The sequence below is a fragment of the Lampris incognitus genome, chromosome 7 (assembly GCF_029633865.1).
Source record: "Lampris incognitus isolate fLamInc1 chromosome 7, fLamInc1.hap2, whole genome shotgun sequence".
Classification (NCBI taxonomy): Eukaryota; Metazoa; Chordata; class Actinopteri; order Lampriformes; family Lampridae; genus Lampris; species Lampris incognitus.
Window position 1 is genome coordinate 49,767,337 of NC_079217.1, and position 72,089 is coordinate 49,839,425.

At 44.2% G+C, this 72,089-nt stretch overlaps 2 protein-coding genes across 2 annotated transcripts; both read right to left on the reverse strand.

The window, feature by feature from the left end:
* Positions 1-12,048: 12,048 nt before the first annotated feature.
* On the reverse strand, positions 12,049-17,313 carry LOC130115335 (uncharacterized protein C14orf132). Its single transcript, XM_056282944.1, has 2 exons — positions 17,287-17,313; positions 12,049-12,267 (listed from the first exon to the last, which is right to left on the reverse strand). Exons 1-2 carry the CDS (start codon positions 17,311-17,313, stop codon positions 12,049-12,051), a joined length of 246 nt encoding a protein of 81 aa, XP_056138919.1.
* Positions 17,314-61,171: 43,858 nt separating this feature from the next.
* Positions 61,172-62,005, reverse strand: LOC130115263 (testis-specific serine/threonine-protein kinase 6-like). The gene has a single exon (XM_056282876.1). The coding sequence runs from the start codon at positions 62,003-62,005 to the stop codon at positions 61,172-61,174; it is 834 nt and encodes a 277-aa protein (XP_056138851.1).
* Positions 62,006-72,089: the final 10,084 nt, after the last annotated feature.

Consider the following 72,089-nt stretch of genomic DNA (forward strand, 5'->3'; position numbering starts at 1 on the left):
GAGATCTTCCCTGTTGTTTTGTTTTTTATGGTTTTTTTATTAAGGAAAAATAATCACAAAACCATTACAATATAAATATATTTATAAAGACAAAGCAAGAGAGGCAAGATTGAGACGGCTTGGACATGTGTGGAGGAGAGATGCTGGGTATATTTGGAGAACGATGCTGAATATGGAGCTGCCAGGAAAGAGGAAAAGAGGAAGGCCAAAGAAGAGGTTTATGGATGTGGTGAGGGAGGACATGCAGGTGGCTGGTGTGACAGAAGAAGACGCAGAAGACAGGAAGACATGGAAATGGATGATCCGCTGTGGTGACCCCTAACGGGAGCAGCCGAAAGTAGTAGTAGTAGTAGTGTAATATAAATAACCAGACACCAGTAATCAATCACAATCATATAAAAAAGGGACAATTTCACTATTATAATTGAAATTCTTCATCAAACTTAACAACAGGCATAAATATTTTATTATTGATACACTTAAGAGACTCAATCAAGGAAAGAGTACCTTAAAATATGGCTTGGATTTTTTAAATCTGGATTTGTGTGTATGGTGTTTCCCCGATAATATCATACGGTTGACAAATGTCTTCATTAAGATATCGTTGTAAGCAAAACCTGTAATAAAATTTTCACAGTCTGTATTCCCTCTAAAATGAGTGAACTTTGTTATCGGTAACTTTATGACAAGTTTCACCCACTGTGGGGAGACACAAATCACAAACTAGCGGGGGGAAAAAACCGCTGATCAACTAGGTAGGTAGCTAGTGTGTTGGTTCATGATAGAAGCTGTTAAGTTAAGGTTTATTTGGGAAAATTGTCATTATGCAGAATTACCGGTCAATTGTAAATTTACCAACTCAGTGGTTATTTACCATAACACATACATTAAATAGGCTGGTGTGCCAATCTAATAATATTGTAGTGACTGTTGGGCGTTCTGATTAGCGGAGTCAGTATATCGTCCCCTGGCTCTCTGCCCATCACAGGAATTTATGTTATGTTGGTCAGTGTGCGTGCCTGTGGTTGGTGGAGAAGTTAATTATTGGTTTTGTTGTTTTGTTTTTTTTGTTCTTTGTTTTTGTTGTTTTTTGTTTTGTTTAGGAGGGAGACGCTGTTGCACCTGTGTGTTTTCTCTACATTGTTTCTAAGGCCTTAATACACCGAATGACTCGAGAATTCAACTCTTGTCTCCGACTCATAGTGCCACATTACAGTGGTGTCAGAAGTGAGCATCGTTTGTCGAGGGACAGCATTCCTGTTGGGAGCTAGCTTATTATTTAGTATCAGTGAGTTGGCTCGTTAGCTTGCTGCTTGTCATGGATTGCGACGGGAGTGAAGAAGGAGGAGAGGAGAGATAGAGATGAGGAAGGAGCATGCGGTGGTCAGAGGACATGACCAGGGAGCCCAGGAGAGCTTCACGTGAGGCAAAGAATCGCCTGAAGGAGTCTGCGGTGAGGATGGCTGCCGATGCGGCACTGACTCCCTCATCAGCGTTTGGCGCCATTTCTTCTTCCACTGGATGTGGGACACAGGTCAAGCCACGGGATTTAAACAAACATGGCGGCGCCCATCACCCAGTAGCTGTCACAGCAGTGAAAATGCCCATGTACTCCGGTAGGGTAGACTGGGAGGCATTCTCACGCCTCCCATGTGCTGCAGATGGATGTCTCTACTGTGAGCGGAGAAAGGCCGGTGAGAGACCTGCGCAAGCAGGAGGAGGGATGAGCTGATGTGCGACAGGTGGAGGAGTTAATCTGCCAGGAGCTGCAGACAGTGGACATAGCAGAGTGAAGACAGCAGCAGGAGCAGGATGCTGACCTTCATCCCGTTCATCAGTGGGTGGGGGCACAGCATTGGCCTCCATGGGAAGATGTAGCAGTGTTCTCCCCAGCAACCAAGGGGCTCTGCAGCTGTGTCAGGGTGTGCTGCAGCAGGCTGGGAAGGAGCCAGCAATGGGGGAGGAGAGGTGGCTGGTGGTGGTTCCCAAGAACCTGTGGGAGGCGGTGTTTAAGGCCATGCAGGCCCACAGGGTCTGTGCAATTTGGAGTTACTAAGACTCGCATTCACCTCTGCTAGTGTTTCTACTGGGGCCAGTGCAGGAGGGACGTGGAGGGTTTTTGCTGTCTCTGTGACCCTTGTAAGTGTCCCCCTGGTCTTTCCCATGCTCCACTCTAACTGTTTCCGGTGGGGACCCCTATGGAAAGAGTGGCGGTGGATGTAGTGGGTCTGCTACCTCACTCAGACAAGGGTAACCGCTATGTCTTTTCCGCCATAAACTATTTCACAAAATGGCCAGAGGCATAGGCCCTATTAGACCAGGAGGCAGAGACAATCATAGATGCCCTGGTGGAGGGTATGCTCAGCCATTTTGGGGTGCCGGAGACCATACACAGTGACAAGGGGAGGAATTTTGAATCCCGGTTGTTTGCCTCCATGTGGCCATACACAAGACCCACACCACCCCTTTGTGGCTTCAGAGTGATGGCTTGGTGGAAAGAGTACATCGCACCTTGGGCCAGCCGCTGGCCCTCTTCACGTCGCACGACCAGGACTGGGATTACCATCTACTTTTGGTGTTCATGGCGTGTCGCTCTGCTGTTCAGGAGACCACATCCTGCATGCCTGCCCTTCTCATGCTGGGGAGAGAGCTCTGCACCCCATCAGAGTTGGCTTTTGGTTGTCCACCAGATCCAGCAGACCCTTCCCCAGGTCCTGAGTATGCCAGGAGGCTTCAGGAACACCTCAAGTCAGCCCACGTTTTTGCGCAGGAGCAGCAGCAGAGAGCTGGTGTGAGGTCAAAACAGAACTATGATTTCAGGACACAATAGAGGAGCTTTCTGGCTGGAGAGCTGGTCTGGGTCTACAGCCCTAAGTGGAAAAAAGGCCAATGCCCTAAGCTTGACAGCCAGTGGGCGGGCCCTTGCAGAGTACTCGAGAGGTTGGGGGAGGTCGGTTACAGGATGCAGCTGCCATCCAAAGGGGAGAAATTGGCACTCCATAGAGACAAACTGGCCCCTTACAGAGGGGGCTCTTCCCCCCATGCTTTGGGGACACCAGTAACCCCCCCCCCAGCTTTCCCCATCATGGCCTGCTTACTCCACTGCCATCTTCTCTGTGGCAATGCAGAGGGCTCCAGAGACTGCATCCCCAACCTTCTCATCTTTCCCCCCGGCAACCCTGTCCTGGTCCCCAGACTCATAGGGCGGCAGCTGCCCGCCAGTGACTGAGTCACCCACCTCCTCTTTCTCTGTCCCTCCTCCAGTGACTGAGTCCTTGGTCCCTGTTTCCTTGTCTCCAGCCCCCCATGCAGCGCATCGACAAAGGCAGAGAGGGCCGCCAAGTCACTTCAGAGACATTGTTTGACCCATCTGGGATGAGAATTAGTAGTGAGATCTGAGGCTCCTTGAGAGGATCAGATTGTGCCCTGGTCTCACTGGAAGTGACGGTAGTCCACCTGGCTCTTCCTAGCCAAAAAAAAAAAACTTAACAAAAAATACTCCAAGCTCCCTCCGGTGGAGGTTGGAGTAGAGCCGCTGCTCCTTCGCATCGAAAGGAGCCAGTTAAGATGGTTCGGGCATCTGATTAGGATGCCTCCTGGGCGCCTTCCTTTGGAGATTTACTGGGCACAGCCAACTGGGTGGAGACCCCGGGGTAGACCCAGAACTCGCTAGAGGGACTAGATATCCAGTCTGGCCTGGGAACGCCTTGGGATCCCCCAGGAGGAGCTGGAGGGCGTTGCTGGGGAGAGGGACGCCTGGAGGGCCCTACTTAACTTGCTGCCACCGCGACCCGACCCCCGAAAAGTGGCTGAAGATGAGATGAGATGAGATAAAAAAGTGATGTAAGTACTCTACCAGGGAATCTTGAGAGGAGACCCTGTTTTGTCCCTCAAGAACGAGGAACTTTGTAGTGTGTATATGTGTATGTGTATGTGTGGGGGGGGTAGTGTAGCGACACAGTACTGTTGGGAGTTCTTATTAGCAGGGTCAGTCTATCATCCCTCTGGAGCGGGGAGGGGGCTGGCCTGCTGGTTACTTATTGGTTTTGTTGGGGGGGGGGGTTTGTTTTTTTTTTTTTCGTTTTTAGGAGGGAGACACTGTTGTGCCTCTGTGTGTTTTACTCGACGCTGTTTCTAAGGGTTCAATAAACCAAATAATTCGAGAATTCAACTCTTGCCTCACAAGTGACACATTACAATATTATTTATTAACAATATTGCTTGGTGCTGTTTGCTCATTGCATTGCTAAGGCTGGACTAGCGCCTTAATGTTTGTTTCAGAGCTGGAATTGTCATAGGTCACTTTTGCAGTACTATAAAGAGAGGGCAGAGAAAGCTGGGCTGGTAGTTTACTTGATGATGAGGGAAGAGGTGGGGGGGGGGCTGGGGGGGTCAGAGGCCCAAGGTTTAAGTGTCATGATTTGCCACTGCATACATATGAAGGCCAGAGGGGAAAAACGATCACAGTCACATTGTTTTTATTTATTTGGTTTTTTTTTTTTGGTTTTTTGAGTAATTCAATTTTAACGATTCAAAACGCTCTCACAGACTTCACATAAAAATTATGGTTTGATTTTATATCTTTCTTTCTTTTTTTGCGGATCTGGTCATGTGATCTGACCACGACCTCGCCAGCGACACTGTGATCATTTTTCCTTTGCTTACATTGGACATTGATCGTTCTTCCATTATACATGTTTTTAAAAAGTGTGTGTAACTCAGGGCTTTGATCGTTTTAGGTGTTAATAATTTGTGGGAAGAAACTACGGCGCTTGGGGAGTAGGTTACGGGCAGCTCTTAAAAGGCAAAATTGTGACTGATCGTTTGTCCCCTGTGGCCTTCATACGCATACATAAATTGCTACGGTGTGTGACAAATGAGACAGAAAATGCAATGAAAGTTATATTGCAGAAAATGCCATGAAAGTTATATTGCAGAAAAAAACACCTTTAAAACAATAGTGGTAAGAGTTTACCAGTTATTTTGGCATTCAACCTTCACCACATAACACACCTGAGCCAGATGCATGTTTAGTATGGATGAATATTCACATTGTAATGTTTGCAGAGAGATCTACCACTAAATGGTATGAAGCATACATACACAATAGTCGGTTGAAAAGGAAGCGACGGGGAGAATGACAGCAGGTGGGGGATGAAGTTACAGGGATAAATGATGACGAAGAAAGAAATGGAGAGAAAAGTGAAATGCAGAGTTAAAAGGAAGGGAAAAGTGAGGACAAGAGATGGGGAGAGGCATGCAACGCTAACAGGCTAGTTTTAGGGTTAAATGATAAATATATTAAAAACATTTCCCCACTATGTTTAAGCATCTGATGTGATGTGATAAGTGGCAGAAAAATATCAGGTTAGAATTTAAAATGTGAAGGTATCCCCTTGAAGTACCACAAATCTGCCAACCAGAGTAAAGAGGAATTGACAAGGAATGAAGCATAAAATACACAAAATCATTGAATAAATGGCATAGCGTCGATCAATAAATTATGATATAATAAGTTTCAGCACTTGACAGACTGTATGGCTCCAAAATATCAAGTTTTGAAATGCTGGTTGGCTCATTGGCTGTTTTTGACATTTATAAAATATGTTATCAATGATCTGGCTTGGCTACAGGGTCACACCAGCTTTTTACAACAGTCAAAAAACTGCAGGATTGAAGATTCATTTTTTCACTTACATCACGGAAATGCATTGCCTTCAATCTTACCTTGAAGGATGAATGGTGTTGAATGCATCGGGCCCTGGGGGGACGTTAGCCATCTGGGTCAGTACAATGTCCTGCTTCCAATGAGTTACAGAGTGGGCTTCATTCAGTGTTACAGGTCCTTTTTGCAGACATTTTGAAATCCCTCTTGGTAAAAAAGCCACTGGAACTAGTTTGGCAATGCAAAAATTAGACATTTGTAAAGCATCCAGTGGCTGCCTGGCTCGAGGATGATGGAGGAGATCAAGTCCAAGATGAAACTTGCTGATATTTGTGCAGTACACACATGCGCTAAGTGAAGTCCATTGTGTCAGTTGAAATCTCATCTGTCTTTCCGTGACAAATGAACAGATGTGTAAAGACTACCCAGCACGGGAGAGGGAGGTCATTAGTAGCAGGGGATTTTGTGTTTGTTTCGATGTGTAATAAATAAACCATATAGCACTGATTTAGTGAGAAGATGTGTCACCCTTTATGTTTTAGACAGTGTTTCTGTCTGCTTATTTCACTTCACTTGGTTTTCCTGTCACCTGTTTGCACCTGTTTGGTGCTTGTCATTAGCTAGCAAGCTAGCAGACCTTATCTGTAGTTTTTCTTTGTTTATAGATTAACGCTGTTGTAAAGTGTTACAATCTATACTTCTTTTTTTTTAGCGATCCTTAGCTAAGGTAAAATTGTCCCTAGGTGTGAATGTGTGTGTGTGTGTGTCGGCCTGGCGGCCTGTCCAGGGTATCTCCCCGCCTAGTGCCCAATGACTGCTGGGATAGGCTCCAGCATCCCCACAACCCTGAGAGCAGGATAAAGCGGTCTGGATAATGGATGGATGGATGGATGGATGGATGGATGGATGGATGGATGGATGGATGGATTTGCTGTTTGTTGTTTAGTTCATTACACAGCTTTCTTTGGGTTTTCATGAGGCGGCTTGTGATATAGTGTCACAGAAGACAAATATCTTAAGTCAGTGTTTCCCAACCCAGTCCTCAAGGACCCCTTATCCTGCAGATTTTCTTTGCAACCCTGAATAGGTACCTGTTTGTAGTTATTCAACCAATCAGCAATGAATTATGTCAGATGTTGCACACCTTGCATAATTAAGTGCTGTGAGGTGATTGGTTGAGTAAGTACAAGCAGGGCTACCTATGTAGGGTTACAATGAAAATCTGCAGGATAGGGGGTCCTTGAGGGCTGGGTTGGGAAACACTGTCTTAAGTGGCTGAAATGACTATAAAGGTTGTTGATTTGTCTGGAGGAAGGGGGGGGGGGCAATATGTTCGTCCAAAACTAGGTGTCCTACTGCCTTATTCATGTTTTCTGTCCAGATGTATGAGTATTGAAAATGGTATCAAAACCATCTCTTGATATATAGTAATATCTGAGCGTTGTTATTTGTCTGTTTTCATTTAGACACATTTAAGTGGAGTAGTTTCAGAGCTATAGGGTTTTAATAGTGGTTTTGAAGCTAATTTCACCACCGGGCTCAGAGGGCCACTGCTACCTGTTCTCTATTCAAGCAACCAGCACAGGTGTTTCAGGGCAGGGTCCTCTTCTCCTCTCCTTCACCCATACACATTTTCCTACCCATTCTCACCTCCCATTCACTCTCTATCTTTTTTTTTTTTGCTCTTCTCAACTTCTCTTGCTTTCTAAGCCCCCTTTGTAATTCTCTTCTTGTCTTCAAGCCCATTATCTTTGCCCAACGATTTCCTCGCCTCTCCCATTTTCATTTTCTTATCTTTTCTCTCCACTCATTTCCACACCTTCTATCCCTCTATCTCCCCTCTCATGTTTCTCTTTGTCTCTGGTGATGAGCGCCATTAATCTAATTTCATTCTCTGAAAGACAATCATCCCCCCGTTCATTTCCTTTCTCTTCACTTTCTCCTCCACTGACAATCTTCTCTTCCCCTCTCGTTTCTTTCATACATCACATCACTCTCTACGTCTATATTTGTCCCCGTTGAATTTTACTCATTAGTGCATCTGTGACAATGAGGATGATTACTTCGACGCTCGTTCGTCCTCTTTTGTCCCGTCTCCTTCTCCCTGATTTCACCCTGTGTCTCTCACAGTCTTCTTCACAGTCTTCTGCACAGTCTTCTTCTTTGGTGGCCAAATGTATGCTTTTTAACGACTGTTTGCAAACTCCCTCGCTCTCTCTTTTTTTTCTTGACCCCCCCCATCCCCCCTCTCTCCTCTCGCGTCCGTCTTTGTGTTTGATATTTAAAGTTAGATTTAGTCCGCAAAATCATCATCTCCAACAGTGAGAGATCAAATTCCCTCTGACCGCTCTAACGGGGCCCGGGAATACATTTCCCTCTGGGACAGCAGCAAGCGAGAGAGGCGGAAGGAAAAAGAAAAGGAGATTTTGTTGAAGGAAGAGAGAGTGGGGGGGGGGGCATTACAGTTCATTACTCTCCAAACGACTGATGGGACGATAGCCCAATTCACACAGGATGGATCACAACAGACAACTAGTGAGTGGCACACACATGCATTCAAATACACACACTAACACACACGGATGCACACACAAACAAACGCACCCGCTCAAATGTCGGCTATTAAAAACGTTCCGAGCGGTCTACGTTTTTTTTTTGGGGGGGGGGTTAAGTAGGTCCAGCTAAGTCCAGCTAACTTAATGGTTCAGGGCACTCTCATTATTTTTAATAGTTTGCTTGCCATTATGGTCAAGTTTCAATCAAGTGCGTTACAGGAAGCGTCAGTGTTTTTCCAAGATCACTGAAGTGTTTTTTCACTTTTGTTTTTACAAACTAGCCCATCTCCCAAGAACTATCACCTCCCAAGACTGGATTACGGACCGGGCATGTTGGGTTAGTGCCCCGAGTCCCCAGACCATGAGGGGCCCCAAAAGGTCAGGGGTATTGTGTTCGCTTATAGTAGGGATCCCCCAGTCATACACTACAAGGGATGTTTGTTCCAACAATGCAGAGCCCAAGCTAGTCTCTACTGATGCAGGGCCCCAAGCTACAAAGTCTCTACTGATGCAGGGCCCCAAGCTACAGTCTCTACTAATGCAGGGCCCTAAGCTACAGTCTCTACTGATGCAGGGCCCCAAGCTACAGTCTCTACTGATGCAGGGCCCCAAGCTACAGTCTCTACTAATGCAGGGCCCCAAGCTACAGTCTCTACTAATGCAGGGCCCTAAGCTACAGTCTCTACTGATGCAGGGCCCTAAGCTACAAAGTCTCTACTGATGCAGGGCCCCAAGCTACAGTCTCTACTAATGCAGGGCCCCAAGCTACAAAGTCTCTACTGATGCAGGGCCCCAAGCTACAGTCTCTACTAATGCAGGGCCCCAAGCTACAGTCTCTACTGATGCAGGGCCCCAAGCTACAGTCTCTACTGATGCAGGGCCCCAAGCTACAGTCTCTACTAATGCAGGGCCCCAAGCTACAGTCTCTACTGATGCAGGGCCCCAAGCTACAGTCTCTACTGATGCAGGGCCCCAAGCTACAGTCTCTACTGATGCAGGGCCCCAAGCTACAGTCTCTACTAATGCAGGGCCCCAAGCTACAGTCTCTACTGATGCAGGGCCCCAAGCTACAGTCTCTACTGATGCAGGGCCCCAAGCTGCAAAGTCTCTATTGATGATATAAATGTTTAGTATCGATTGAATATTAAACATTTAACAATATTTAGTATTGTTTGCGTAGCTTATCTGACGGGGCAGGTGGGGGGATAATGGACGTGCATGCCCCAGGGCCCCCCTGGTGGGTTAATCCGGCCATGCCTTCTCTATCTCTCCATACTTTATCTTCTTCCCTGATGTGTCGTCTCCACAGTCTCATCTCTACAATCCCCATGTCTTCCCTTCAGCCTCATCTCCTCCACCCTGACTTCTCCCCACCGCCTCTCATCTTCTGTCCATCCCCAGGTTGATTTAAGGCCAGAGAACAACCCTTTTTATTGTTGTGCTTCCTCGTTGGGGAAGGCAATGACCTCTCCGTGGCCTCCACGCTCCCACACGGAGGGAAAATATCAAGAACATGGGATCAGCTGGAGCCAGCACACTTAAGATGACTTTACTAATGTTATTGCATTGTGTATGCTGACTCTCACCAGCCAATTAAATTTTCAGTTTAGTTTGGCTATCCGCCAGATTGGCTACTTGAATAATAAAAACCAGCTGGTGACTTACATTTCATGGCCTGTCTACAGCCCGCATTCATATCATGTCTTGGGCGGCACGGTGGCGCAGTGGTTAGCGCCGTCGCCTCACAGCAAGAAGGTCCTGGGTTCGAACCCCGGGGTTGTCCGACCTTGGGGGTCATCCCAGGTCGTCTTCTGTGTGGAGTTTGCATGTTCTCCCCATGTCTGCGGTGGGTTTTCTCCGGGTACTCCGGTTTCCCCCACCATCAAAAAGACATGCACGTTAGGGTTAATACTCCAGTCTGTGCCCCTGACCGAGGCATGGCAAGACGAACTGGATTTGGTCCCCGGGTGCTGCACGGAGGCTGCCAACTGCTCCTAGCTACACAGCTAGGATGGGTTAAGTGCAGAGCATAATTTCCCTACAGGGATCAATAGTGTATATATATATATATATATTAAAAAAAAGTCAACTCAGCCTATCTAATCCCAATTTGAGGGAAAAACCGCCTGACAACCAAGATCACAACGCATCAGTACAGGGTATATAGCAAGTATAGTGCCTTTTAGGGCATGTCATTCACATTTCAGGCATTCGGCTGACAGTCTTACGAGACAAAGACTTGTACTGAGTAAGCAGGTTGGGGCTCAGAGACTCACATAGGGACATTTCATTTCAAATGATGGGTATGATGCCACTGTGGGGGTCAAACCAGGGACATCTCACTAAACCTTACATGCAGATGTGTTCTCCACCCGCAAGCTACATCACTCCTACTTGAATGTCTGGATCGCCCTCTGACTTCACTGTCCACCGAGGGATCAAGCTGTTATCTTGTCTAATCCTTAACTTTGACCTCTGCTGAGCCGGTGGTGTAAGGGGGGTTTATGTAACGCCGACTTGGCTTGCATAACTGACCACTGGCCAGGACAATGTTTATACGTTCTCCTCCGTGTACAAAACCAAGGAGCTGGAGATTTCATAGCCTCGGATCCAAAATAAGTAGATGTAATATTTTGCTCTGTCTCCCGCTCTGCTCCAGGGGCCTGGCTCATTAAACAAGTTTATCTTCTAGTCACATGGAGTGTCAGCACTAAAAAAAGAGCCCGTGGCCTGTTTGGGGTCATGAACCACAAAGTGTAAACCTGGGGACAATAAGTAGATACGGTATTTAAATAATGTTTCGACTAGTTCAACTGTTTGAGGAGTACTTTATTTTGCCAGGCCTAAACACTGTGGGACTATATTTGAGCAAGACACTTGGTATAATTCCTTAATGCTCAGTCATTATAAGTCTAAATGCTACATTAAGACACTAAGTGTCCCATTTTCCTGATTTAGTCATTATGGGCTGTTTATATAAACTCAGAGCTGTGTGCTGGGAAACCCGTTTTAAGCAATGGAAAAGAATTAAGGATGACACAAAATACTTCTCAGCAGTTTAGATGACTGCTCACTGTTGCTTGTATTCGAGCAGATTCGTCCACATGACTGGGTATTTAATCAGACGTTGGTGGACGGCACATCTTGGAAGTTTTCTCTCACCCTCAATCAGGTCTGCCTTTGGTTAGGTCTGCATGAGTGACCAACGTAGAACGTATTACTCATCTCCCCTGTAAATATCCTGCTTTAGTTGTGTAGCTGGAGACACAGCCTTTTGTCTCCTTAGTCTTATACAGTAAAGGTGATTAGGTGGATTGTTACCTAGTGTTTGTTTCTCTACCTGTTGGATATCAGGCCATTATTCACACCTGCTGAACAATGACAAGCACAAAGTCCTCTATGCTATTTGATTTGTAGGATGAGCAACAGTGCTCTGCAGAACATGCAGTATCGGGCTTCAACAACAGGCACTAATGTAGTGCCACGGGCCTCTCCAGTTGCAGAAAAAATATTCACAATTTAATACCACTCTCTCATGAAAACCTAATTTTTTTCCTTGTTTTTTTTGTCACTTGAGTATTTACATAATCTTTTACATGCAAAATATAATTCTGTTCTGATGGACCCCATTGGGATCCCATTCAAATATTCTATTTTGTACACGAAACGACATTTAAAATATTTAAAAAAAATCTGTGGTATTTAATCTAAAAATAAGGCTGTCTCTTTTTTCTGATTCCATGAAGAAGGAAAAAAAAGAAAAGAAAGGAAGATAAAAGATTTTGCATCATCTGGCAGCAGCTGCATCCTGTACGCCCCCCCATGGCGTCAGAAGGCACACGCGCAAACCACGGCCACCACCACTATGTTGCCGATGGTCGCGAGCACGGCAATCCACAGCCAAATGGTATCGCTGGACACCTTCCCGTCATCCTCTGCTTCAGATGGCCGAGAGTAGTTGGCGTTGAGGTTAGAGGTGGACGTCTGCAGAGACGTGTTGCCATTGTATGGGGAATCCATGAAGGCCCCGCCCACAGCTGGGAAATGCTGCTGGGACAGAGGGAGGAAGGGGGAGAGAAGGAGGAGCAGGTGAGATGGGTGAGATGGGTGGTAAGGAGCAGGGAGGGAAGGAAGGAAAAGAGACTGAGTATAGCAGAATCTCATAAAATGATCAACAAAAAGGATAAATACAGTGTGCTCTGTATGAAACGGACTGAGGAAGAGGAAGAGAAGGGCACAATGGCGAGTTAAAGTTACGCGTTTTTGTAAAAAAACACGACTATAGACGTACACTACATAGCTAGAAACAAGTGATTTAACTATGTAGGCACTCATTTCTCTTATTTGTTTGAACAGAATTTGAAAAAACATATTGAATGCACACACACACAAACACACAATAGCACATCATTGTCTCACAGTCAGTCGATGTTGTGTGATATAAACACAGTACTGTTGAGTGGTGATGGCAGTGTTTTAAAATAGCCTCATGATCTAAAGTATTTATTAAGTTCAGGAGTTTCTCACTCAAATCATGTAGGCTTAGAATGAGATACAGAGAAATGTCTTTGTGCCCGAATATCACATGCTAATGTGACCTACAAAAAGACTCACTGGCCGGTCGGCCAGGGGGTCGGCCCGGGGGTCGGCCCCCTTTAGTCGAGGGGTCATCGATGTCGCCTCGTGGCACAGTGCAACCCCGGAACGAACTCTGCAGCGGGCGGAAATATGCTCGGTTACAAATGGTGTAGCGTAAGTGCCCCCCCCCCCCACTATTTACACTTAATCATTAGAACAAGAAGAAAACCCAAGATACAAGACATTCAGCTAAAGTTTCTGGGTGGGGAGCCAGCGAGGGTACTATATAACGTCATTGAAATGAGCGACTCTTACAGGTAGTGGGGTGCATGTGCAGCAGAGGGCAGATCTGAGGGAAATAGTTTGGACCCCTTCACACATTGGGTTCATCTCAGTACCGCAAGAATATCTCCTCGATCCCTACACTACAGCCTACAGTATTGGCTGCTGTCCCAAAACTGTAGGAGATGAGAAAAGCTACTTCAAACTTTCCCTCAAATGTCCTTCTACATTGGCACATCTGGAGCACCCGGGAACATGTGTGAGGATGTTGTTTGTAGACTTTAGCTCTGCGTTCAACACAATAACCCCCAGCAGAATGGTGATCAAGCTGCTCGAGCTGGGTGTCAGCCAGTCCACATGCAGATGGATGAAATACGTTTTAACAAATCGTCCGCAGACTGTCAGGCTGGGGACACACCACTCATCGACCCTGACACTCAGCACTGGAGCTCCACAGGGCTGCGTGCTGAGTCCCCTTCTCTATTCACTTTACACACATGACTGCACACCAACCCACAGTACAAATACCATAGGAAAATTTGCAGATTACATTACTGTGGTGGGACGAATAGGAGTCGGCCTACTACGAGGTCCACAAACTGTCAGTATGGTGCTCCAGTAACAACTTGTCACTCAACACCTCCAAAATAAAGGAAATCATCATCAACTTTAGGAAACAGGAAGAGGAACCTGCTCCCTTATACATCTTATACATATGGTGGAGAGGGAGACCAGCTTCAAATTCCTTGGCACACACATCTCCCAGGACCTCACATGGACTGTCAATACAACTTCCCTTGTGAAGAAGGCACAGCAGCGGCTTTACTTTCTAAGGACACTGAGGAGAGCTAATTTGTCCCAGCTGCTGCTGGGGTGCTTCTATCACTGCTCCATAGACAGCATACTCACTTATGGCATCTTAACACCTGTACATTTGGTATGTGCAAAAAATATGCTGACTCGGGTTAGTGCGATACGCAGCCTATTTATCTAGTATAATAGATATTACACTTTTACACTTACACATACATCATAGGTCGACTGCTGCAAATGTGTGTCTATTTGCATTTTGACTATTTGTGTGTGTGTGTGTGTGTGCGTGTGTGTGTGTGTGTGTATATATATATATATACATTTGTTTTTTTTTGTTTTTTGTTTTTGTTTTGTTTTGGTACCACTGGGAAGTTGCACTCAATTTCATTGTACAGATGTGCAATGAAAAATAAAGGCATTCATTCATTCTTCAGTAGAGGGTACACGTGTGTATCCTGACCAGGAAATGTTTTTGTTTGTGATTGCACCCAGAATCTGACGTCATACCAGAACTGGAAAAAAAATAGCACCATCAATTAATAAATCTCTTTTCTTTAGCATTAATGTTGGTTGATTTGGCTTAAAGAACAATGTTTACCATTACCTTATAATAATTATCTTATATAGGGTGTCATGACTTAAATCCGCAAGTTGTTAGTATATATATATATATATATATATATATATATAGGCCTTATAATGGGCTAATTGCACTCATTGATGTAAGGGATGGTGGTGTGTGAGATGGGATTATAATTTACTCCAACATCTCTCAGAAGCAAAGCCGGAGAGGCAATTTTTTATTTTACAAATATGTCAACAAAGAAAAAAATAACAGTGTATATGAAGGAAAATGGCTCATGAACAGGGTCGGCGGAAGCGCTGGGTACACTGGGCAATTGCCCAGGGTGGCAGACCACTAGGGGACGCTGCACCATGACAAGCTTTGCAAAATTCTAAAAATTAAGAGTACGATCATTTAATAATCGATGGCTTTGCCAAGAGCAACATTTTCATTCTCAACATTTCATACTTGTGAACATTTTCATGCTCTGCACAATGCGACGTTCAAAGCCTATTGGTGCTGATTATAGAAGGCATGCACGTGCAAAGAGGAAATGCTTGGAAAACTGTCCAAAATAAACAAACTTTTTTCCCGAAAGGTTCTAATACTGCTCAAGAATCTAACCTCAGTCTAGCTAGTCCTAGTGAAGCAGTGACTAGCCTAGCTTCGGAACATAAAAAGCAGAGGGATGGAAAAACAGAGGCCAACGGTGAGGAGGGCACTGATCTGCAACCGCAATCACACGAGCCAGTGGAGCTAGCAGCACCGAATCAATGAATGAGTCCGTAGCGTTTGCCAGCAAATATGAGGAAACAGAACCCGAAACAGAACCCGCTGACAACGAGGGGGCACAGTGTGGAGGTGGGTCTACCAAGTTCCCTGTGATCATGAAGATATCAGACAATCCAGCATTATGGCCCCATAGAATTTCAGATTTTGTCAGAACTGATCTAGTAAGAAGAGGGCGAAAAACGATTATGGACATTGTGTTCCCGTAAAATAATGACTCAGGTCCATGAAGATTTCGCAACGACTGATATTAAATCATCCTTAAAAATGGAGGAACATCGAAACGGCCATGGTTATCACCTGTTTCGAGGTTTAGCCAGTGCAGCGTCAGTTCTGTATCGGTGCTCTTGTCTAGTTTATCTCAACACTACCCACACACTGCCTCGGCTCAGGCTCAGGCCTGTCACTCAATCCATCCCATATGACAACCTGACACTGTTTACATTTGCCTGATTTCTGTCAACAGTTATACATGGCTTGGATGTGCTATACAACTGATTTCTGCACATCAATACCTTACAGACTCTTGGATTGCTCTAGTTACAGTACGGGACAATGTATATTTGGTCATCAGTGTCATGCAAAAATTGCCTATGATAAGGTCTGTAGTACACAAGGTCATCTGCACAGATCAGTGTGAAGACATCTGTTTCCTCCTCAACACAATGCATTTAAGTGATCATCAAAATACACTGTTGCGATGTTACAAGTTAAAAGATAACTAGCAGTAACAATTATACTGATAATCTTACTGAACAAAGGCAACTCATTTTCAACCCCAGAACATACATACTGAACACTAGACTTGCATTCCTTGATCTCTTGAACAGAGTTGCGCTGGACAGTTTTCAACCTCCATGCCAGGATCCTGGAGCTGCATAATGGGAGGACGCCGGCACGTGACAGCTTTTTACGTGGAGTGGCTGATGTGCCTGCAGCCACCACACAGTCCTTGGCAGGGGGTGGCCAGAGTCCAGTGGCATGGAGAACCAAGGTGATTGGCTGCAGCCTTCATTTCGCCTTCACTGCCGTTGTGACCTGGAGTCATCTTCCGTCAGTTCTGCTGTTGATGTCTTTGTTGAGTCGCGCTTCATCTGGAACCTCCCCCTTAACCTGTCCGCCTTGGGATACCCTCCTGCCAGGAGCCAGGCTCCAGGCAGCATAGCTCTTGGGGTCATTAGTACACACAAGCTTCTCCACCACGGCTAGGTGGTGGTCCAGGAGAAGAACACTCACTCACTCACTCACTCTCACACACACACACACACACACACACGTGTGCGTGTGACAAGTTGTTTTTTCCAGTTGCCACACACCTCCCCTTTAATGTACAGATCCAGAGCACAGAACCACTAGGAAACCAGATAGTAAGAAAAGCAAAGAGGTTTTTATTTCCTATGTAGAAAATTGAAATAATACAATAATGGCTAAAATAAGCTAAATAAGACAGGAAAAACAAAACTACACAATAAAAAAGGAGCCCTAAACAAGTCGAAGGATGTATCGAGGCTGTTGACCGCGTCCGGGTCCAGGCTCCACCCGGTGAGACCGGGGCTATGCAGAGTGGTGCATGCAGCAATTGGCTGTATACCCTCCAAGACAGGGGGATAGTGCTGGTCCACCTCTGTCTAGGTGGGAGGTTATGAGCATGCTGTTTGATGGCGGACACTTTCCTCTGTAACCTGGCGGTACGTGGCTGTCAGCTCGGTCTGAGTGGAAGGGCTGATGGGGGTTGTCGGCTCGGTCTGCTTGAGGAGTGTCCATGAGGAGTACGTTTCCATGTCTGACCACACACAAGGTGGCTCTGTCTGCTTTTATCAGGTGAGCGATCTTTGTCTCCATTTGTGTGGGGAGGGGCAGAGAAATCAAGCAGGTGGCTGCAGCTATGAGTGATTAACCATTCTGAGTCCAGGTAGTGAAGGCAAGTCAGTTTCCACAACACACAATCCAGGAAACACAGCAAACAAAATTAGGGGCACTATAAGGTGACCAATGGGCTACCCCAGAGGTAGTCCTTGAATTTTTCCATCATGGCCTACTTGAGCGCCAACAACTCCAGCTTGCATGAGCTATAGTTTTGGCCGTTTCTCTCTGGGGGATGCAGCCTGGCATAGGCAACAATACGCTCCTGCCCCTCTTGGACCTGAGCAGAGACTGCCCCGAGACCCTCCAGGCTGGCTTCTGTATACAGACGGAAAGGCAAGTCAGCGTAAGCTAGAATGGGGGTGCTTACCAATGCCTCTTTCAGCTTCCGGAACGCATGTTCACACTCCTCAGTCCATTGGATGCGAGCAGTCTGGGGTGGCTTCTTTAATAGTGTAACGTGCATGGATAGGTGGACACGTTGGTCCTTGACTAATGGGTTGGACCCTTTAGTCGACTGGTTAACATTGTCGCTTGCGGTGCAGGAGAGACGAGATCGCGTCCCGGCTTCGGTGGTTCCCGGGCTGCCCCCCGAATTCACTGCAATAGCAATCCAACGAAGGAGCTCACCCGTTTCATGGTTTATGGTGCCTTCCAGTCCCGGATGACGGCTGTCTTCTCTGGGTTGGTTGCTACCCCTGCATTGTTAATGACATGAACCAAGTAGGAGATTTGTTGCTGGAAGAGTTTGCACTTTGGCTGTAGCTTCAATCCATGGCTATGAAGATGCCCACATACCTGCTCCAAGTCCTGCATGTGATTTTCAGAATCAGAGGAATAGACAATAACATTATCCAAGTAGATTAGTAGAGACTCGTTTACCAACTGCACCCCCCCCCCATTGCAGAGACTATGAGGCATCCTCTCAAACTTGTATAGACCCATGGGGGTGGTGAATGCAGTCTTCTCCCGGTCAGAGGCATCAACTTCGACTTGCTAGTAATCACTGGCAAGATCCAGTGTGGCGTACCATCTGGCTCCTTTGAGATGGGTGAGGGACTCTTCAATTCTTGGAAGTGGATAAGCGTCTATATGGGTAACTGCGTTGTGCCTCCCTTCAGTAGTCAATGCAAAAATGCCATGACCCATTTTATTTAAAAGCAGAGTTGGTGCAGTCCAAGGGCTTGAGTTTTCCCAAATCACTTCACTGTCCAACATACCTTTCAGCAGACACCTCAGCTCTGGATACAGACTGGGGGGAATGCACCCATGGCTGGAGGGGGGCAGTACCTGTAGGGATCTGATGTTTAACCACCCCAGTGTGGCCAAAATCCTCATCGTGCTCAGCAAACACTGCTCGCCATTTCCTCAGCAGGTCCTCCAAGTGTTGCTGTTGAAAGGGGGCCAGGCCTGCTCCCTGTAAATTGAGAGCAGGAAGAGAGTCAGAGGTGGTGGCCTTCACCATGCTTACCTCCACTTCCACTACTCTAGGACTGGCAGGTCGGAGGAGCAGCTCTTTTTGAGGTTGGATGTCTTCAGCTGCACATTGGATGACCTCTGCCAGGGGGCAGCACTAGGGGATCTCAACAGGGAATGGATTTTGATTACAATGTCTAAGGGTGAGCTGTCCATTTTGCACCACTGAGACACACCAGGCAACGTTACACTGTTCACCCTGTTCTGGTGCCCCAATAGCTTCTGGCAGCCTGTAGGCGCTCCAGTCACCTGGCACCACAGCACCACCTCTCGTCTGTGGCGAAATGGACACAATTGGTTGGTTTGTTAGCCCAGCTATCCCCAGAAAAAGTGGGGCTGGTACCTCTTGTTCGATCCATTGACATACTGATTTTTTTTCTCCAAAGGCTGCTGTCTGTAGGGGGTACCATAACCTGGAATGCTGCCTCTCCAGGGTATAAACCTTGCATCAACTCCCTCCAACATGCTGAAATGGCATTCATGCTTAATATGGCCCTCTCAGCTTTTAGGCAGGTGTCTTCAACAATGATAGCTCCTTTCTGAGGTAACCTGAAGACTGATTGTGGTCAGTGCATGTAAAAGGTCAGCATAGCAAAATCGAAGCACGTGAATAGAATTGTGCCTAGACATCCACCCACTGCATTGGATAAAGTCGTTTCAATCTTGGTTTAGAATTAAGATGGTTTTCCAACATGCCCTATCTATTGATGCTATGGCCAAAAAAACAAAAACAAAAATAAAAAACAAAAAAATTTGAAGTGTCTATACAATGTCATAGTAGTCTCATTTCTGCAGTGGGTTGGTAAGCATCATCCAACACTAAATCCAAATTATGTGTTGCACAATGCATATATACAACATTTGGTTCTTTATCGAGGATGCGTTTCTGTACACCAGAATGAATGCCACTCATAACACTGGCTCCGGGTTGGGCTCCGTCATATCCTTGTCCTCTGCACTTTTTAAGTGACAGTCCCTTACTCTCCATCAGTTCAATGATTATTGCTTCAAGCCTTTCTGCAGATTGATTTGAGATATTCTGAGAGCCTAGAAAAATCTCCTTAATTTCAACTGTGGTGGCGTTATCATTGTGGTCTTTGCGAATTGTGATATATCTGAAACTTGACTGAGTTGACCGACCTTACTTAAATCCTGAGTAGTGTCCGTTATCATTGAATAAAACTCAGCCTCCTTTATTTCAGAAACAATCTGGTCGTGTAATTTCTGTGATAACAACGCAATTAATTTGTTTTGAATTGAGGGGCTAAAATAATTCACGTTGCTTCCTTTATCTGGTAACTCTCTCAAAATGGGATCACATCGAGCTAGGAATTCTATTATTGACAAGAAGTTCCCATTGTTGAGCTCACCCACGTTCTCACAATACCCCATAACGGAACTAATATCAGCGTGACATTTGTGATTTTTGTTAACACTTTGGTAGTCACTTTGGTAGCCAACTTGACGTTTGTAGTAGCTATCTAGTCCACTATCCACTGTACAGTAATTTTTCCATGTGTCAAATACCACAGACGCAGCATGATTCGTGTTTGTTTGGTTTTTTTTGTTTTTTGTTTTTTGTTTTTGCCAGCTAGCCCTTGCCAGTAATTTATCCCTACAGTACAGGAGAGCTGGTAGGACAGAGATGTCCTATCAGAAAAAAGCCAGCACGGCTCACAACTCACACATTCCACCTTCGGAGAATAGCATAGCCATTTAGGGACCTTATAACCCAATTTAGATCATTTGCAATAATAGTCATGAGAAGCACCTGCTTTTTTTTATCCCTGGGTAAGGGTTCCTTATTCAGGAAACGGATGTGGTAAATACATATTTCAAGAAGAGGGAGGAAGAGGGTGACGTACAAGAGTGGAGGAAAGTGCACAGAGGTGGACTATATCTTACGTAGAAGGCGCGAACTGAAAGGGATTGAAGACTGCAAGGTGGTGACAGCGGAGAACATAAATAAGCAGCATCGGATGCTGGTCTGTAGGATGACTTTGGAGACCAAGAAGAGGAAGTGAGTGAAGGCAGAGCCGAAGATCAAATGGTGTAAGTTGAAGAAGGAAGACTGTTGTGTGGAGTTCAGGCAGGAGTTAAGACAGGCACTGGGTGGTAGTGAAGAGTTGCCGGATGGCTGGGCAAGCACTGCAGAAACAGTGAGGGAGACAGCTAAGAAGGTACTTGGTGTGTCATCAGGACAGAGGAAGGAAGACAAGGAGACTTGGTGGTGGAATGAGGAAGTACAGCAAATTATACAGAGGAAAAGGTTAGCAAAGAAGAAGTGGGATAGTCAGAGAGATGAAGAAAGTAGACAGGAGTACAAGGAGATGCAGCGTAAAGCGAAGAGAGAGGTGAAAAGGCATATGGTAAGTTGTATGAGAGGTTAGACACTAAGGAAGGAGAAAAGGACTTTAACTGATTGGCTAGACAGAAGGACCGAGCTGGGAAGGATGTGCAGCAGGTTACGGCAATCAAGGATAGAGATGGAAATGTGCTGACCGGCGAGGAGAGTGTGCTGAGAAGGTGGAAGGAATACTTTGAGGGACTGATGAATGAAGAAAATGAGAGAGAGAGAAGGTTGGATGATGTGGGGATAGTGAACCAGGAAGTGCGGTGGATTAGCAAGGAGGAAGTGAGGGCAGATATGAAGAGGATGAAGACTGGAAAGGCAGTTGGTCCAGATGACATACTGTGGAGGCATGGAGGTGTTTAGGAGAGATGGCAGTGGAGTTTTTAACTAGATTGTTTAACACAATCCTGGAAAGTGAGAGGATGCCTGAGGAGTGGAGAAGAAGCACACTGGTACCGATTTTCAAGAACAAGGGTGTAACTGTCTCAGAGAGAGTTATATTGAGTTCATTCAGCCGTTTAAAAAACGATTAAAAATGCAATTAATAAGTGGTTAAAAGGAGTAACACTGATAAAAATTTACTTGAAATATAACACGGTAAAAATGTTTAGTGAACAAAATGTGCCCTTTATGCAAGGTTTATTTGACGTTAGAGTGCAACGGGTCACATGACCAGAGTTTCGTCAAGGCCATGGCCGTTGTATTATGGGTCAGAACCAACATGGACGCAAAGGAAAGACATCTCCGTGTACAGCCCCCCAAACAACTTTATACTACACGTGGTTCAAGAGGCGCACACGGTAATTGTCCTTCGTGTGTTGTATATCTGTGTATAATGTTGCTGATGTGGCTTTGCATGGACAGTGTGATGTGTTTTCAGCTGTTTTACTGGATTTCATCGTATTTCGGTTGTGTTAACGTTTGGGCCTGTTGATCAACGGACACTAGTTTGAGAGACTTTAAACGGAATGAGAGATGTATGTCTTAAACTTTTTGTCCTTTATTTTCTTGTAGTTTTCATGGTGTCTGCTGACGATATACACTACCGTTCAAAAGTTTGGGATCACATTGAAATGTCCATATTTTTGAAGGAAAAGCACTGTACTTTTCAATGAAGATAACTTTAAACTAGTCTGTTGTGGGAGCAGCTTGACCGTATGGTACGCAAGAAGTGCCCATCCAACCAATCCAACTTGTGGGAGCTGCTTCTGGAAGCGTGGGGTGCAATTTCTCCAGATTACCTCAACAAATTAACAGCTAGAATGCCAAAGGTCTGCAATGCTGTAATTGCTGCAAATGGAGGATTCTTTGACGAAAGCAAAGTTTGATGTAAAAAAAATCTTATTTCAAATACAAATCATTATTTCTAACCTTGTCAATGTCTTGACTCTATTTTCTATTCATTTCACAACATATGGTGGTGAATAAGTGTGACTTTTCATGGAAAACACAAAATTGTTTGGGTGATCCCAAACTTTTGAACGGTAGTGTATATATATATATATATATATATATATATATATATATATATATATATATATATATATATATATATATATATATATAAAATAAATCATCAAAGGACACATGTATGATGCGTGGCCGTTATTTCATTGGACCAGTGTGGCTACAAAGGGTGATGTGCAGAACTGTAGCAACTATAGAGGTATAAAGTTGATCAGCCACAGCATGAAGATATGGGAAAGAGCACTATAGATGTGATGTTTGCTTTGAGAATGTTGATTGAGAAGTATAGAGAAGGCCAGAAGGAGTTATATTTTCTTTGTGGATTTAGAGAAAGCATATGATAGGGTGCCGAGAGAGGAGGTGTGGTATTGTATGAGGAAGTCGGGAGTGGCAGAGAAGTATGTAGGGGTGGTGCAGGATATGTATGAGGGCAGTGTGACAACGGTGAGGTGTGCGGTTGGAATGACAGATGGGTTCAAGGTGGAGGTGGGATTACATCAAGGATCGGCTCTGACCCCTTTCTTATTTGCAATAGTGATGGACAGGTTGACGGTTGAGATCAAGCAGGAGTCTCCATGGAGTATGATGTTTGCGGAAGACATTGTGATCTGTAGCAAGAGTAGGGTGCAGGTTGAGGAGAGCCTGGAGAGGTGGAGGTATGCACTGGAGAGAAGAGGAGTGAAAGTCAGTGGGAGTAAGACGGAATACCTATGCATGAATGAGAGGGAGGACAGTGGAATGGTGAGGATGCAAGGAGTAGAGGTGACGAAGGCATATGAGTTTAAATACCTGCGGCGAACCGTCAGGGCCTTCTAGGCCTTCGGTGAAGGCCTAAGACTCCACAGAAAAAGGAAAACACTTTCATAAATATAATACAATCTTCTAATCAATTTGTTAATATCGCATTGCATTTCGATTTCGACTACACATACACATTCGGCAGGCTCTGTTTGCAGTCTCTCGGCCAAAAAAAAAAAAAAATCACCTAATCAGCTTTTTCCCTCTGCTGTAACCGTGTGAGAAGACTCCTCCTACCAGCGCCTTCGGCATCTTGAGTGAAGGTCTCCGCAATCTAAATATGTTAGGCGTTAATACTGGATTGATTGATTACTCAACCAATCAGATTTTGATGTGTAGCGGATGGGCGTATTCTTTTATACTTGCCCAGCGTCATAGGGCCTTCACTGAATACAGCCTACGTGACCGACTGTTCAGCCAATCAGCAGCAGCGTCTAGGTCTGCGGTTGAAACCGGTGTGGTTGTATTCCGCAGCGCATCGCAGTAGTTGGTGGCTAATGGTAGCTAGCGTGTGTTTTTGGTTTAGTTAGCTAAGCTAGCTAGCCGTGAATGACAATAATGTCTCAAGGAGAACTCGTGAATGATGTGGTGGCAGTTTTATTAGTCGCACCATTTTCAAGACGCATGTGCGGCATTTCACTTGTTTAGCTGTGACAGTCCCGGGTTCCACGGCATCTGTTGAAAGGACATTTTCATCACTTAAGAATAAAAACATATTCCGGGAATACAACGGGACAGACACGACTCACAGCATTGGCCTCCATTCCCAAAGGATATTCTGATGGATTTAAAAGCCAAAGGAGTGCTCTATGACCGTGTGCGCGACCGTTTCATCCAGAAAGAAAGGAGAATGGATTTTGTCTTCAAATAGACAACACTGGTGAGTCAAATGTATTTTTTTGTACAGTTAGTTGATTTGCTTAATGTTTGGTTGTTTTTATGCTCAGCAGCCCGACTGGGATGTGTTTGTTGAGTTTCTTGATAGCCCCAGCGGGATTACTTCCAGTAAGGCTGTACGTTACACCATGTTGCCACACGATGTCGCTGTTGTGAAAGTAAAAAGTGTCAAATAACTTGATGATGGTGATGATTGTGATGATTGCCACTTTTGCGACTAAAACATTGTAGCGTGGCGATATGACGGCTGTCTTTGGGTAATTATGAGGAGGTGACGTCTCACCGAAGGCCTAGGTCTGAAATGCACAGTCCACTACTGTTATATACTTGGGGTCAACTGTCCAAAGTAACGGGGAGTGCAGAGGGGAGGTGAAGGAGAGAGTGCAGACATGGTGGAGTGGATGGAAAAGAGTGTCAGGAGGGATTTGCGACAGGGTACCAGCATGATGGTAGTGAGACCAGCTATGTTATATGGTTTGGAGACAGTGGCACTGACGAAAAGACAGGAGGTAGAGCTGGAGGTGGAAGAGCTGAAGACGCTAAGATTTTCATTGGGAGTGATGAAGAAGGACAGGATTAGGAACTAGTATATTAGAGGGGCCACTCAGGTTGGACAGTTTGGAAACAAAGCAAGAGAGGCAAGATTGAGATGGTTTGGACATGTGTGGAGGAGAGATGCTGGGTATATTGGGAGAAGGATGCTGAATATGGAGCTGTCAGGGAAGAGCAAAAGAGGAAGGCCAAAGAGGAGGTTTATGGATGTGGTGAGGGAGGACATGCAGGTGGCTGTTGTGACAGAGGAAGATGCAGAGGACAGGAAGAAATGGAAACGAATGATCCACTGTGGTGACCCCTAACCGGAGTAGCCGAAAGTAGTAGTAGGTAAGGGTTCCTTGGGTTTGCACAAACCCAAGTACGGTCCTCTTCGCCATGGGATCTGTTAAATACACCAGGAAATTAGCTCTGTCTGATGGATACTGCTCATCATTTTCTGCATGTGATTTTGTTACCTCCTCTTGTTTACCATCATCAGGCTTAGGTCTCCTTGTCTACCTCTTGATCAGGAAGAGTGCAGCTAGTAGTTAGCCTCCATGATGCTAACAACAGATGTACCCACGTCCGGTGCTCTCTACCATGGCACCAGCATCCCCCACATTTGCAGTCGCTTTCGTGGCTGTAAATATTTAAGGTATTTTTGGTAGTTTTGCTTGATTTTGTTCGTTTTCTTTTGCTTCATTTTGCGATTTTTTTTTTGCGCTCCACTGAGGCATTTTCACTTGCTCATGTTGAATTTCTGCTGCAGAATTGCCTTTTCGCAGCCAGTGTTTCATGTGACGTCTACATAAGGTTAAAGTTCAAAATCACTGGGGCGACTGTGATTGGATAACAGGCTACCAAATTCTTTTTAAAATAAATAAATTTTAAAAGAATTTGGTTGATGGCACAATAATGGTTCACTTTCTATGTTATTTAAAAACAATAAAATAAAATGAAAATATAGAAGTTCATTTTTTTTCTAATTCAACGTTAGGCATCCCCCCCCCCCCCCGCACTGCGTGACTTGCAGATCCCTCCCCTACGCCACTGGTAGGGAGTACAAATTTTATTAGAGATGAAACTGTCTGACTCCTGGGGTCATACCTTGTTGTCTGTGCGACTAGAACCCAGTCGCACAGACAAGAAGGAGGAGTCCAGAAGACACGTGAGAATTATCTGTAGTGATAGAGTCATGAGTTATCGGTGATTAATGTCCTAAAATGATGCTTCCATGTCACATCTCTTACTCACAGAGGGGCTTGAGATGTGGGGGTGCTTGAGGTTTGGAATACACATGGAGAATCCATTGGTCTCAACTTCCAGCACACGTCCTGACTCATCTGACCGCACACACACACACACACACACACACACACACACACACACACACACATGCGCGCACGCACACAAGCAGTGCACATGTCAAACTGTATCTAACTTTAGTTGGTGGTGAGACCAACTGTTTGTCCTTGAGGAAACTAAAGGTGAGGACACGGCATGCGGATACAGAGACGGCCGGTAAACTCAGGTGTGTAAACTCAGTTTACCTTTTGCGGGACACACAAACACTCACACATACACACACACACACACACAGATAACTTGTAGATATTCCAGCTCCCGTTCAGCAGACACGTGACGAGCTCTGGTGCGACATGTTGAGTTTGACCTTTCAGCACGGGGGGAGTCACAGTGTGTTATGTCTGTTTCCATGACTGACACGTCTGTCCTTAGCTGTCCCTCTACATTATTCTGTCACAGAGAGCTCTCTTGGAGGAGACTTGGATAGTTATGGCACCGTTCCCCGGCTTTCTTGGGGTGTTTGGCGCTTCCTGGTCCTGAATGCACATGCGGTGGTGGAGATCAGATCTGGAAGCAGTTCATTTGAAATGAGACATACTGTAAAGTCAGACGCTGCTGGAGTCAAATGGCAAGAGGCGATTCATATTTACTGGACTCTGGGTCCCTGTATCTTCTGAGTTTTGAGCCTGTTGACGGTCAGTTCCTCTTTGTGACGATCGCATTATTCGACATTTGATGGTCGCTGTTGCCCTGTCTTCATGGTAAGGCATGTTTTCATGTCCATTGTTATTTATTCATGCATGCATTTATTAATCATTTGAAAAGGGCACACATTATGAATGAGCTGCCTTTAGAATACTGCAGAAAGGTCTATTCCGTTGTCTACCAACACGGGGATCGCCGGTTCGAATCCCCATGTTACCTCCGGCTTAGTCGGGCATCCCTACAGACCGTGTCTGCAGTGGGAAGTCGGATATGGTTATGTGTCCTGGTCGCTGCACAAGCGCCTCCTCTGGTCAGTCGGGGCGCCTGTTCGGGTGGTGGGGGGGGGGATACCGTGATCCTCCCACGCGCTACGTCCCCCTGGTGAAACTCCTCACTGTCAGGTGAAAAGAAGCGGCTGGCGACTCCACATGTATCGGAGGAGGCATGTGGTAGTCTGCAGCCCTCCCCGGATCGACGGGGGGGCACCGACCGGGACGGTTTTGAAGAGTGGGGTAATTGGACGGGTACAATTGGGGAGAAAAAAGGGGGTAAATGACAGAAAACAACAAAAACATAAAAACAACAAAAAAATAAATAAAAGAATATTGCAGAAGGAGGTTGAAGTAAAATATCATTTTGCATAATTTTGTTTTTTAAAAGTCCATAAATACATGTACAAAAATAAAGCTAATAGTAATTTGCTGGGGCATGTTAAGAAAAGGATGCCAAATAGAGGTGATAAAAAGGGGCGAACAAGTGCATGGCGAAAAAAAAAAAAAAAACACATGAGCATTCATCAAGCAAATTTAAATAAACCTCCTTGACAGGGTTAATATGACCCCTGACCTTTGCATTACTTCTTCCCTGTGCCCTTGTGTCACACATACCTTTCAGTCATTATGCACATCACCATTAACGTTGCAGAGGTCACGACTCAACACATGAAAATGGACAAACCAATCCACTGTCTCCATGGCTGCCCCCCCCCCTTCCTCTGAGAACATTTTATTTAAGACTACATGGGTTGGAAACAGACAAATTTAGACTCATAGCCGTAAAATTGTGAACCAGCGTGTGAGCCACTACGAAGAGCGAGGCATCCGGTTGTGTTTGACCCCAAGTGTTTCTCAAGCCCTCCTTTGTGCTCCCCTGCACTATTTCCACACTAAACGTGCGGCTGTGCCAAGGATGCGCACTGATGTGGCAGCAAGTGGTAATTTGGGGGAAATAGGAAAAAAACAAATTTTCCGTCATTGTTTATTCTGTTGTTAAAACTTGAAAAGGAACTGCAAGTTCCAGGCAGTGGAAATGAAGCGAAATATCCCGGCAAATTATTCCAAGCATTTTAGGGTAAAACTGAAGGAAACGACAATTTATATAGTCATCACTGCCCTTGTTATGCCACATCTAGGCACTGGGTTTGAGTTAGGATTCACCCAGCAGTTCACAGAAGGCATGATTTCGTTGGACAGCCTCTGTCATAATGGAGCTCTGAGCCGCGGGACGTATGATTCAGATGACACATTATTCAGCTCCTTGCTGCTGTCCATGTGAAAACCGGGGAGACGGAAAAGAGATAACTTAACATTTCAAACAATGTGTGGACATGTTAAAAACACATGGGCTTTTCTAGAAGCCACGGAGAAAGAGAAGATGGAGAATAACTTCACCACGCAACCCAAGAGATCATAATATAATTAGCACCTCGACTTGTGCCTTAGAAAAACTGTAGATAAAAGAGACGGATATAGTCACAACTGTGATGTCAGTGACAGTTTCTGCTGTGGAAGGGTTGATGACAAACTTTACATTCACCTCTTTGACTGCAGACCAAGATTGCAGACCAAGCTCTCCCAGCTGATCCAGTGCCGGCTGAATAGGCTGGGAGAGATTGGTCTGCTGCGTCTTGTGGGCCCAGGGACCACGGCGCTGCCTGGAGCTGTGACTGAGGAGGTAACACCGAAGGCAGTCTGACAGGACGCGGAAGCGTGGCAGGCTAAGCTAGATGCTAGCCCATGCACGGGCAGTTCCGATAACACTGAGGGCGGTCTGGCGGCGGCCTCGCCTGACATTGACTGTGGTGTTTTTGGTGTCGTCCTGTGGAGTGCAGGATGCCACCACAAGACGACACCAAAAAGGAGTGTCAAGGGTGTCTGGCTGGGAAAGCTGGCGTTGAATCGGCTGAGGGAGTCTGGTCTGCCCCGTCTGGTGGGCCCAAGGTCCACGGCCCTTGCGTGCTTGCCTGGAGATGCACCGAGGGCGGTCTGACAGGACGCGGAAGTGGGACAGGCTAAGCTAACTGCTAGTCCACGCAGACCGGCAGTTCTGACAATCATCCTGGCCTGCGTGCATTCCCTTGGACAGTAATTTTTTTTTTTTTTTACTTTGGGTATATGTGTTAGTTTAAATACATGTGTTAGTATGTGTGTTCTTGAAGTTCTTCTAGTTTTTGGATATGTATTTTTGTCTTTGTGTTGCTCTGCTGTGGGCTGGGGGAAACGATATTTTGTGAAATGACAAATAAAGTGTTCCTGGTTGATTGAGCATCTTTGATTGAATCCTCATTGGGCTCAACATATCTTCATATCTTTCAATGAATATGGATTGATTGGCATAATATTGGAGCTTCTGTGGGACCAAAGTCCGCTTCAGGAGTCAGAAGAGATATCTCAGTTTTGTTGTTTATTTTGTTTTATCTTATACTTGCCCTAGTGTTTGGCCTGAACATACGCATTTATAAGGGAGGCACAAAGCATCTGTAGAATACGTCATTATAAGTCTGTGTTTTTGTAATCTGCTAGGATTAAAAAATTCTCCAAGTGCGTACCCACTTTAACATTTCCAAACCCAGAAGTTGAAATTTTAATGAATTCAATTAAGTCTCGCTGATAGAAACATCTCCATTATGCATCGTTACTCATGCACACTGCCTTATCTAGTCTTTTACCTTAGACAATCATCATGATTTATGTGTTTGCATGAGTTAGTTCTTTTTCCATTGTGATTAAGGGGCCTAAAATGTTGCAACAGTAAGATATGGGAGCATAATTTATGAGAAAACTTTAAGAGTGCTCTCGTCAGCCACTGAGATGTATATTTAATCAAAAAACTGCCTCCTGAGGTTTTTCGCCATTAAAAGAAGGGTCCTCTCAAAAGGGACGAGAACAAATTTTGCCATTGCTGTTCTAGTTTCTGTTTAGGACTACAACAGGAAGGTACACAGTGTACTTAAATCAGTTTTCATTACTATTCAAACAAAACTAAACAGGGTCAACCACTGTGTCTGGTCTTTAAGTTTAAGAGAGATTTTTTTCCACTAAGGGGGGGACACTCTGACCTTATTTACCTTCTTATGAAAAGGCCATTGCCTGGGAATTGTCTCCTATTATTGTATAGAAATGTAAAACACGGGCGTCCGGGTAGTGTGGCGGTCTATTATGTTGCCTACCAACACAGGGATCACAGGTTCAAATCCCCGTGTTGCCTCCGGCTTGGTCGAGCATCCCTACAGACACAATTGGCCATGTCTGCGGGTGGGAAGACAGATGTGGGTATGTGTCCTGGTCGCTGCACTAGCGCCTCCTCTGGTCGGTCGGGCGCCTGTTTAAAGGGGAGGGGAACTGGGGGGGGGGGGGTAGCGGGATCCTCCCACGCTCTACGTCCCCCTGGTGAAACTCCTCACTGTCAGGTGAAAAGAAGCGGCTGGCGACTCCACATGTATGGGAGGAAGCATGTGGTAGTCTGCAGCCCTTCCCGGATCGACAGTGGGGGTGTAGCAGCGACTGGGACGGCTCGGAAGAGTGGGGTAATTGGCTGGATACAATTGGGGAGAAAGAAGAAGAAAAAAAAGGGGGGGTGGTCAACAAAAATAAAAAATAAATAAAAACAAAACACTAACAGCCCAATCATAGTAGTATGCTATGCAATATAATAAACCATTTCCTAAAAAGAAAGTTATTTCAGTGATCTAGGCAAAGTGTTTGATGTGTTTATGTTACACTGTTACACTGTAATGTCCTCACATGTGTCGTTGGCAATTTACATAACACTATTTGCTTTATTTTTAACATAATTTATGCCTTGGTTTATGCTTTTATTTTTCCATCTCTATTTTTATATACCATTTTGCTGCTGCACAAATTAAATGTCCACATAATTATCATAAAACTTTATCTTTTCAACACTTTATCCCTTTACAGTTTATGAAACCACTTATATCTGGAACTTAAGTCATACATTTAAAGAGTAATTAAACCCTAGACTATTTTAGTGAGTTTTCTGGCATCTACAGGTTAAAATCCATGTAAAGGTTAAGAGCATACAAGGCTGGTCTTGGTACCCTTTGATGTTAGCATAGCAGGATAAACACAGCTGTAGATGATAAAATTAATAATGGGTCTGTTGGATGTGCCACATGTACCAAAGAGCCAGCATTGAAGGTACTAATAACAATTTTTAGTGCTGATAGGTGGGCTGGTACCAGTTATCATGGGTCAATAGTCTGTCCCCTGACAGTTTATAGCAGGTGTACTGCAGGGCTATGTGCTCAGCCCACTCCTTTTTGCAGTTTATTTGACCTTACTTGATCCAATGACATTGGTACCATTATTTTTTCCCTACCATTGCTATGCCAATGGCACCCAACTCTGCTTTTCTTTTCCACCAGAAGACACTGGGGTGTCTGTGTGGGTTGTTACTTGCCTCACAAACATATCTTCTTGTATGAGGGAATGGCACCTCCAGCTCAATTCCAAAGCTGAGTGGTTGGTTATCCCTTCCAAATCCTTCATTACCTGGGACATATTGATCGTGCCTGGTGCACTGACAATCATGCGCCCAAGACCTAGTAGGAACCTCTGGGTGATGATCAATAAGTGGCTCTCGATTTCTGACTACATTACAGCTGTTGTCCATTTCTGTCACTTTACTCTGTTCAAAAACTGAAAGATCTGACCGTACATTTCACAGCATGCAGTGCAGCTCCTGGTCCAGGCCCTAGTCATGTCTTGGTTAGAACATTGCAGTGTACCTTTGGCTGGTCTCCCAGTCCATGCAATCCAGAAATAGCAAAGAACTGATGCTATGTGTTTAGTATCAGTGGTGGCTGGTGCTATTTTTTTGGTGGGGGGGGGGGGGCGCAAGTTACCTTGGTGCAGCACACCTGACAGCTGCTTTAATGTCTACACAGTCACAGAGTTATCAAGGACAATGTAGCCTATACATTTTATTAGGGTTTGTAGACGGTGGATGATTGACAGTCAAGACGAGGCATCGTGGGTGTGAACATGATTGACAGCCATGAGAACTGTCCAGTCACATTAGATAAAAAAAACATTAAAACATTACCAATTCGTTGCCAATAAAAGTAGGAGTGTCTGGGGCACACAGAACTGCGCCCCATGGAAAATCTGAAGAAACCAATCAGACAGCAGCCTCAGGTCACCTGCTCACCAAAAGTTTGAGGGCTGGTACATAAGGTATCGTTTGGCTGGCACCCCTCACCCAGGAAGTACATGTATTCAGAGAGAAATTAACCAAATACCATTTGGAACCAATATTTAATGGCTGCTGACAGGCGCTCACAGACTGAAAAACACTTTTATTTCATGATTATTTGCATTATACAACTAAAATATTTAACATGTTTAAGTAGATTTTCAGCTCTTGATTTTTTAAAATATTTTATTTTCAGTTTTTCAGTTTTATATTCAAGACACACCCAAATAAGATACAACAAAACAAAGCAAAAATTAACAGACAAAAAACAAAAAGGGGAAAAAAGAGCTGCCAGGTATTACAAGACTACAGATAAAAGGTAAAGAGTACCGGGTTGCATCCCTACAGACTGTAATTAAAAAATCTTTTTCTTTGAGATTGTCAATGAATGGACCCCATATGCTGAACAATCTATTGGGTGCTTTAGATTTATGAAAGCGTATTCTCTCCATCTGTATGATTATGATCATTTCATTGAGCCATTTCTGAAAGCAGGGGGGTTTGGGTGATTTCTAATCTGTTAGGATCATTTTTTCACAGCTACCATAACATGTTCAAGTAGATTTTTATTTCTTGATGTTTGAAAGGGGTGATGCCCCAGCGCCCTGTACTGGCCAGCCGCCACTGCTTAGTATTCAACCTGCCAAAATGAGTACATGTCTCCCCTCACTTTGTGTCCTTATGTTGGCTCCTGGTTGCTGCCCACATTCACATCAAGTTCAAAACCCTCCTCTTGGCATTCCAGGCAGTTCAATAAACTGCACTAGCCTTACTTACAAACCTATGTTAAAATGTACAGTTTTGTTTGCCCTATTTGATTTTTTTTTAGATTTTGAGATACTTTATTGATCCCCGTGGGGAAATTATGCTCTGCATTTAACCCATCCTAGCTGTGTAGCTAGGAGCAGTGAGGAGCCACCGTGCAGCACCCGGGGACCAATTTCAGTTATTTTTTCCTATTGCCTTGGTCAGGGGCACTGATAGGAGTATTAACCCTAACATGCATGTCTTTTTGATGGTGGGGGAAACCGGAGCACCCAGAGAAAACCCACCGCAGACACGGGGAGAACATGCAAACACCACACAGAGGACGACCCCCAAGGTTGGACAACCCTGGGGTTCGAACCCTGGACGTTCTTGCTGTGAGGTGGCAGCGCTAACCACTGCACCACCGTGCCGCCTCTGGAAAGCTATTGTCTATGCCCATTTCAAAAGACTTGAGCTCTAGTACCAGAACTTTCTCTCACCTGGCCCTAAAATGGAATGAACTCCCATCTCCCATCTGGGCTACAGACTCTCTCACTTAATTCAAGAAAAGTTAAAAAAAAAGAAGCTTCTTTTTCCAGGCCTAATTTAATCGATAGATGACCCTAAGCTTGACAGTGATGCTGATTTCTGGCATTGTCCAGCTAATTTGTATTTTGAATCCCCTATTATCCGAGTCACTAGTAATGATCTTGCCATCGCACTTACACTAATGTCACTTGACATGACATGCATTCTTGGATATGATGCAATTCCTGTTCAAGTGCTCTAAAATGCCTGAAGGTTGACACTCAAACATATTTGCTAATTTGCTGGCAAACTTGCTGACTCTTGCAAATTGTTTTTAGAGTCTGTGTGGTGGAGTGGGTGTGGACCAGTTGCCCTGGTTCGCCTTATTAACTCAGGACAGGTTAAGTAGTGAAGACAAACCAGATACTGGGAGAAAGAAGAGCCGCAGGACCGTGTCGCTCTCTTCCCAGTTGCAGGTGTCTGTATGATTTGACTGTTTTAGCTGATATTTTTAAATCTTTATGTTTTAATAATTAGCTTGCTGAGGCCTCAACGACCGTCTTTGTCTGTATCTCTGCTGGACAACCCCGACTGTGGCTAACATTGCCACAATCATCGAAATGTGAAAATGGACAAAAAATATTTACAGCAGGGTAATTTTTAATATGTCACATAGGCAGCAAAATGTGACTTCATTTCTAAAGCTGTTATCATTGTGAATACACTGTTTAAGTGTACACCCTCACTCTTCTCCCTTTTTTATTGTTGGCAATTTCCCTCAAGTACATATTGATTCATGAAATAAAATAGGTACTACATAAATGTCAAGATTTGTGTGTCAGAGTGTTGCCCTTCCTAGACATACGTTTTATAGTTTTTAAAATGTTCAATTCTCAACACACAAGGACAGTTTCTATATGACTGGCTAGTCTGGCCATCCATCCACACAACCAATCTCCATCGACCGATATCTTAACAACAACCAGGAGATGCCCTGAACAGGTCACCTCAGGTGTATCTCAGGGCAAAACACAGGCACACAGTAACTCACGTCAGTGGGGCAATTTGAGCCTCCAATTTATTCATCTTGCATCAATCAGGGCTGAGCGGAAAGCAGAGCATCCGAGGAAGTGCAAGTAAACGCAGTGAGAAAATGCAAACACCAAACAAAGCGGCAAGGATGGGCCCACAATCTCCGGGCCGTGAGTTAACAGCATTAACCTGTCAGTCACCGTGTTTCCCTTGCTAACTGTGCATATTCAAACAGAAACACGGAGGAGAGTGCCACTTAGGAGGTCATGGTGTGGAGGAAGATCTGGCAAAAGGCATTTTGCAGATAAGATGAAGTGAAAAGTGCTTGTTACATGGAATATCAATACATAGATGACAGAGTCTGTTGCATCACCCAGCTGCCCTACTTGCATTTTCACCTGAAACCAATGCCTTTAGTGGATTTATTTTATTGCCCCCCTTTGGCCTTTTCAGAGTTTGTCAATCAGGCATTTTACATAAATCTACTGTGACCCGAAGCAGTAATTTCCAACTCCTTTATAACCCTGATATTTTCTACTCATAATTTGCCAATGTGTCTTTTTACAGGTTTTTTACGTGTTGCTTTATATGAGCCATGACACACTAGAGGGTACGGACGATTAACAAAATGTGAGTATGCAGGACTCACCATCAAGTCACGCGCCGCGCTGTAACATATAAATTGTGTATTTAACCTGCATTCACAGAGATGATGTTGCATATGTAGTGAATGTGTACTTTACCGCAGGAGAAAATTATCTTGGGGAAAGGCAGCACTCACACACTATGCCTACACAAGCATGTAAAAAAAACATGGACACACACACACAGGCTGACACATGCTTGGACACACATATGCTAACAATCTCAGTGACGAATAACAACGCTGAACTGGGCAGAAAGCGACAATCTGTTCATTCAGACTAAAGTCACAGTTACATAAGGAGCTGCCCTGTTTTCTCAGAAAGAAGTGCAAGCTAGTGCTAGCTGTACACAAAATTAAAGGTGGCTTAGAAAAAGAAAAATTTAAATTTCTGTGTATTCAATTTCAATAACCTCCCACTTTTTTATTTATTTTTGGGATTTACTGTTTACTTTATCTGATTCTTTTTTTTTTTACTTTATTTTTCATTTACTTTATGAACCAAGTCAGTTTCATGACTTCATGGTCCAGAAATTCTCTGCTTAACCCATTTAAGAAATTTAATAACTCATTGTGATGGGTAACGGTCTTGAAATCAGCTATTTAAAATTATATAAAGTTTTCGTTTAATCTATGCAAGATATGCATCAGAAAATAATTGGCCATGGTTTCATGTCATATTATAAAATCATCACCAGGTTGTCTTGATGCGTGCTCAATAATCCAGGTTAGAACATCAAAGGAGGTCGACTCAGTTCATCTGGACATAATGTTTATTGACAAATATGTTTCATCACTCAACTTTCTGTCAATAAACATTGTATCCAGATGAACTGATTCACCCTTCTTTGATCATCCCCAGGTTGCTTTGTAAAGGTGTTACAAGCTGTTTTGATCTACGATTATTTCAATGAAGTTTTATCTAAAAAATGTATAACAAGTGAAAAAATCCTCAAACAAGCGAAATTGTTTTGAAATGAATAATTATCTCATATGTTTCACTTACTGTAAGGAAATTATGATCTTTTTGACTCTTAAGACTCCAGCATAGCTGCAGATGGAGTTACAGAAAAGCGACACTCACGCAAGCCACAGATAGTCAGTAAAACAGTCTGTCAGCAGGCTGCTTAGACAGTCATCCGGCCAAACAATCAGTTTGTGAACTCAGTTAGACTTATCAGTCATTATCAAAGGTACAACTTATTTAAAAAGCATACTGCTGCGCGAAATACTAACCATCCAAAATGTGTTTTATAAAGCTGACATGAAAGCCCAAGTGAAGGGCAAAGGTCGGAGATGACACAAATTCAACTTGAGAGAATAAAAATAAACAACAGCCGCCTTTTCAACCGCACAAACATTCAGCAGATGTGACACCACACAACTGGGACCGGAATCCTTTTTTGTGCGACAAAACTAAAATTTGTCTCAAGGATAAAAAAACGGTTGTATGGAGACAAACGCTGGACCAGCTGATTCTGCTGTCACACGACTTTACTGTAACTGAGCTACGCTAGACTCAGTTACAACATCCCATCATCTAGGTACATATTTTGATTAAATATTTCTGTCTCAGTTATTATTTTGTATCATGAGCATTTACATATCAACTCAAGAGAGAATGAAAATCTGTGCATGAAACTAAAAACCAGCACAATACTGTATGCCATGTCATGGTTGTAGGAATTTTCATGTGATTTTTTTTTATTTTATTTTTTTTAGAGAGAGCAAGTCAATCTGGCATGTCAGCTATATCTAAAAAATAACTGCTCAAAACCACTAATATGACAGTTTGCACAGTGCTGCAGTTAAAATTAACAAACGTGGCAAACGTCAAAAAGTTTTTGGGTTTTTTTTTTTTTTTTTTGCAATTCTTTATGCAGGAGAGATGATAAAAGAGTAAGACATAAGTGTAAAAAAGGGGAGAGAGAGAGAGAGAGGATAGCGAGAAGAGAAGGACAGGCAAGTGAGGATGAGAAATAGGGAGATTGGTTACCTTCTGTCAGCTGTGTGTGAGGAAAGAGCTCAGGTCTGGTCTGGCTTCCTGTCCCGTCCCGTCCTCTCTGACCTACACTGAGACTGAGCGCTGAGCACAAACTGAGAGAGGCAGAGGAAAGGAGCACGCGCTGAGGGTGAGGGGAGTCGCTCCCTGTGCGTGCGTGAGGGCGAGCGCCCACAAGAAAGAGCGCAAGCGAGGTGAGCGATGCCGGGAGCGTGTGTGTGTGTGTTTGTGTGTGTGTGCGTGAGAGCAGAAGACTGAGCGGCCATGCTGCGAGGGTGTGTGTGTGTGTGTGTGTGTGTGTATCAAAAGGACAACGTGTGTGACTGACACGGGAAAAGATGGTGCGTCTGTTTAGGTGTAAGAGAAGTTGCGCTGCAGGGGTGCGAGGGATCGTGGGTGCGGCACTACCCAGCGACCCTGACGAAAACTCGCTCGACTAATGAAAAGGACTTGATGCACGTTTCACCTGAAAGGAGGGAGGACACGTGCGCGTTGTGCCGTTCGATGAGGGTCGTATAAGACCCCCGCCCACAGCATCGCGAGCCCCTTGGAGCTGCCCGGCAACCAAGATGTTGTGTGTTTTCTGCATCTACAGCTGTGTCTGCATGCACGCGCGCGTCATATACATCCTACCATAGAAATACATATAACATACACACACCTATCTATATTGTATGTCTCTGTGAGTGTGTGTGTTGTTTTACTAACACCGTATGTGTGTGTGTACACATGTGTATAGCCGGATATGGTCACCACATATGGTGCAGGACTCTGCGTGTGAATACACTTGCACACACGTTAGTGTGATTGCATGTCCGCACTCATCATCTGTGCGCATGTTTGCATGCATGCCTTTAGACAAGTGTAGGAGCGCCTATGTGCGTGTGTCTGTTTCACGTGGTTGGGCTCAGATGTTATTAGTGTTGCTCCCACGTCACCTAAAACCCACCACTTCCTGCCCCTGAAGGCTGATTAACTGCTTAATTTACTCTTACCCTTCCTCGCTCCCTCTGCCCACCTTTCTCTCTCCCCACCACTCCAGATGACCAAAGTAAAGCCAAAAGCAGATGCCGTTTCATTAGCCTTTGCTCAATTTATCACCCTTTTGCCCTCTGTCTCTCTCTCTGTCCCTTTATACTGTCTGGATTCTCGCACTTCCGTTTGCCCGCTGTTGCTCTCTCGCTCTCTCGCTCTCTCTCTCTCTCTCTCTTCGTCTTTTACCAACCTATCTGTCTCTGTCGCAGCTCTCTCTCTCGCTCTCTCCATTTCTGTCACTCCACATTAAACCAGAGTGACTCCACCACCTGCTGACTGGTTAGCCCCTACTCACCACACTGTCGCCTCCTCTTCCCCCTGCTGCCCACCCCCATCCCTGCTGCCCACTGTGTCCTCCTTTAGTCTCTCTCTCTCTCTCTCTCTCTCTCTCTCTCTCTCTCTCTCTCTCTCTCTCTCTCTCTCTCTCTCTCTCTCTCTCTCTCTCTCTCTCTCTCTCTCTCTCTCTCTCTCTCTCTCTCTCTCTCTCTCTCTCTCTCTCTCTCTTGCTCTCTCAGTATCTAAAGACACTTTTGTGCTCCTTGTACCATCCCTTTCTCTCCACATCTTCTCACCACGTCTCCTCCTCCCTTATTCTCAATTCTCTGCTTAATCTCATAATTACAGTCAACATCTATCTAACTCGACATGTCATTTTTCAGATACCAGGAATTTGACTCGATGCCATCCTTCTCCCCCTCTCCCTCGCTCTTCCTCTCTTCCCATTATTATGTCTTATTTTATATATCATCGTTTTACTGTTACGTCTTTCATTTTTACTTCTCTAGGCGAGAGACTGCTTCATCCCCTCTCTCCATCCCCCCGTACGCCCTCCCTGTCTCACCTGTTATCCTCTTAATGTACCGGTTGTTTGAAAACACACATGGTATCCCTGTGTAGTGTGCCGTGCTGCGTTGGAGGATTAGAGTTTTCCTAGATCAACATCCACAGCAACAAAACCTCCAAATCACTGGCAGAGACATAGTAAGCACAGAGCACGTTAATCTGCATATTGTGCCTGCCTCCAGCATCCATCTGTGTGTGTGTGTGTGTCTGTGTGTCTGTGTGTGTCTGTGTGTGTCTGTGTGATATGAAGGTACTCTGTTCAACCAGGCCAGGGAAGTGTCGTCAGTAGAAATGAGTTCATAAGGTTATATAATGTTATTCTAGCTTGAGAAAAGACTCCGTCACTCAGAAACTGCCCCTGGTCATCATCGCCCAAAACACACACACACACACACACACACACACGTATGCATACATGCACAGTGCTCCCATATGCACACAAATACACATGCAGAGATTGCATATGTATACACTCAGAAATACAATGTATCAACAGACATTCACAAATATTACTTGTGCAACAAATGAATGAAATTTGGAGGGAAGCTACAGAAATAGTTAACAAATCAGCCCGTGGTCTTGGGAGAGTAAAAGAGGCTGGCATTAATTTATGTATCAGTTAAAATGCATGTTTTGTAATCTATTGGTATAACAAAAAACAAAAAATAGGTTACTCAAAATCTAGGCTTGGGTAACGTCGCAACCCAATACTCATCTCTGGGAAGATGGCGGCGCTAATTCACGTTTGCGGCATCCTCGCCCAGTACCGTCCATGCAGTGTCTTTGTCCACGTCTGCGTCTAAGTTTGTCTTCGTTTGATGGCTGGGAGAGCTGGCGCTGGATCGGCTGGGAGAGCTTGGTCTGCTGCGTCCTGTGGGCCCAAGGACCACGGCCCTGCCTGGAGCTGTGCCCGAAGAGATAACACCAAGGGCGGTCTGACAGGATGCAGAAACGGGGCAGGCTAAGCTAACGGCTAACCCATGCAGACTGGCAGTTCCGATAACACGAGGGCGGTCTGGCGGCCGCCTCACCTAACGTTGACTGTGTTCTTAGTGTTGTCGTGTGGAGTGCGGGGAGGTGTGTCGAAGGTGTCTGGCTGGGAGAGCTGGCGCTGGATCAGCTGAGGGAGTTTGGTCTGCTGTGTCCTGTGGGCCCAAGGACCACGGCCCTAACTGGAGCTGCGCCCGAAGAGGAAACACCAAGGGTGGTCTGACAGGAAGCGGGGCAGAAGCGGGACAGGCTAAGCTAACGGCTAGCCCATGCAGACGGCAGTTCCTACAGTCATCCTGGCTGGCGTTTGTTCTTCTGGACAGTGTTTTTTGTTTTTTTGTTTAGTGTAGATATATGTGTTAGTTTGGATATATATGTTATTATAGTTCTTGTAGATTTTGGATATGTGTTTTTGTCTTTGTGTTGCACTGCTGTGGGCTGGGGGGAATGATGCTTCATTTCATATGTGCAAGTGCATGAAATGAGATGACAAAGTGTTTCTGATCATCTCCATCATCTGACTCTCAACAACATAACAGAGTGTATTTATGTAGAATTTATAGAAAGATATATGGATGACACAATCTCTAAGTACATATGGTATGTGTGGTCATGCTCACAGGTTTGGCTCTCTCAGTCTGACTGATTTAGTGTTAAACGGAAGGAGGATGATGGAGGACAGAGGAGGGAGGATGAGCAAACAGCCCCACAGCGGCCAGCTGTTTCTCCTGTAATATTTCCAAAAGATGTGTCAGACAGAGAGACAGACAGACAGAGAGGGAGAGGGAGAACAGAGACAGTGGATAGAGAGAGAACAGGAGGAGGCTGACAAAGAGAAGAAGAAATGAGGTCTGTACAAAAAGAGTGAGGTAATGGGGAACATGGGGGTGGGGGGACAGAGTATATAGGGCAGTTCACCTTCACTGTCTGCCCTCTAAAAACATCTGTGGTTAAGAAATCTTTTCACATAGAGTTGTTACGGTTTAATTACCCTTTTTTAGTTACTAACGTTGCAGTGTGTGGTGAGAAGGAAGTTGATAGCAACTTCCATTGATGCATATTTTCCTGTGCTGTAAAAAGTCAACTAGTCCCAGCCCTAAAACCAGTCCCAGTCCTAAAACAGGCTTGTTAGACATGTCATTTCCTTCCACATCAGCGAATCAACATAAAAATTAATTCCAATCCAAGATGATATTGACATGATCATTTTAAAACATGTCAATGTGACAGAAAATTGCCACAGTAGATCTAAAGAGTGTTAACATCATTTCGGGACTCTCAGTCTACATCCAGATCCATTCATTTGGTCGCCTTTTGCGAAAATGAAGAGGGTTTTCGGATTCTGTTCGCCGATCGCTTTTGCTTTTAAAATGCGTACTTGGTAATGTAAGCAGAAATGACAACATGCCAGTTAATTTTGAAGAATTACTTTGGTAGCATACATGATGTGGGTGTGCGTCAGTGGCCTACGAGAGGGCTTGCTAGTGTTGTTGATAAAGGGCAAACGCTGCTTATGCTAAGCTAACAATCGCTAGCAATTAATGAAGCTTCAAAACTGAGCAGAATCTTCTTCAACCAATCTAGAAATCCATAAGAAAGCAACCCTCATAAGCAAACAGAGTCAGTCTTGGTTTGGGACTTTGATAAAGGCACTCATTTTACACCGCTATGCGTTTTTACATTGGACTGAAATGGGGCTAAATTTGGAGTAACTTACTCGGGCGTGAACTTTACGTCAGTATGAACTGAGGGTTGTGTCCGTTGGTTGTGACCAGATCAGTGTCCCGCTGGATGATGTGATGACTAAACATGAGTCGAAAAACGTTTTGCCAGTCACGAAAAGAGTCACTGTTGTAGCTCAAAGCCACTTGTGAGCCGACCGCTGCGTTGCGTTCGCTGCGTAGGTGTGCCTGAATTGACCCTGAGTGGAGACGGCAGGGATGTGCAGGCATTTTCATTTGCCTCTGGCGAGATAAGGAAAGTTTTGTGACATGAATTGCCTTTGCAAATTCTCAGAGTTACTCTAACACAACCTCGTGCACACTGCTGAACTGTCTGGGGGTTGAAGGGAAGATTTGTTTAACAGTGAGGAATCTGGGGGAGAGGACTGAGGGCAGGAACGGAGGAGGGAGATGAGGAGAAGGCCTAACATTTGGGAGGAAGCTGGGTCTGGTCAAGAGGAGACAGCTTGGAGGAAAAAAAGGAAGGGGCTGGGGGGGATTAGAGGGCTGGGATAAGACCCAAAACTAGGGTTGAAGTTGGGAAAAAAGGGGATGGGGGAGGCTGAGTTAGAGGGCTAAGAGTGAGACAGAGGCTTGGGGATTTGTGCCAAAATAAAACATTATTTGAAATTTTAAATCATATTTGCGTGTGCCATGATCTCACGTTTGAATGTAAACACCAAGCACACTGTCAAGCAAAACGTTCTGTAATAGTTTCTATTTTCAACAACCCATCTGATGAAAAAGAAATCACTGCCAATATTTGCCTGATATGTCCAAAGTTTCATGTCGACGATCACCAGATTAAAGGAGGCAAACGTTGATTGAAATTGAGAGGAAGAAGTAAAAAGAAAGAGAGATAGATAGTTTCTTACAGAGAAAAAGAGAGACAAAAAGCAAGCACAGAGAGAGGGAGAGAGAGAGAGCGTGCGAAGGAGAGTTTACCTTCGTCATGGCTATAAGTTATGGTTAGTGAGAGGAAGAGGGGAAGGGGGAGTGTACGGAAGCGAATAAGAGGGTTGTTCTCTATGGCTGGTTGGGTCTGTGGCTGTGGCTGTGGTTCGGTTAGCCTGAGGCTACAGCTAGGCTGACAGAGGAGGAAAAATAGCATTTGCTGACATCACTGAGTGATGCTGTAGCCCAAAGAGATGCCTTCACGCTTCGCACATGCACGCAAACACAAACACGTGGTCACTCACACACACACACACACACACACACACACACACACATGCACACAGTCATGTACGTACACATATACATGCATAACCATGCGTGCATGCCAAGAAGCACAAGCAACACACTGACACAAGCATAGAAGCACAAAGGTAAAGGCATAATATGTAGACACACATACAAATGAATACACAGACACAAATTCGCATAGGAACATGTAAAGTTGCAGTGAATGTAAGGCATGTGAGTGTAAGCGCAACATAAGCAGGATTGTGTGTGTTTTTGCACAAGTAAACATGCACATATGCGTGCAGAAGCTGTGCACAGACAGAATCATAGAGAAAAACATATTTCAGTTCCAGTCTTCTGACATACATTTCCTACACTTACTCTGTCAAGCCCCATTTAACAACCTGTATTGTCTTTAACAGACAAGCCAACACAATTGCACAGGCTGCACTGTCCATGCTATTACAGTGAGTCACATATGGCAAATCTGGTCTCTCAGTGGCAGCTAATGGGTGGTTGTGTATGATGGCTGTAATGTGACATAAATGCTGCATGGTAAGGGATTTATCTGGAGGATAAGACGATTACAATTTACACTTACAATTTACAATCTAGCAGACACTTTTGTCCAAAGCGACATACATCTGAAAGTTGATACAACACAAGCAAGAATCTAGGCAGGAGTGAACAACACAAGCTCCATAAAGCTAAGTTCGAGTCTGACAGGACCTGTGCTAACAAGTGCACAGAGGCAATACATAGACTGTATAGAATGCATAGAACAACCATTCCCTAATCCTCTGTGAACAGTACACATTGCTATTGTAACTCTAGTTAATGGTCACAGCAATCAGCATATGAAACCGATCATTGGTTTCGGTGGTTATGCCACTGTATTGTTTATAAGGGTGGGGATACCTGCTGTCAGTTTAGACTGAAGAGGTCACTTAGAAGAGTGATGAAACGCTTCTCCCAATAAACGTCGTGTCCAGATAAACTGATTCAACTTTCTGTGATTTCCTTGCCTGGATTATTGAGAATGCATAAACACAAAGCGTAAAAGAATTTTATTTGTCTTCAGTCCACTGAGTGCAGAGGGGTTTTCAAAAAAAGCTTAAAGTTTGAGAGGGACTTGGCCAATCGAACTGAGTTTGGTAACTGGTTCCACCACCATGGAACTATAGAAGAGAAGAGGCTAACTTAAGGGCCTGTTGTGGTGGTGGTACCAGGCACCATTCATTGGCAGAGTGTAGTGAGCAGGAGGGAGCATAGACTTAAATGAGAGAGTTCAGGTAGGCAGCAGCTGTTGCGAGCAGTGACTGGGAACCAGTAGAGGGATAGGAACAGCGGGGTGACATGTGCTCTTTTGGGCTGGTTGAAGACCAGACGTGCCGCTGTGTTTTGGATCATCTGCAGAGGTTTGAACGTACATGTGGGGAGGTCTGCCAGTAAGGGGTTGCAGTAGTCAATGCTTGATATTACGAGAGTCTACCAGGAGTTGTGCTGCATGCTCAGGCAGGTAGGGTCTGATCTTCCTGATGTTGTATAGGGAAAACCGACACAGCCGAGCAATTGAGGCCATGTGAACCTTATAGGTTAGTTGGTCATCAATCATGACACTCGAAGTTTCGGGCAGACTTTGTGGGCATGAGTTGGGTGGATTTGAGCTGGATACTGATCTCTTGCTGTAAAGAGGGACTGGCTGGGATGACAAGGAGCTTGGTCTTAAGAGAGGTTAAGTTGAAGGTGATGTTCTTTCATCCATGCCAATATATCAGCAGGGCATGAAGAGGTCTGAGCTGAGGCTGTGTGGTCTTCTGGTGGGAATGACAGGAAGAGCTGGGTATCATCAGCATAGCAATGGTATGAGAAACCATGGCAGAGGATGACTGCACCAAGAGAGGTGGTGTATATTGAGAAGAGAAGGGGAACGAGCCACTGACCGTCGAGGAAACCCTGTGGATAAGCTGTGCTGTTTGGACACTTCTCCCCTCCAAGATACTCTAAAATATCTCCCTGAGAGGTAGGACATGAACCAACAGAGGGCAATTCCTGAGATACCAAGCTCAGTGAGTGTGGAGAGGAGGATTTGATGGTTAACTGTGTCAAAGGCAGCTGACATATCTAGCAGCGATAGAGCTGAGGACTGACCAGCAGCTCTAGCTGCTCTAGATGATACAGAAGATGCAGTAGATGAAGCAAAGTAACTGACAAAGTGTCTTCAGCATGCACATCAATAGGCATTTCATCCTCCCTAGTCAGTGGCACAAATCATGGTATTGGAATAATCATAGATTATAGATCTTCCCCTAAATTTTGATGAAATTTAATTTCATTATCTACATGTTGTTGTTTACACTAGTAAAATTTGGCACCTGTAGCTCAGTGGAGGGCACATGGCAGTATACTCTATATTGAAATGTCAACCATGTTACTCTTGTGAGGCCTGAGACGTCAGCTCTGTGCTGAACTATGTGTGTGGTCAGCCATACAGATTATGTCAGGGCCCTTTTTAATGCTTGGGAGAGCTGCCCAGTGGAGAGAAGAAAATACACAGTCATCACATATACAGTATATTGCAGGCAGCTGAGTACCCGGAAAAAAACATGTCATTCCTTGGTTATGGGTAATAGCAGTGGTGAAATCGCCCTTAAGTGTAAACTAGAGAGTTAGATACATATATACACTTAAATATATAGATAATGGATTACATTTATATAGCAGTTTATTTAGACACCCAGTGCACTTCACAAACAACGGGGGAAATTCACCTCAGCCACCACCAATGTGTAGCACCCACCTGGGTGATGCACAGCAGCCATTTTGCACCAGAATGCTCACCACACATCAGCTTGAGAGGGAGGAATCACTGAGCAAATTACACAGGGGGATGATTAGGTGGCCAGATGGAGAGAGCCAGGCTGGGAATTTTGCCAGGACACTGAGGAACCCCCTACTCTTTGTGGTAAGTGCCATGGGATCTTTAATGACCAGAGTGAGTCAGGACCTCAGTTTTAACATCTCATCCGAAGGACGGCATCGCCTACAGCACATTGGCCCCGTCACTGCACTGGGGCATTGGGATTTATTGTTGTTGTTGTTTTTATTAGGACCAGAGGGAAGAATGCCCCCTACTGGCCCACCAACACCACTTCCAGCAACAACTCAGTTCCCCCATCCAAGTACTAGCCAAGCCCATACCTGCTTAGATTCTGTCATTCGGCAGAGCCGGCTATAGATACATACATACATACAGACAGACAGACAGATAGACAGATAGATAGATAGATAGATAGATAGATAGATAGATAGATAGATAGATAGATAGATAGATAGATAGATAGATAGATAGATAGATAGATAGATAGATAGATAGATAGATAGATAGATAGATAGATAGATAAAGACAATCAGTTCTGGTGGATGAGCAATCAATATTATTAATTTAGATGATGTGCTATGTAAATGTAATCCATTATTATTATTATTATTATTATCAATTTCCCAATGCTAATGAGAGACCCTGGTGATTTTCTAAAACTAGTAGGACCCCCCCTTTCCATCACGGACCACCTTTTCCATCACATTTAGTAGATGTGAGCCCTTAATCCACTATGTATTGTCATGAAATTTTACGTCATCGGTTTCCATGCTGTGTCATTTACATAATGTGAATGCAGTGAGAAGGAGATTATTCCTGTGGCCAAAGAAGCACAACACTCATTGCATTGTAGCAGTAATACCATGCCACTATGGTATCCACAAACACTGACAATAATTTTAATTTTGGACCGAAACCTTGATCAATATAAGCTCCTGTAATGCACTTTAGCGATCAGCTCAGGGACATTTGGGCCATATATATATGGGATTTAATACTTAATACACTCATGCACCACACATTCAGTTAATAGATGCCGAAGTGAATATTTTCATTGGTTGTCTGCTTGTAGATATTTGCTTTGCCCTGAATTCAGTTCCCCCATAACAGCAACAACCAAAGAAATATATCCACGTTCCCTTTCAGGATCAATTGAGTATTGGCAAAATAAAATGAGCGTCTTACAGAAATTATCTATCAGGTTACCTGTTCAGTTGGCTTTCTCTTTGGAACAATGCGTTAAAGCAAATTGCTCGACTTCCCTCAATTTCTTAATCTTCATTAAAAAAGGAATGAAACGATGAAGGCTTACTTTGCCATTGTGTATTTATGCATCTCTGTACTCCTAAGAATCACTTTCCTCATATAGATTTAGGGATACTTAATGATTTGTTCCAATTCGGCATTAGGATTGGTAAATAGGTAAAATTAATGTTTGCCATCAGGTTGTAGAAAAACAGCAAGTGAAGAACTATTGATGCATTATAAGGTTATTGACAATGCTTTTGAGCCATGGGACCTGTGGTCTGCTCATTATTACATTATTTGACTGCATATTGACAGGTACACACAGAGATAAAACTTAACAGCTATAACTGTAACCCTAATCCAAGGCCCATAACCTCCATCTACTACTACTAATATGACTACTACTCCTACTACCACTACTACTGCTACTACTTTTGGCTGTTCCCGTTAGGGGTCACCACAGCAGATCATCCATTTCTATCTCTTCCTGTCTTCTGCATCCTCCTCTGTCACGCCAGCCGCCTGCATGTCCTCCCTCACCACATCCATAAACCTCCTCTTTGGCCTTCCTCTTTTCTTCTTCCCTGGCAGCTCCATATTCAGCATCCTTCTCCCAATATACCCAGCATCTCTCCTCCACACATGTCCAAACCATCTCAATCTTGCCTCTCTTGCTTTGTCTCCAAACTGTCCAACCTGAGCTGTCCCTCTAATATACTCGTTCCTAATCCTGTCCTTCTTCATCATTCCCAGTGAAAATTTTAGCATCTTCAACTCTGCCACCTCCAGCTCCACCTCCTGTCTTTTCATCAGTGCCACTGTCTCCAAACCATATAACATAGCTGGTCTCACAACCATCTTGTAAACCTTCCTTCTCTTTAACTCTTGCTGGTCCCTTCTGTCGCAAATCACTCCTGACACTCTTCTCCACCCACTCCAACCTGACTGCACTCTCTTCTTCACCTTTCTTCTCCACTCCCCGTTACTTTGGACAGTTGACCCCAAGTATTTAAACTCATACACCTTCGTCACCTCTACTCCTTGCGTCCTCACCATTCCACTGTCCTCCCTCTTGTTGACACATATGTATTCCATCTTGCTCCTACTGACTTCCATTCATTTTCTCTCCAGCACCTACCTCCACCTCTCCAGGCTCTCTTCAACCTGCTCCCTACTCTCACTACAAATCACAATGTCATGTGCGAACATCTTCAAGAAAAAACTTCAAGACAATGCAACAGGTTGTGCTAGCACCTATCATCCAGCACAGTTAATAAAGGACTGTGATGAAACGTACTCGTATTGCTGGTTTGACTGACCACATTGCTTGTATGTAAGTGGGTGGCACAAGCGAACCCCAGGGATGAAAGTTAGCAATGTCTGTTACTCATATTAAGGGGTTATAACAATTTCACTGGCTTATGTACTACCTACAGCAGCATTTGTCTCTGTACTTATTATGTTTGCATCGTATGTACTGTAGACGATACTCTTTGTGTATGTGTGTGTGTGTGTGTGTGTGTGTGTGTGTGTGTGTGTGTGTGTGTGTGTGTGTGTGTGTGTGTGTGTGTGTGTGAGCATGAATGCTTGTTAAGCCTGCATCACCTTCTGTGTTATTTTTATGTTCAGAAAATAAAACTGTCTGCCGTGTGTTGCTGTCATAGCATGACAGTCTGTCTGAATGAACAACGCATTAAAGACTGTTAATAATACATGACATGAATGAATCCCCCACCCGCCTATGTATGTGTGACTTGTGCTCAGTGAAGTCTGACTCAACCGAGCTTGTGAATCCATATGTTGAACACTAGGCATTTCATTGAGTGCTATGAGAGCCTCTCATCTTGGATAGCAACCATCTGTGAATAACAGTTTAAAATACTGTTAGTTTGGTAAAATGTTGCTTTTTCCCCCCCACTTATATCACCCTTCACCGATCCCTACTGACTAAGTGGAATTACAAAACAGATGGGTATAAGGGGGGGTGGGGGGTGGGAAGAACAGACTGAAGAATTGCCTGAACAAATGGACTGATGGTGAAGGGAATAATATGCTGACAAGGTGGTAATTGTAGCATCAATAATGGGGTTAAATGTGTTGTATCACAACTTGGTTGCACCGGAAAACAATTATTTAGCTTTTTCGATAGCAGTCACATTTACATAGCTGCACACATATTCATGCAATACATTGCCTGAAGTGGGCCAGTACTCGCTAGCACTTGTACATTTTACTCCTAAGATTGCTGGGACTTTTTCCTGCATTCTGACAGCTACACTGAGAGCTCTACTTCCATGAATGCAATGCCCACTCCTCAAGCTTTTTTTTCTTCCTTTTTTCTTCTGATTAACTAATGCACACCCTCACATTCAGATAGTTGGTGCTATTGGTTAGGTGATTTATTTCCGTGGGGTGAGATGCATATAGGCTAACGCACATTAAAACACATTTGGATCTGTAGATGTTCTTGTGCATCCTCACCTGCTGCTCGAAAATAGCTCATCGCCCCTGTGTTTGCGCTTAGAGCTGGTGCAGGCGTAATTGTGATTCAAAATGGACACCAAAATTGCCCTTCACCAAAGGATATGGATTAACACACCCCAGCGGCACATGCAGGCCCAATTTGAACCCAGAAATTGCCAAACCAGGGTCAGATGGGGGGGGGGGGGATTACCTTGTGGCCAAGGAAATCGGCTCTGTGCATAACTAGTCCACTGACTTCCGGTTTCTACTGCAGCGGTCATACCTGTTTCCATATAATTGTGGACGTCACTTGATACGTACAACTTGAAACGTTTCATCCGTTTGCTGGTAGGTGCAGGTAAAAGTCTGTCGACAGTGAAGGAGGAAGAGTTCTTTTTTCAATACTTTCTAAGATTACTTCAAGCAGGAAAGGAGCTAAATAGTCTGTAAAAGCCTGATGAAATTCTGCAGAAAGGCCATCAACTCCAGGATATTTATTCATTTTGACATGTTCAATTGCATAAACTACTTCTTCTATGGTTATATTTTCATCACACTGCTTTCTATCGTCTTGATTAATTTGAGTGATATTGATAAGGGAATGCAAAAATGCAGTTGTGGATTGGTGACTATATTTTGATTCAGTTAGATTACTATAGAAATTAGAGCTATAATCAGCTACTCTTTTTTGACCATCAGTTACAGTGCCATTAACATTGAGTTGGTGGATTATGTTAATTTTTCTATGCCTATCTAAATTGCAAAAAATCAGCAGAATTTTGTTCACCGTCTTCAATCCTCCTCTTTCACGATCTTACAAAGGCAACTTTCGCTTTATTTGAATATATTTCATTCAGTTTAAGCTGTTCTGAAATTAACTAGTCTTCCCTCTTCTGACTTGTTTTCAGGGCTTTTCTGTGAGAGAGTAATTATTTTAGAAACCACCCTTTCGTCTTTTAATCTACGATTTTTTGCTAAGACACTACCATAATTTCTCAAGTATTGGCTTGCTTTGAATAATTCCCAGTTGCTACAGAATGTATTTTCAGATGTTGCTTTGGTCCAGAATTGCATTATACGTTTTTCAATATCTAATTTTACTATCTCGTGCTGTAACAGCGAACCATTGAGCTTCTACCTACCTCAGTACTGGCAGAGTGCAAGGGAATAGAAATGGAGACTGCATTGTGACCTGTTAATGGTGTTGTAATGATATTAACTGGTGTATTGTCAATGTTCATATTTTTAGATACTAGCCAAACGTCCAATCGTGCCTGTGTGGTGGCACTTCTATTATGCCAAGTTAAAGCATTTATGTTGGGATTGTTATTCCTCCATGTGTCAATTCAATTAAATCTTTGCATAAAAACCTTTAAATTTTCCTTTACTGAAGTAGTGTCTCGTGGAGGCCAGTGATCCATATTATGATCTAAAATCATGTTGAAATCCCCTGCTATTGCTATACCAGAATTTGGAAAGTTCTTAAGAGTGTGTTGAATCTGATTCTCTAACGTTTCAAGTAGATACCATTCTCAGATTTAGAGTTATAGCCTTAAATATTGTAGCGAAGAGGCTACCCCGTTAGAATTGGGCCCTGCTGTTTTACCCATCAGGCACTGCGTTCAGATTTTTAGTGATGTTATTAAATGTTGCAAGTGTTTTATGTGGTTTTATATGTGATTACTATTTGGTGTGGTGTAATTGTAGTTGTCGTTCTATTGTGTTGTGTAACTATGGTACTGAAACCATGATCAACATTATTGTTTAGGTAGATGACGCCCATGTATTGTTTCGCATTTTTGTCGAGTTCTCGTCTCTGTGTGAGTTCAATAAAGAAGACTGAAAAGTTACCTTTGTCGCTACTTCTACGTCCGCCACACTGGCGTCAGAAATAGTGTAACGTGTATGGATAAGTAGACACATTGGCTCTCGGCTAACGTTGGCCCTTGGCTTATGGGTCGGACCCTTTAGTCGAGCGGTTAGTGGTGTCTCCCGCGGTGCGGGAGCTACGGGTTCGCGCCCCGGCTGCGGCAGTTCCTGTGGTTGCCCCCGAATTTGCTACAATATGAACCATTACAAAACTGAAGTTGTCAACGCTGATTACCTGATATAGAAAATAACCTGCTGTGTCGCAGACAGACTGTGGAATAGTCCCAGAGAATGTGTGTTGTAGAGTGGTAACACCAGCAGTGTTCAGATCCATGTGCCAGCCATCGTTACCCCACTGCGACCTTCACAACTTTGCATCATTGGTAATCGAGTGTGACTCTTGAATAAAATAAAAATTCGTTTTGTGCTGCTTATAGCTTTGCGCTTTACAATATTTCTTAACCCCCTGGCATTGAGAGTAACAATAGATAAGAACGTATTAACAACAATAAAAGGATCAGAATAGGAAGTAAAGTTAAAATAGGAAATTTAATCATGAGTGTTATTTTTTTTTTTTTTTTTGCTGCTTTCCAAACTGCATCCCGGTAAATACGTGAGGTGAATTGGAGAATAATCCCTCGAGGCTTGGAGTCATCGTCTCTCGGTTGGCCGAGGCGATGCACTGTATCAATGACATCAGGAAACTTGGCCTTGTGCTCGGGTAGGACGGACTGGCAGATCTGGATCACTTCTCTGCGGACGTTTTCGTCCTTAGATTCAGGTACTCCGTAGAGTCGCAGGTTCCATTGTCGTGAGTAGTTCTCACACTCAGTTACACGTTGTTCCATCCGATTTGCTTTATTTCCTGCCTTGCAGACTCGTTCTTCGACGTGTGTCATTTTCCCTTTTACACCTCGAATCTCAGTGAACAGTACAGAATTCTCATTACCTTGTAATCTAGCACGTACTTTGCTTTGTTCAAAACAGAAATATTCTTAGACACCTTTGTTTTTACGCTATGATATTTCCATGTCAGTTTGTCACCCATTATTGCACCCAAAAATCTAAATTATATACTCTTTCAATATCAACTCCATCTATAGACAGTAAAACATTTTCATCCTTTTTCTGTTTAGCAAAAACTATAAACTTAGTTTTGTTCAAATTTAATGATAATTTATTTTCATCAAACCATCTTTTAAGTTTGACCATTTCATTTACAATGCTTTCTGCTATACTTTTTAAGTCATCCCCTGAACTAAAAAAAAAAATAGTGTCATCTGCAAACAAAACAAATTGCAGTATCTTTTACTCTTCACATATGTTATTGATATAGAAAATGAAAAGTTTCGGCCCCAATACCGAGCCTTGTGGGACTCCATATTCAATCTTCATGCACTCAGAAAACAATTTGTACAGTTTGCTGGCAATACATCTGTTATCTAAATGACTGAAAACAATTTATCAGCCTCTCTACCTTCTTTTGCAGAGCATCAATTCTGGTGTTAAACATCTCTGATATTTTCTGCACAATCTCCGCGCTGTCTATGTATGAAGCACGTGGCATCTTGCTTTTCTTCGATGCTGGGGGTTTGGATGGTGTTATAGGCAAGGGAGGAAATTCCGCATCCATGATAGCTAACACTGGTTGGTCTGTCACGCAATAGTCAGCTAACAGTGCTATTAGCTTACGCCTGTTTTATCAGAAAATTATATAAACCGAAATATATCAATAATGTGAGGTCACTAACACATCAACACAAAACACACAACACCGCTCTAAGACGTGTTGTGAAATATAAGGCGTAATGTTCCACTTATTTTGCAAAGTTTAAGGTAAACAGCTCCCAAAAACATGCGCGCTCACGTCGCCATCTTGGCTCCCCTCTGTGGTCTACAGTTATGCACAGGGTCGGCTGCCAGTCAGCCTGCATTTGTGCCTTCCGCCTGCATGAAAAGTAGAGCCCATAGTGTTGATATTACCATTATCTTTTCTCAGTGAGTCAGCCGCTCCCTATAAAATAATTGTATTTTGTTGTGGCCTAAAGCAAATCAATGAAGTGAGCTAATGCTAAATGTCAAACCAGAGGACTTTATTACCCACACTGCATTATGTTACACAGTTCCAAGGTCTCGCGCGTTGCTACCATTATTTTTCCAAAAAAAGTTATTAAATTTATTTTTTTTTATTTTGCATTGAATTCTTATTTCATTTACATTCGTGTTTTTATATTCATTTTATTCCTTTAATTGATTTATTAATAAACCTAGAACCTAAATTACCTGCACTCGTTTTTTTGTTTTTTTTTTTAACTTGAAGCACATTCGCACAAACACATGCTGTAAAACACAGTTATATTAACATAGTTATGCAGATATGAGTAGCATTCCCACACACACACTATGAAACACAGACTCCGCTTGTAAAATCTAATCTATTGGATGATTCAGAATGAGTCAACGAGTCGGCGTTGACTGGAAAACTTACTCTGTATTCAAACCCAAACACTCATTCGGCTACACAACTAACATTGACTTGACACAGACATGTGTATGCACACACACACCCTAACACAAATGCACACAGAGATGCAGACAGCCACACCATCAGAAAAACATTCACAAAGAATCTGTCTATTTTCTTTTGCATGCACGCAGGCGCGTGGGAAGATATTTGAAGTAGGGGGGCTGCCAACTAAAACTAAAAAGTATTGTGGCGAGCCGGCGTGGAAGAGTGAGTCGAGAGGCACAGATCTGTTTTTAATCACAAGTCCCCTGCCCCCACACACCCACCGCACGACCCCGGAAATGCTCTTTTATTCACACCGGCCAGAACGGACCAGAACGGACAACAACGTAACGAGTCCATCCGACGTACAATTTTGCCAAATCATTATGCGGTTTGCCAAGACCTTACTGAATCGGTCAAGGCCTGGGTTAACAACGACCGCCATCGGTACTGTGCCCTCACAGGGTACCGATGGAAACTATCAAATCCGCTGTGGCGACCCCTGGGAAACGGAACAAGCCGAAAGAAGAAGATTGCTCACTAATCTATCTTGAGCCTATGGGTGCAGACTTGTCAGTGGAGTTATTATGCTAGTATGTAAGGGCACATGTGGGTATCTGTCATTTCATGTGACTAGAGTGACAAGCAATTGTGGCAAGTAGCACAAGGCCATATAACCAGGACAGAACGTTAGTAGAAGATAAACTTGTTTATGCCCAAAAGTGTGATAAGTGACATTCCATCATGTAAGTGTAACGACTATTATGCAGAAAACAGGAGCAGCAGTAGTAGTAGCATATCAAGACAACCATTAGACTGTCAAAGGGGGATGGCTTAAGACATCCTAACGTCATCCTTGCATCGATAGAGAGGCTCCTGCTCTGCCAACATGTCCTGAGCAACAAGGTACCTGATTAAAAGCAGGTCATTGACGGACGCAAGTAGATTGTGCACTAGATTTGTAAATGGTATAAAGACAGGGAGGCTTTTGTCTGATTTTCAGTCACTCTGCAGACCTGACTCAGACTTTGTTGATATGTCAATAACAGTCTTATTTTGAAGGATCCTTGTCTCACTGACTTTTTTTTTGTGTGCAATTTCTCTGTATCACTGGCCACCACATTATCAAGCGGGAACTTTCAAGAAAGCTCAACAGCATTACCATAGCATCCTGGAACCACACCACTCTACACAGCTTGCTGCAGATAAAAACAAATAAATAAATACTACCTGCAAATACTATACCTCGCCACACTATCATGTTGCAGCCGCACTTGAGTTTACAGCCAACACCTGATGTCAAGTCACGGCCTACCTTCTGCTCTGTGCAGCAATAAGCAAAAAGACCAGCAAACCAGAAACCAGACTGTTCCACGTCAGCTTTAACTAAAAAGGCTATGTCACAACCTTAAGGAATATAGTACACGGCATACTGTAGTCACATGCTGGCCAGATGTTGAAGGCCAGCTGCTACCATAACATGTAAAAACCTAGCACACACTAGTCACCAGCTCTCAGTCTAATAGTTACCATAAGCCGTCCTACTTACTGCAGCTAATAAGTTACCATCCTAAACCATCCCGCTACATCGCTGCATCTGTACCACAGTGCAGTGCAGAGCAACTAACTACCCTACAAGCATTGTGCATGTGTGAGCTGTTCGAGGAAATGGGTTGCCACCTTTTCTTGCACTTCTGACATGGCTAATATGTAAGCTTTGAGATGTGTTAACCACACAGTGCAAAACAAAGTTAAAGATTAATCAAGATCTCCTCAGCGTGACATATTTAGTAACACATTAATTTTTGAAAGATATTAAATGCTGTGCAAGGCATGGCTTTGGATGTTAAGCCATGACAAATTAGTATATTGTGTTTTGCATGCTTAATCCATGGTGAAATATGCATTAGTTGGAGGGACTTGAAGGAACTTAAAAGTGATCAGGATGATGTACCCCTCTGGGCAAATAGTGGTAAGCAGCGCGGGGGCAGGGGAATTCATGATTACTCCTTTTGTGACAAAATCTGAAAATAATTCAAAGGTTTAAAGCTAAAAATAGATAAATAAATAAATTCTCAAATAAAAGTTTCCCCAATGTTTCCTGATATGGAAATCACTCCTTGAATTGAATATTAAAATCAACAATGAACATGACAACATTTTCCACCAGTTCATTAATTTGAAATCTTGTCAATTTTTCCTCTGCAGACCAAACCCACCAAGACAAACAGATGGTTTGGTCATTTATTGCATATCTCACTTGCCCTACCAAAAGTTATTTTTTCGTTGATAATCCCTTACACGTTTACACCCCCAGTGAGTGACATTGGGCACCTTCTTTCTCTGTCATGTCCTTAAGGAACGAGTATTTTAGAGGGACAGGTCAGGTTGGACGGTTTGGAGACAAAGCAAGAGAGGCCAGATTGAGATGGTTTGGACATGTGTGGAGGAGAGATGCTGGGTATATTGGGAGAAGGATGCTGAATATGGAGCTGCCAGGGAAGAGGAGAAGAGTAAGGTCAAAGAGGAGGTTTATGGATGTGGCGAGGGAGAACATGCAGGTGGCTGGTGGGACAGAGGAAGACGCAGAGGACAGGAAGAGATGGAAACGGATGATCCGCTGTGACGACCCCTAACGGGAGCAGCCGAAAGTAGTAGTAGTAGTAGTAGTAGTAGTAGTAGTAGTAGTAGTAGTGAGTTACCGTAATTTGTTTTGTCTGTTATTGCATTTGGTCTTGTCTGAGGTGTCCAAATCAAGATTACCTTTTCAAGCCTGTGACTTCCAACTGTTGGCCACACAGTGCTTACTTTTCCAACAATACAATTTTTTTGCAGAAAGTTACATAATATGACTGGTTACAAAACGTATTGTATATTAAACATAAAGCGCGAACTTTCTGACAACTGGACCAAAGATGAATAAGTTATGGCAGTTTCTACTTTTTGTCACGTACAAAATCAGCATTTCATGGCAGGTGTTTGTTGCTCTGTTTGGACCCATTCGTGACCAATAGGTTTCCTTAACACTAGGACGACCGGGATTTCACTCCTGCCTAAAACGTCCATGGGTGGTCACAATGACCGCCCATTTTATATTCTGTCAAGATAAATACCCTATTGAGGTATTAATGCATTGCATATGTTAGTATGTCTGTTAAGAAACGATTCACACCGAAATTAACATTTTAACAACTTTAATACTATTTTCAAACAATTTAAAATGGCCGCCGTCCAACGCCTGTAAATACTGCAGCCTCGGTGGTAGTGATGCTGCGTCTGTAACGGCGTCTGTAACCAGACATGTTGGCAATAATCAGAAATCAAGTTTAAGCTATTACTCTGTACTGGAGGACGCTAGTGTGTTTCTAGGACAGAGCGATGAACTTCACGAAGGAAATGACGCGACCAACACACGTCATAAAAAGTGACATGACGCGCACGATCACGCGCAAATTACTAGATGGTCATGTTGATGGTCGTTTCAGGTAGATCGTACCTTTTTTTCGTGCGATTGATCTAAAACTCACTTTAATGCAAATACATGCAATTTTAGGAGAATTCAGGGAGCGGCAGGTCTGTATCTTTTTTTCACAGAGGTATTAAAATTTGAAAATCCAAAACGGTCGTATTGACCGTCTTGGCCGTTGTGTTATTTATGGTGTCTATAACTATAACCAGAGGTCTAGGGCCTCTACCGATGCGCTGAATAGAGCTGGCGAACACTATGGCGGCGTGACTCCGGTTAGGCGGAGCTTCAGTTTGAGGCTATCTATTGGAATAATGTGGTTGTCTCCGTCATTAACACACAATTTCCTCGAAACGGAAGAGGCAAACTGTAGCTCACTAGCAGACAGACTGACGGGGACAAGCTGGTTAGAAGCGGGGAGTCTCTGTATGTCTTAAAGCAGTGGTTCTCAACCTTTTTGGGGTCCTGGACCCCTGCGTATTTTTGGTCTACCCTGAGGACCCCTCCACCTGATCTCGGGGGAGGGGGGTTGCAATGTGTAGAAACAGTAGAAACTGCATTTTAAATTGCATTATAGCATTTATTCACTCTTTGGGGCAAAAATAAGAGCTTTCAGTTGTAACTTAGATATAGTTAACAAAACAGAATTCTTATGCAGTAACTTTCAGATATATGTAACAACAGAATTTTTATGCAGTAACTTTTAACAATGCAAATGGGAGCGAGATCTCTTATTAAAATACAATAAATTACACTTGTGAAACAGATGTAATCAGAGAAAAAAAGTCCTGTTACCCTTTATAGTTTAGGTAGATAAAGGTCTCAGTCACATTTGAGTAAAATAATCCTATTTCTATAAATGTCATAGGATCTTTTTTTTTAAAGATATTTTATTTTCACGGACCCCTTGCAATTACACCACGGACCACTAGGGGTCTGCGGACCCCCGGTTGAGAAACACTGTCTTAAAGGGCCAGTAAACTGAAGTAAGCGGGAGCCAAGCTAAGCTCCTCTTCTTAACAAGGGCTTTCCTACAGTGTCGATAAGTGAACAGATATGCACCTGTCGTGGTTTTCCTGGGCGGTGATGAGGCGGAGGCGGGGGCGGGGGGGGGTACAGTATCTTGCTGCAGCCGCATCAGTTCCATGTCATTTGGGCCTACAGGGTAGAAGATACTCTGTCCTTTAGTGTGACATTAAATTTTAGCACTCCACTCTGGCTAATGGCAAGAATGTTTTTTTTTTAAATTTGGTAATTTAACATCACTGTTTGTTATTGTGCCAATTTTAATGTCTTTAACAGCTAAGCAGCTCTCAGGAAAGTGCAAATGATAGGAGGACATAGAAAGAAACATACTCATGCACATATTAACCAACTTGAAAAGGATAACATCGCTTTGTGCCAAGCCTGCATATTGTCAAATTCCACATGCAATGCCGAAAACTAAAAACCTTTTCCCATTGAATCTTTCTAATAAAGGGCATGACCCTAACACAGTGTGCGAACTATACCATGGCTTTCTTGGCATTCTTGTCGTTCATTTCATGGCATTTTTGCCATATACGCTGTCTTTTTTTTAATTCGGCCTACTTTTCAATGAGAGGTGTCTGCTTGACTGACAGGTCAAGGCTCAGGTCAAGTCAGGTTTCCATCCACTTATCACAGACAGAAACGTCAAACGACTTGAGCGTTTTTTTACCAGCAGACATCTTCATCACCATCCATTTAGCCGAAACAAGCCAACACAGAGAAACACTCTCCATCTAACTTCCGCCTGTTGTCACATGGACGACCTTACCTCAGCCTCAACAGCACCAATGATTATTTGAGACTTAGAGCTCTTAAGATTCTCCAGTTACCTCGTGTTTACTAGAAAAAGGAAGACGAGACAGAAAACTGAAAGGGAGAAAAGGAAAAAATATGGTCGTTGTTGTGGTAGCGAGGTGAAAGGGGTAAAAGAGTGGTGAGGAGAGAGAGAAGGGAGCTGGGGAGGAAAATAAATGCTCATATTTGGAGCCAGATATGGGTCAGAGAAAGAACACAGTGAAAAACTCATTTCATTCTTCACTGACTTTTCACTTTTAAACGTCCCTGCCAATCTAGCAGCTGATAAGAGCATGATGCACGAAACAAGCCTGCACTGAAATGCATTAAAGCTTTTTTCCTACATCTATCTTTATATATATATATATATATATATATACACACACACGCACACACACACACACACACACACACACACACACATATATATATATATATATATATATGCTTTTCAAAACAAGCCCCAGCCCCTTACCCCATTGTTTGTAATGTTTTCTACCCCACCATTGGTTGCTGTGCATTGTAAATACCTACCCCATTGATTGTAATGTTTCAAATGTTTTCTCCTCTCATTGGCTGCTGTCTACCGAAATGAGGGGCGTGGCGCGGGGCAACGTAAACTGTTTTCTTGGTTGAATCACATTAGCAGCCGATGAGTGTGCGACGCACAGAGCAAGCTTGTACGGCTATGTTTTAAAACTTTTTTTCCCCTACATCTATTCCGCTCCTCATTTGTTGAGCACTTTTATCAACACCATTGACGGTTTCCGAAAAAAGCTATATATATATATATATATATATATATATATATATATATATATATATATATATATTGTCGCGCAGTCATTAGCAGCTGATGAGTGCGCGACGCACGAAACAGGACTGTACTGCTATGTATTAAACCTTTTTTCCTGCATCTGTATGTGTGTGTGTGTATGTGCGTGTGTGTGTGTGCGTGTGTGTGTGTGTGTGTGTGTAGGGCAGTAGCCTGGGTGGGCCACTGGAGGTCGATACTGCGCTTTCTAGTCCCCTGAGAGTTCAGCGACTGTCGCTGTTTGTCCCTTACAGGACACCGTATTCATGTATGTGTTCCGTGTGGGACGCCATCTAGTTGTTTGTTTGGCATGGTGGACCACATCGTCCCTAAATTTAAAACACACATCCAGTCCATCCGTTCAGCTGGTTCGTTCATTTAGACGTCGAACTACATTTCGCTGTGGTTTTGAGAAGTGGGCGCTTGTGATTTCTTTGTGAATATTGGACGTAGTGTTTGCTAGCTTGCAGTGTACCAGTGTAGTGCGTTCTCAGTGGAAATGGTAGAGGCTAGTTCCCATCGATGCAGAGAACGGTCAACTGAGCATGCGCAAGTACTCGTTGCCTCCGTTGTTTGGGTAGGTTAAGGTTAGGGTTAGGGCGGGGTAAGGGTTAAAGTTAGCTAATCAGACGCAGAGTAGGGGCGGGTCTTCCTAGAATCCTAGCGCCTGGATGCTACGCGGGTCGTGTGGAGGCATGGTAGGCATTTCGCGCATGCTCAGTTGACCGTTCTCTACTCCATTTCCGTTCTCTGCATCGATGGGAACTAGCCTCTACCCAGCGGAAATGGTGCATGAAGAAGAGTTAGCTTTTCACTAGTCTTGTTATCGATCTTATGTCATTTAATTTAGTTTTACACTAGAACATATGAGTGCCTTGTTTAATTTAAACATGCAGTAATTTTTGTTATTTTCAGTGTTAGATTATTATTTTCCACCATATACGTTTGCAAAAGAAGGTGTTTTCTAAACGGAGTTGCCTCGCGAGGTTATGGACCAGCAGCTGTTGTAAGCCAATAAAATGCCATCCGGTCTCAACCACAATCCAGAACACCCCCCCCCCCCCGGTCTGGTGCTTTCTTCTCTCCTCACAATACCCCACTACACACAAAGAAACACAACGCAGAGTCCCAGTGTGTGTAGAGAGGCTCCAGCACCAGTGGGTTACATATACAAACGCATTTTAATAAGTCAGCCAGGCAAGTGAGATAGCTTATGAAGCTGCTTCCGTTTTATTGTGCTTCGTTGTTATTTTCGGCCGCCTGTTGTAGCCACGAGTGCTGAGCCACCTGCTGGATGCGGGGTCTGGTACTAGGTGCGTAGTGGAGGAGATAGGAGATGGATGCCTGACAGGACGCCGGCAATAGCAAGTCATCTGGATAGACTACAGGTTTGCCCTGGGCCTCTATTAATCGGTCAGGGCTGGAGTCATCATAGGGCTGGCATCCTGCGACCATGAAGTACAGAATAACGCCCATGCTCCATACGTCGTGTTTTTGGGGATCGTTTGGTATGCCTTTCACTACCTCTGGTGGGGCATAGGCCAGGGTACCGCAGTACGTGCTGCTTAAGTCAGGGTATCCCATTGAAAACCTCCCGAAACCGAAGTGGGTGATTTTCACTCGGCCGTCTGACATCAGCAGCATATTCTCACACTTGAGGTCTCGGTGGACAATGTTGTTTTGGTGGAGGTAGCGGACCGCGTTAACAGTCTGGGTGAAAATGGTCCTGGACTCGTCCACTGACATCCTTCCGACCTCGTTGATCCTCTGCAGGAGGTCAGATGCCGCCGGCTCCATCGCAATGTAGACTTTTCCATTATGGCTCTCAATTATTTCAAATACGCGAACAATATTTTCGTGGCTGATGATGTTCAAAAGTTCCAGCTCCCTGGGTAGAAACCTGGTGGCAACGTCTGGAGATATTAAGTTGCCATTCACAATTTTGATAGCCACCTCAGAGCCACGTGTCTGTGACCTGGCCAGTTTGACTTTCGAAAAACTTCCTTCTCCGATTAATCTTGTAATCCTGTACCCCTTCTGACGCAGCACCTTCGGCGTGAACATTTTTGCAGGTTGTATTCTGGGCTGAGGCGCTTATTCTTCTACTTAAGCGGCTACAGTAAGGCCTGGGATGTTTCTTTGGCCAAGATGAAGAATGGTCTGAGGGAGATTGCTTTTATAAAGCTCTCTTCGCCTCACTGGAATCGTTCCATTATTTGCTCATAGAAGAAATGGTGGAATCCCATTACGTCACAACCATGCCTTGCTGTATTATGGGGACGCTCACTTTTTCTTTTTCCTTTCGCTTGCGCGTGCCTCAAAGAAAGGACTGACCGTGGCTCTTGTTGCAAAGAAACATTTATAACTGCAAGCGTGTAGTCCTACTTGCTTTATGTCCACACATCTGATTTAAAGACAATGTGAAGGTACGTCACCCGGGTTGTGTGTCGCGATGGAGATAAGATGCGCTGCCACGTGTATCGGAGGAGGCATGTGGCAGTCTGCAGCTCCCCCCCCCCCCCGGATCGACAGAGGGGGTGGAGCAGCTACCGGGACGGCTCGGAAGAGTTGGGTAATTTAATTTGCCAGGTACAATTGGGGAGAAAAAGGGAGAAAATACAAAAGAAAAAAAGATAAGATGCGCTGCCAGCGTCTCTCTGCTGGGAACAACGTGTAACTATATTTCTAAATGACTGGGTTTTAGTAGCCCTACTAAAATATATAGGTACATCGGCCGCGTTGTGCGTTGCGATGGGGGCGCCATCTTGTTAGAATGTACAAAACTCCCAACCTGGCTCTCTCCGCCTGGCCACCTAATCATCCTCCCATGTAACCGACTCAATGATTCCTCGCTCTCCACCTCAAGCTGATGTGTGGTGAGCGCTCTGGCACAAAATGGCAGCCATGCATCACCCAAGTGGGTGCTACACATTGGTGGTGGTTGAAATGAGTTATCCCTTCAATGTGAAGCACTTTGGATGTCTAGAAAAGTGCTTTATAAAAAGTAATCATTGTTATTATTATTATTTTAACTGAGTTCTGGCATCCCAGAACCAATCTCACCATGCCCACCCAAAACACCCTTCCCCTGGCACCATCCTGCCGGCCCTCTGTACATAATCCCTATCCTCACTTGCACCAAATTGGCTAAATGGCCTAAAATGCAATTTAATATACACTATATGTGCATGGTAATGACATGTAATTGAGATGTGGTTTCAAATTTTGGTGACTTAATGTATTTCCACAATGGCACACCCTTGTTAAGTATTTGCTGTTCTTGTATTTACTGAACCTTGACATGTAAACTTTTACGAGTATTGTGCAGAGGAAACGTGCAAAGTTGAGGTCAATTCATATAGTCCTTTACGGATGTGAGTGAACCTATAGTGGCTCTGGAGTTGGAAAATATACCAAACTTTGCTCAACATCTAAAAAGTTGAGTTTTGTAGGTGCAAGGAGTGAAGACAGCCGTGCGGTGGGCTTCAGTGTCCTCGCAGACAGCTCGTGTCAAGTGATTAAGGACCACCCATTGAGCTGGGCTGATTAACTATCAAGGAGCAGATGGTTATCAGACGAGGCCCTCCATCAAACTCTCTCTGCTGCACAGGGTTCACTCCTGGAGCAGGACGGATCACTTAGCGCTGACGACTTTCTGAAAATTAAAGGGGATTACCACCTAGTTATAACAATTCATGTAGGCTCCTGTCCCGGTCTTGGGCAGATCAGTCGGTATTTGTGAAGTAAAAGCAGAATCTTTGGCGCTCAGATGTGCAAGTTGCCTGATGAAAAAGAAAACCGAAAGAAATAACATATAAAGGTGACAATAGAGGCATATGTATGGGAGCAACAAAAAAAAAAAAGATTTTGTACCAGTATTAATCAACGTACCAGAAAGGAAAGCAAGTTTACCACCTCAATTTTGTCTCGTTTGTTTGAGTGGGGAAATACCTTAGAGAGATCAAATGTCACAGATTGTAATCTAATATGAGCTTGTAAAATGCAAATTTCCAAGAAAGCACACTGAAACCTTTGAAAGACAGTGCAAATTATTTATTTATTTATTGCTTTTTGCGTTGCGAGGGAATTGCTTTGGCACTTCCTTGATTGAGCGTCTCATTGCAGAGAGTCAGCTGATCCACTGCCTCTGAGCAGATGGTTATCATAGCAGATGGTTATCATAGCAGACGTCCATCAAGCGGACACGGATAGACCGGGTTCACTCCATGAATCTCACACCTATCCTGAGTCGCAGGGCTTTTCGAGGTGGCTTCGCTAACACATCAGTTTAGTAAAAAGTGTTAAATGCTTATTTACATTTACAGTTTTTCTTGATTGCTTACTCACGTTTAGCGGATCATGGGTCAACTTAATCTAATGCTCAAACCTTCTTTGCACAGCAAGAGTCTTCTCTGGCAAATGGGTTAACTATTTCTCTTTGCTTTCAGACAATTTTCTTTGAGTTTTAACACACTTTTCAGAACAGTTAACACACTTCTCAGAGAGAGACACAAAACCTAATTGAATAAGCATGTCAACACATTGCAGACACTTAGTAGCAGCCTACTGAAACTGCTCTCTCAACTCAAAATATCGTCAGCACCTGTGTGAACTCTCTGTGCACAATTCACCAATTAGTTCTCAACCTGTGAAAGAGGTCAATAGATTGAAGTTGATACCAAGCATGGGTCGAGGAGGCCGCCACCAACAACCTCAGCAAGGATGAGGAAGAGGTAGAGGTAGAGGGGCCCCTGTCAGGGGACATGGCGTTCGTGTAAGATGCTCTAATTAAATTAGGACAACAGTCATTGATCACGTAGTCCATCATGGCCTCTCCATGAGAGAGGCTGGCCAAGGGGTTCAGCCAAACCTGAGCCGTCATGCTGTGGCATCAATTGTTCATACGTTCCGCAGTGAAAATCGGTAAGTCACTTTGCCGGCCTTTACAGTCAGTTTACTGGACTGTGGTTCACTGTCTTGGCACTCTTGGCAGCAATAATTTCTATACTTTTGTAAAGTGTGTTGCCACGATACAATGCAGTACTGTAGTTTCCCTGAAGCCATTTACAATAGAGTAACGGACTTTCAAAATATACAATTTCAAATGCTTTCTGACAGTATATTCCCTAAGTAAGAGTGCTCAGTACAAAACCCAAATTGTAGTGTGGTTGTCAGTGGTAAACCAGTCAGTACTGTGAGGGTGCTGCACAAAAGTTGAAGTGATGGTTGCAGAGGTTGCTATTGACAGTTGTGGTTTCAATTTTGTTAGCCGTTGTTAAATAAATGAGAACACATTTTCAGTTGAGCACATATTGTAGGTTTTGATGGAAATGTTTGGTTTTGGTGGGTGTGTGACAAGTTTGGAGAAGGTGGTGTCATCTGCAAACATCATGTGCTGTTTTGGTCATTTTGTCTTCTGTTAAGGGCTGTGGTGAGCTGTTTTGAAAAAGTAAACTGAATGGAAAAATGTGCCAAAGGAATCAAGAAAAACTGTAAATGGTGTCACACTGAATTATGCAGCCCATAATGAGTCACATTCATTAGCGCGGGAAGGGGGGGGAGGCTGCAGATCACCCTAGTGGTGAGTGAGCCCGACATAAATGGTGACATGACGCGCACGATCACGCGCAAATTACGAGACGGTCGTGTTGGCCGTCCATGGTCATTTTAGGTAGCTCTTATTGTAACGTTTTTTTGTGCGATTGATCTTAAAACTCGTTTTAATGCAGATACATGGAATTTTATGAGAATTCAGGGAGCGGCAGGTCTGTACCTTTTCTTTTTTTTTTACAAAGATATTCCATCCATCCATTATCTGAACCGCTTATCCTGCTCTCATGGACACGGGGATGCTGGAGCCTATCTCAGCAGTCATTGGGCGGCAGGCGGGGAGACACCCTGGACAGGCCGCCAGGCCATCACAGGGCCCACACACACACACTCACACACATATACACACACATTCGTACCTAGGGACAATTTAGTATGGCTGATTCACCTGACCTACATGTCTGGACTGTGGGAGGAACCCGGAGCACCCGGAGGAAACCCACACAGACACGGGGAGAACATGCAAACTCCACACAGGGGATGACCCGGGATGACCCCCAAGGTTGGACTACCCCGGGGCTCAAACCCAGGACCTTCTTGCTGTGAGGCGACCGTGCTAATCACTGCACCACCATGCCGCCCACAAAGATATTGAACTTTGAAAATCCAAAATGGCCATAATGACCTTCTTGGTCATTCTAGTTTAAAACATCTTCCTGCACGCCTACTCACGTTACACTTACATGTTGAAAACCACATTGTAGTAATAGTAGACCAGCAACAGTTGTTCTAATAATTTGTACTTGAAATGCCCACCCTAACATGTTGTTTAATCTAGTACTTGAGTGAAATTCAGTAAAGAAAAAAATAAAGAAAAATCCTACTCTGAGTTGGTGTGCCCATAGTATAACAGCTTTCAAATATTTGTAAAGCGCTATAGGGCTTCATAGCTAGTGTCATAACGCATCATAAACAGTCTTATAGTGCATTATATATGTATGCTCATATAAATGCGGCTTTAAAGAAAATGTTACCGGTGGGGCTTTAATCGGTATATATGCAACCAACCAAGATGGAGAGATTCATGAGAAGGAAAAAAAAGTATCACCCATGACAGACCTAACGTGTTGGGAGTTTTCTTATGAACTTGGACTTTGTGCAGACACATACACCAAGCATGCAGAAATGCATGCAAGAGATGGAGGAAAGATGAAAGAAGGAGGGGGAGAAAGACAGAGACGGACACTGAAAGGGAGTGAAACAGTGTTTTGATGGACCATAAGACGCCGAGTGGACATTGTGTTTACATGTGCATGTTTTCTGTGTGTGTGCATGCGCGCACATCAGTTGCATGTGAGTCTGCATGGAACAAAGCTTTGGTTCCTGAAGGTAATCTCATGTCAGAAACGCTTCTTTACCTTGGCATGGTTCAACCTCATCAAGCATCCCAGCACTGTAGAAAATAACACCACAAAAAGTCTCATCTAACATGAGAAACTCTGAACTGAAAGAAACAAGAAGCGATAAAGGAAGCAACTCATAAAAGTTATCTACTCATATATACGTATATATATTTGTGTGTGTGTGTGTGTGTGTGTGTGTGTGTGTGTGTGTGTGTGTGTGTGTGTGTGTGTGTGTGTGTGTGTGTGCATGTCAAAAAATTAGAATATTGTGGAAAAGTTCATTATTTTCCATAATTTCATTCAAAAAGTGAAACTTTCATATATTCTAGATTCATTACTCATAAAGTGAAATATGTCTAGCCTTTTTTGTTTTAATCTTGACGATTACGGCTTGCAGATCACGAAAATCAAAAATCCGACATCTCAAAATATTAGAATATTACAGAAGACCAATCAAAAAAAGCATTTATAATACAGAAATGTTGACCTTCTGAAAATTATGTTCATTTATGCACTCAATGCTTGGTCTGGGCTCCTTTTGCACGAATTACTGCATCAATGCGGCGTGGCATGGAGGCAGCCATGGCGCTGCTGAGGTGTTGTGGAAGCCCAGGTTGCTTTGATAGCGACCTTCAGCTCATCTGCATTGTTGGGCCTGTCCAGGCGTATGTAGGCCGTAGTATGACATAATGTCATACTAGCTGACATCTGATAGGCCTCCTTCTCCCTGCCTGACCTGCTGCATCGAGGCAGAGCAGATTTTCTTATCCTCCCATCTCCAGTCAGTACTCAGTAAGGGACACAAGGGCCAAGGTGTAAATTACCAAGCAAGTAAATTAGTAAGTAGGGAAGGAGGGGCAGAAAAGCCACGACAGTGAAGACCCCCACCCATTAAGGGGTTATAATTACTTTAACTGCACTTCAAATGATAAATTGACTATTCAACTGCACATTTTTAAATGTGGGGACGTGGGAGGAAGACTACCTTAGAGGAGATGTTTCGGTCTGTTCTGTAATTGAACATAAGTAGGAAATATGGGGACCAGTAAGTGATGGGTAAATACTGGAAGGAGATTAGTTGGGCATATTAAGAGTTAAATTACCACAGAGCTCTTCTAACTGCACTGACAGCTTTTTGCAAGTCAGAAGTAACAGTAATGTGTAATGATAATAAGTAATGTGCAATAAGTGTTAGGGGGGGAAAAAAACAAACAGAAGAGACTACTTAGAAATATTTCAGACCCCCCCCCCAAAAAAGATACCTTGTAGTGTACAACCTGCTGTGGTTAGTGAATTTCTAAATTAATCAGATGTGTTGAAATTAGCGCAGCTCCTCTATATCGTGTCACCCTGCATCAGCTGTTGTGTCATATTTATATCTGTTGACAAAAGTAAAATTCAGTGGCTGTATTACTAGCTCCTGCAAAATTATACATGTATTGCAAAATAAACCCACTGCTTGAAGTTTGCTGTTAAACCATCTGAAATACAAAAGACCCCGTTTCTGCAAAGGTTTCCACTCTGTCAATTAAAGGCTCACTGCTGTCCTCTAAAAAGTACCCAAGCTCGCTTTAATCGCACATTCTGACGTCTGACGGCGTTCAACATCTTGAACCCTGGCTGAGAGCGCAGTAATTCAGCAGTGATTTGAAACTGCTGCTGAACCAGGTGAAAGACAGTCTTCTTCCATAGTCATGCCTGCATTTACATCAACAGTATTTACTTTCCCTATCAATCCATGGGCCCCATAGGGCTGCTCCTCACAGGAGGACCTGGGTTATAATGTCCAGCTATGCCCACAGGCTGGTCACACACACACACACACACACACACACACACACACACACACACACACACACACACATATGTCAATGGACCTTACATCATGGTCAGGAAGAAAAGACAGGGGGGATATGGAATAATAATGTTCTTCTGTGATCCAGTGCCATGAGATGGAGGAGAATACCCCAGTGACCACAGCAGCATGACATCTATCCTCTACTACTACTACTACTACTAGTAGTACTAGTACTAGTACTACTACTACTTTCAGCTGTTCCCGTTAGGGGGTTGCCACAGCAGATCATCCGTTTCCATCTCTTCCTGTCTTCTGCATTGTCCTCTGTCACGTCAGCCACCTGCATGTCCTCCCTCACCACATCCATAAACCTCCTCTTTGGCCTTCCTCTTTTCCTCTTCCCTGGCAGCTCCGTATTCAGCATCCTTCTCCCAATATACCCAGCATCTCTCCTCCACACATGTCCAAGCCATCTCAGTCTTGCCTCTCTTGCTTTGTCTCCAAACCGTCCAACCTGAGCGGTCCCTCTAATATAATCGTTCCTAATCCTGTCCTTCTTCGTTACTCCCAGTGAAAATCTTAGCATCTTCAACTCTGCCACCTCCAACTCCATCTCCTTTCTTTTTGTCAGTGCCACCGTCCCCAAACCATATAACATAGCTGGTCTCACAACCATCTTGTAAACCTTCCCTTTAACTCTTGCTGGTCCGTTCTGTCACAAATCACTCCTGACACTCTTTTCCACCCTCTCCACCCTTCCTGCACTCTCTTCTTCACCTCTCTTCTGCACTCCCCGTCACTTTGGACAGTTGACCCCAAGTATTTAAACTCATACGCCTTCATCACCTCTACTCATTGCATCCTCACCATTCCACTGTCCTCCCTGTCATTCAGGCATATGTATTCCATCTTGCTCCTACTGACTTTCATTCCTCTTCCCTCCAGTGCATACCTCCACCTCTACATGCTCTCCTCCACCTGCACCCTACTCTCGCTACAGATTACAATGTCATCCGCGAACATCATAGTCCACGAAGACTCCTGCCTGATCTCGTCCGTCAATCTGTCCATCACCATTGCAAACAAGAAAGGGCTCAGAGCCAATTCTTGTTGTAATCCCACCTCCACCTCGAACCCATCTGTCATTCCAACTGCACACTTCACCATTGTCACACTTCCCTCATACATATCCTGCACCATTCCTACATACTTCAACTCCCGACTTCCTCATACAGTACGACACCTCCTCTCTCATTACTCTGTCATATGCTTTCTCTAAATCTACAAAGACACAATGTAACTCCTTCTGGCCTTCTCTATACTTCTCCATCAACGTTCTCAAAGCAAACATCACATCTGTAGTGCTCCAAGAGATCCATCCATCCACCCATTATCCAAGCTGCTTATCCCAATTGGGGTCACGGGATGCTGGAGCCTATCCCAGCAGTCATTGGGCGGCAGGCGGGAAGACACCCTGGACAAGCCGCCAGTCCATCAAAGGGCCGACACAGTCACACCTATGGAAGATTTAGTACGGCCGATTCACCTGACCTACTTGTCATTGTACTGCGGGAGGAAACCAGAGCACCGGGAGGAACCCAACACAGACCCGGGGAGAACATGCAAACTCCATGCAGAGGGCCCGGGATGACGCCCAAGGTCGGATAACCCCGGGGCTCGAACCCAGGGCCTTCTTGCTGTGAGGCGACCGTTCTAACCACTGTGCCACCGTGCCACCCTATGCAGCAAGAGACCATGCCACCCTATACAGCAAGAGACTGTGCCACCTTACACAGCAAGAGACCGTGCCACCCTATACAGCAAGAGACTGTGCCACCTTACACAGCAAGAGACCGTGCCACCCTATACAGCAAGAGACTGTGCCACCTTACACAGCAAGAGACCATGCAACCCTATACAGCAAGAGGCCGTGCCACCTTACACAGCAAGAGACCGTGCCACCTTACATAGCAAGAGACCATGCCACCTTACACAGCAAGAGACCGTGCCACCCTATACAGCAAGAGGCCGTGCCACCTTACACAGCAAGAGACCATGCAACCCTATACAGCAAGAGGCCGTGCCACCTTACACAGCAAGAGACCGTGCCACCCTATACAGCAAGAGACCGTGCCACCCTATGCAGCAAGAGACCGTGCCACCTTACACAGCAAGAGATGTCATAAGAATATAATGAGCACCACTTACACGTGAAGGATATTTCGCAAAACAGATGAACAATGAAACAACAGGACAGAACGTTTTGAGTTCACACTCGTGCAGTAATCTCATCAGCCATTTATTGACTATACTTCCCGTTGCAGATTGGACAATGGTTATTCCAATATATATATTTTCTATCATTTCTTTTGACGAACCAATGCACTAAACAGTTCATTTGCAAAGCTATGATCAGACCAAGACCAAGATCACAGCCATCATTACAAATGCAAGTGGATAACTTCATAACCCTGTGTGCCACCGCTGCCTTATTTCTGCCACTATGGGAAAAAAATCATTGCTGAGTTATTCGATGCCAGTTTTCTTTCAATTTCTAAAAACATAATAACCCATTTCAACGTGGACACAGGTTTCACAAGTCGCCCAGTGGCTCGTGAGATATGACGTGAACGGTACGACACAGACAGATAGTTTTACAGAATTTTGGAACTTCATATAATCACACACTCATCTGTGAAAACTTGACTTGGAAAAGAAAAACATCGTATTATCCTGATTTCTGCACGTTCTGTGACTGCAGAGACGGAGAACTGTTGCTGAGGACCCGGATCAGGACAGGTGTTTGCGGCTCCTCAGACGTGCACGTGTTCCCTTTCAGTTCAGGGGACTTGCTGCTACGTTGACAGTAACTGTTATAATGAGCGCGTGCTAGCCAAGCAGCACACTGCCGGTGAGTCAGATGTTCAGATCCTGACTCCTACTCTGAGTGTGTGTGTGTGTGTGTGTGTGTGTGTGTGTGTGTGTGTGTGTGTGTGTGTGTGTGCGTGCGTGCGTGCGTGCGTGCGTGTGTGTGTGTGTGTGTCCTTTCGCAGTCTGCATCAGGAGGACTGCTCATGACTCGAGCAATTCTGAACTCGTGTGTGCACAATTTGCGACTCCGTGTCCAAAACCATACAACAGAAGTGGAAAAGTTACGATGTTGACGGGCTCGAAACTGTTTCAAGCGTGCAGTGATTCGGCTGTAAACTTCGTGGAACCAACTCTTGTTTCTAGGAATTGTTAGCCATAACTTTTCTCACCGGATGGAACTGTTGACTTGGGTCCCCCCCCCACTTCCTCAATTGGATCCAGCCAATACCTCATCTTCCGAGCCGTCCCGGTCACTGCTCCACCCCCGCTGCCGATCCGGGGAGGGCTGCAGACCACCACATGCCTC

What these genes read in the sequence shown, in the direction of transcription:
- LOC130115335 (XM_056282944.1), bottom strand. Translation starts at nt 17,313, where the DNA reads ATGCAAGCTGGAGTTGTTGGCGCTCAA. An exon ending in CTGGAGTTGTTGGCGCTCAA is followed by an intron (nt 12,268 to 17,286) that starts GTAGGCCATGAT and finishes CTGTCCCAGCAG; the next exon opens with CATTTCCCAGCTGTGGGCGG.
- LOC130115263 (XM_056282876.1), bottom strand. Translation starts at nt 62,005, where the DNA reads ATGTTCACGCCGAAGGTGCTGCGTCAGAAGGGGTACAGGATTACAAGA.